This window comes from Lagopus leucura, unplaced genomic scaffold, assembly GCF_019238085.1.
Source record: "Lagopus leucura isolate 7727_CA_CO unplaced genomic scaffold, USGS_WTPT01 Super-Scaffold_100157, whole genome shotgun sequence".
NCBI lineage: Eukaryota > Metazoa > Chordata > Aves > Galliformes > Phasianidae > Lagopus > Lagopus leucura.
Window position 1 is genome coordinate 10,364,887 of NW_024962334.1, and position 55,129 is coordinate 10,420,015.

General features: G+C 41.8%; 2 protein-coding genes across 3 annotated transcripts; one reads left to right on the plus strand and one right to left on the minus strand.

Moving 5' to 3' along the window:
• Positions 1 to 5,518: 5,518 nt before the first annotated feature.
• Positions 5,519 to 25,153, minus strand: METTL6 (methyltransferase 6, methylcytidine). Of its 2 annotated transcripts, none has more exons than XM_042889093.1 (6): positions 23,645 to 25,153; positions 22,873 to 23,004; positions 22,379 to 22,549; positions 20,810 to 20,951; positions 18,095 to 18,232; positions 5,519 to 5,775 (listed from the first exon to the last, which is right to left on the minus strand). In XM_042889093.1, exons 1-6 carry the CDS (start codon positions 23,924 to 23,926, stop codon positions 5,729 to 5,731), a joined length of 912 nt encoding a protein of 303 aa, XP_042745027.1. In that variant the 5' UTR covers positions 23,927 to 25,153; the 3' UTR covers positions 5,519 to 5,728. The 2 variants fall into 2 exon arrangements, with proteins under 2 accessions (XP_042745027.1, XP_042745028.1); XM_042889094.1 differs by lacking the exon at positions 5,519 to 5,775 and adding an exon at positions 13,801 to 14,769 and having other exon boundaries at positions 23,645 to 25,152.
• A 276-nt stretch (positions 25,154 to 25,429) lies between these two features.
• EAF1 (ELL associated factor 1) lies at positions 25,430 to 47,737 on the plus strand. Its single transcript, XM_042889070.1, has 6 exons — positions 25,430 to 25,569; positions 28,830 to 28,924; positions 31,470 to 31,606; positions 34,389 to 34,555; positions 42,465 to 42,695; positions 44,335 to 47,737. The coding sequence occupies exons 1-6, from the start codon at positions 25,470 to 25,472 to the stop codon at positions 44,379 to 44,381; spliced, it is 777 nt and encodes a 258-aa protein (XP_042745004.1). The 5' UTR covers positions 25,430 to 25,469; the 3' UTR covers positions 44,382 to 47,737.
• Positions 47,738 to 55,129: the final 7,392 nt, after the last annotated feature.

A 55,129-nucleotide genomic window follows, 5' to 3' on the forward strand; every position in this document is an offset into this window, starting at 1 on the left:
TTTGAACTCTAGCAGTTGGGGCTGTGCCCTCTCTTCTCTTGTGCAGAACATTTTCCTAACACTCACTAACCCTGCCTTTAAGCAGCTCCACAAGGTTACCACTGTCCCTTGTTCCCACCACCTCAAGTATCACCAAAATGTTTTCCTTTATTTGTCCCTGTCCTTCCATCCTCTTTTCTTCTTCTTCTGACCTCCTCAACTTTATATCTTGGAAACCCCTCTCTTAGAGGCAGAATTTTCTACTCGCTCTTCCCAGTTGTCCTGCCACATCCCCATTTTACCCCATCTCTTGTTCACTTCCTCACACTTTAACCTTCCACCATAACATGATCTCAGCAGTACCCTACAAGCATGGCAACCCAGTCTTGGAACTGACTTTCCTCCATCAGACACAGATCTCTCCACTGCTTCCCAGGAGGTCAGCCTTAAAACAAAGGCTGTTAGATGCCCCACCAGCCACCCACAGGGAAAGGGAGGCAGCAGAGAAAAGACATAGCATAAGCTCTGCCAAAGTGAAAGCAAAACTGCCCACTGCTTTGGGAACTTCTGAGGACTACTGCATCTGCAGCTTGACATTATGTCTGGAAAGCACAGCATGGATACACAGGAGCAATGAGGATTTCAAAGCTTTGTGTCAGAGCATGGGTCAGATCTCTACTAGATGAGGAGCCCTATAATCAGGATAAAAGATTTTTAAAATCATCAGATTACAAATAACTGTACCACATGCTTCTGGTCTTACTATAAGCTGGACTGTTTCAGATTTTCTCCTTCTACCAAGAAAGTGTAGACCAGTTCCAGACCTAGGTTTAAGAATATTTCTTTAATTCTTGCTTAGCCTTTCGTCTAGACTGTCTTTTTTGAAGTGCTTCATCCTGGCTTCATTTCACACCTGCCAAAAAATGCAGGTAAGAAGGAAAGTAATTGAAAGTTTTTGCATTGAACACGTGTGTGAGCATCATCTAGTCCTTGTTTGCAGAAGGATTCACATATCACAAAATATTCTGAGAATATAATTGACATGCAGCTATTCTCACAAGCAACTCAACCAGAAAGATTGATCTCCCTTCCTGGGCACAATCCCAGGAGAGAGTTCAGTGTACTGAGCACCCTTGAGACCCAGTAGGCTTATCTCTGAGATCGCTGAGGCAGAACTGTTGTCAAGAGTGTAAATGCAGTCCTGATGCAAGGGGATGAAAGTTATTCTAATCCAGTCTGGTATCTGTGCTGCTGCCCAGCAAGCAGAATGAAGTGGAGCCCCTATAACAGCAACTGCAGCAGTGCATCAGTGTTCAGTGCAGAGCACTGGAGATCTTCAGTGAGATGCAAGGACAGGAACACCCTCTCCAAACAGCAGGAGATGCAATTGATTATCAGACACAGACATTCTGCAGAGAGCAAAAGGAACAAAGCCAACGTCGGCCATTCTGCAGCACAGCTCTTCCCTCACAAGTGCCCTTTTGGAGCGGTAATTCCTTCAAGAGAGCAGGGGAGAAAAACATACCCAGCAGTGTGCTAATCTTCACATACAGAGCAGTTTTAATGCAGTGTAATCTTACAGAAGGAGGAAACAGCATTTCCCTTGTGCCAAAGGTATCAAAATGGTCAAAGATGGCAAGCTCCACTGACGTTAACTTTATTAAAGGAGGGCAGGCTTGGCAGGAGCCAACCAGAGACAGAGAAGCATCCACTTGTAATGACAGAAAGTGATGGACAGCTGGGACCTCTTGAAAGGATATACAGGCAAACGTACACACAAACTGGAAACTGCAAATCACAGCAACAAATTTACAGTTATCAAACAACAGCACAGCAGCAGCAATGTGTGCAGCTTAATAACTGCCCCGATTCTTCTTGAATTTGGCACCTGTATTATTTTGCAGCAGCTGTATAATTAACCAAAGGGGGAAGTGGTGCCCTGAGGTTATTACAAGAGCACCAAACCTTCTCCAGTCAGTTCCTCAGCAGAGAAACATTTTTCCATGTAAATTGGATTGACAAGTGAAAGAAAAGACTGGCATTCTCTGCAAAATTCTGAGCAAGAGGAACCTACTTTAATTAAACTTTATTTTAAATAACAATAGGATTCATTTCTATTCACAGATTCTCTCTTGCATCTAAATATCAAAAAACAGTCAGTGCATAATGGTGCTGAATGTAAAATCAGTTCCTGAACACTTTAAGTTAACACAGAAAACATTCTCTTGATAACATGTCAGTACATCTCATCCAGCCTTGCCTAAAACACCTTAGAAATAGCAGCTTGCACTATATGGCACTGCTCAGACATTCAGAATCTCCTAGCAGAAATCATCAGAGACCTATGTTGTTTGTTAGGATGAGATACTTTTGTTATGTATATTTGGTTCTACAGAATCTTTGAAGCATTGAAAACAATTGAGAGGCCTTGCCTCCTCCTCCTGCAAAATGGGAAGTGAAAAGTAAATCAAGGATCTGAAACACAAAGCTGTAGTATTGTAGCAGAAGCAGAAAATACCAATGCATTCACCTCCCCTTCCCTGCAAACAGTTCAATTATCATCATGTCCCCAAGCAGATTCCACACAATCACTGTGACATCTGTTATGGAAACGAACATTAATCTATATCTGCAAGGAGCAAACACACTGGCAAGGTTGCAGCAGGGGGAGGGAGATTAGGTGTTACTTAGCACACAAACTAGAAAATGACAGCTTGTCACATCCATGAGTAAATACCAGCAGAAGCAAGACGAGGCAAGATGCTGCTTCACTTTTTTACTCCAGCACAGCATAACAGAGATACAGATTAAGGACAGTACTGCAGCTTCCTATTCCCTGCCTGCAGTAATAGCATCTGGATGCCCATCACCCCCTGGGAGCACTAACAGTAATGGATTATATCCGCCACTCATGCACATCAGTAGAGCTGACTGAGCTGGAGGGGGCTGAGCCCCTTCCCAGCTGGAGCCAGAAGGGCTACAGAGGATGAGTGTGCAGTGACCCTTTCTTTGAGTCACTCTTGGATGGCAAGGAACAGCCCACAGCCTTGTCAGCAGCAGGACAGTGATGTGGTACAGAAGCAAGGGGCTTAGCAAAGACATGCCAATGTGTGAAAAATCATATCACATAGTGCAATCCTCTTTGCTCAGGCACACACACCTTAAAGAAGGGAACAGTGAGCTCAAATTCCTGTGTTTCCTCAAGTACAGGTGTGCACCCATGGACAGCTGCTGTAGAGCCCCCTACACACTGTCTGAGTCCACAGGCATGAGGCTGAAGGCATCTTAGAATCACAGGATCATTGAAGATGGATAAGACCTCTAAGACCATCCAGTCCAACTGCCAACCTACCACCAATATTACCCACTAAACCATGTCCCTAAGTATCACACCTACACATTTCTTGAAAACCTCCAGGAACAGTGATTCCCTGGGCAGCCTGTGCCAGTGCCCAACCACTCTTTTAGAGAAGTTTTTCCAATCTGAGTGTCATATTGGCAAGCCTCCAGTCATCTGGGACCTCTCCCATTGACCAGGACTGCTAATAGATGGTGGAAAGCAGCTTGGCAATTGCATCCACCAAATTCCTGAACACCCTTGGGTGGATCTTCCATCACCTTGCAGTTCAGCATGCAGGACTTCAGTGGCTGCATCATGCAGCTAGGCACGAGACTGCTTCTAGCTGCAAGATGGAGGAAGGGCTGTGGAACAAAGCTACTGATTAAAAAAAAAACACCAAAAAAAACCACCCACCATCAAGCAAGAGTTCCAATAGCTCCAAAAACTATGCCAGGGCCTCTCACCTTTACCTTCAGGCAACACAACAGTGCGTGCTTGAGACATATCACATCTCCGTCTGCAAGAAATACATTGCACTAACAGCTAATGGTATCTCATAGTGGTGTAGTGCCCTTTCATTGATGATGAGTTCTTCTCAGGGGTATATTGCCCACACCCAGAAGCCTGCATTCAAGGCACTGTATATTCTGATTCATATGGTGTGAACACAACTGGAGAAAATATATTATGCCAACTCCCTTCTACCTTTAGACATACAGCTTCCCACCCCCTCTTCATTGTGCTTTTACAGTGAGAGTTTGTTCCTAATTGGTACCCAAGTGCTCATAATCAGATTAACTCCTCCACAGAAAGAGTGCTGCTTTTTATCCTGATGAGAACAGATAACTCAGACTTCACTTACATAATCTGATTTTAAAAATCACCATAATCAGGCTCTGGTGGAACAACTGTTTTAACAGATGTGACAACTTGACTATAGGCAAAGCAAATAGTTGGCTTGAAAATAAGCAAAACTTTAGGATCCTGGACAGTGGAGAAGAATGCCAAAATCAGAGCTCACTGGGACTTTTATTGGCTCATACTCTGCTTCTCCACAATCCTAACCAGAAGCTTTAAATATAAACACACATAGAGAAAACTTCGGCAATTGGACTCCTGACCTGAATTTGTATTCTCATGCATGAGATAAACTTTAAGCTTTCAGGAGTTACTCATCTACAGTCTGATTTCACAACAAAGAACACTGATTCTTCTATTGAGTAGAAAAACAGTAACACTTTCTGTAAGAAAGCTTTATTCAATAGTTAACAGTGAGAAGCTAGTTGAAGAAAAAAAAAGTAGAACAGGAACAGGAAGGGGTCTTAAGCTATCTAAAGGAAGGTTATTCTTGGAACTGTAAGAATACTTTACATCAGAATCATTTAGTAAGCATACTGAAACAGTTCCCTATTAATCACATTTTCAGCTAGGCATTTTAAATTCATATTTTCACAAATTCACATGGTTTGAATAGGGGCTGCTGGCTGCAGCAACCCCAATACCTGTTTCAAAGCAGAGGCGAGATGCCTGTGCTGGTGCTTGCTGCAGCCTGACCCAGAGCCATGCCTCTGCTGCTGCACCCCTGCCTTGAGCACTGAAATGGAAGGTTGCAATGGGAGTGTGCACAGGGATACCACAGAAACACCTGTGAAGGGGAAATATAAGTGCAGAGACAGTAACAAAATCTGAGTTCTAAAACAACTACTTTTTCTTCCAAAAGATGCAGTTAAGAGGTTTCATCACCACTTTACATGCCGTAAAAATAAAAGGGATGTTCAAAAGATTCTGCTTTTATCTGCCACACAGTTTGCTTTCAAGTTTGCAGCACTGTGTGGTTTCTGAGATGAGCAGATATCTCTTCTGGGTATTTCTAACACACCTACTGACTTAGATCTCTATCCTGCAAATGCTTATGCACATGCTCTTGTCTGCAGTATCCAAGATACACTTTATGTGCATTATATCTAGGACAGCTTCAAAACTATGAGTGCTGAAGACAGCCATTCAACATGGCACAGTTTGGCAAAATATCAGTGTTAAAGTTTAAAAAAAAAAAAAAAAAAAAAAAAAAGCCCAGAAGTTTTAAATCAAGAAATCCTAGCCAGCTTTAAGCTAGTTAGGCAAGAGCAAACTGGCTCAGAGCAGCACTGATGCTGTCATATACTGCTGTTACCTTTTGTCTGTATTCATGTTATAATACAAACCCCCACCTGAAGCAACTTTGAAGGTAATAGTTACTCCTACCCACAGTATTCTGTCAGTCATGAGTTTCCACAATTTATGTCTTTTGGAATCAGCAGAGTTCCAAAAGCAGAAGCCCATCAGCTCATGCACTTCTTCTCCGATTTGCAGGAGCCACAGATTCAGACAGGATACTCCTCTGCTCTCCCTGGTGAGAAGGCAGTTCTCTCAGTTCCTTCCTTCAGCTGGGCTGCTCCTCTTTTCACCCATACTTTCTAAAGGGAACATGACCCAAAACTGAGAAATGATCACTCCCCCTGCAGAGAGCTGTGCTTTTCTTTGCACAGATGTCTGCAAGCACCTGTTAGCTGAAAGAAATTAGAACATCAGCATATATTTAACGAGGTTTTTTTCTATTCCTGCACAGCTTTGCAAAGCAGGCCGTGTTACATGCACATTCAGATCAATTAATGCAATTTGTGATCTCTAGTAGCTTGCTGAGGTGGGAACAAACAGCTGAAGGGAAGAGGCTGGATGGCATAGTCTGTATCTCCTCACGTAAAGAGCGATATGAGCCCATATGAACACACTAGTCAGATGAACAAGAAGCCAGAGAAAGATCCTCCCAAAAAGTGCAGTTCATTCCTTTCCCTGCTGTGCATAGCCAGCACTCATCAGCATCCCCACGCCACACGGGTCTGATCACTCAGAGATAAATGTCAGTTATAAACATAAATCCCACAATAGTCTGTAATGGACAGAGACATCCCAAGTAGTTGCCTTGGTGTATAAAGTATAAACCTTTGCTCTCTTAAAGTTTGTTGTCCTTTCTACTTTCCAACGACATTGCTCAAGAGCAAGGAAATCACAAATGATAAATTGATGCTATCAGAACTAGGATATTCTGTAACAGCCACTTGGAAACACCTGTGGGTGTCCTTCTGCCTTCACTCCCTGCCCATGCAGCTACCTTCCTTTCCAAGCAATACTAGGGCTTCAAGAAAATTGTGCATAACAAGCTTACCCCAACATTCAGTCATTTTGGAACCAGCATTGAATCATATAGTAACAAAAAATGTTGGAGTTGGAAGGGACCCTGAAGGCCATCTAGTCCAACTCCCCTGCAATGAACAGGGACACCTACTGAGTTATCAAGTTGCTTAGAGCCAAGTGCAGCCTGATCTTAAATGTCTCCAGGGCACCCACCACCTTTCTGAGCAACATGTTCCAGTGCTTCACTGTCAGGTAGGAGCCCCAGAGCGTACCTACAAGCTGAGACAGCACTGCCACAAGAAAGCAGAAGGATTGGAAACACACATCCACCATCCTGTAAGGTGTGCCTTACAGAACTTTGCTGGGGCAACAAAAGAAATATTTGATGTCTTAAGGTCTTCTAGGGCATAGAAAAATGCTCCCTTTAAAATTCTTGTTAAGTTTCTCTGGGTCCCTACCCAGACTTCAGCCCTAGGCTAAGGAGATCTTTACTGACTCTAAGTTTGTTTTTGTTTTTAATTTTTTGTTTGTTTGTTTGTTTGTTTTTTAAAACAGACTGATCCTACAAAGACATTCTCAACTTCTTTTATCATCATTTTTTGCCCCATCTCTCTAGCAGGCATACCCATTTGAGGAGGTCAACTATTAGGTGAGTCCCAGGCTCACTAGCAATTACTGCCCTCCTCTTTCTCACCCCCTAGAAAACTGTAACAGTGCCAAATCACAGTTTACCTAGATACTCATTTCACATGTCTTACCATTATCACTAGGGCTTTATCTGTTTCTCTTCTGGCTTATGAACACTCTCAGTGTTGATATTCCTGTTTATGATGTTATACTGGTCTGTGGCCCACAGGCTAACTCTCTGTTAACACATCCTATTTCACAGAATCAGAATCGTAGAGGTTGGAAGGGACCTCCAGAGATCATCAAGTCTCTATCCCCCTACCAAAGCAGGTTCCCTACAGCAGGTCACACAAGTAGGTGTCCAGATGGGTTTTGAATATCTCCAGAGAAGACGACTTCACAACCTCCCTGGGCAGCCTGTTCCAGTGTTCCATTTGTTTTAGAGAGGTTAGTCTGCACAGCTTTGGCTGAAGCATTATTTACTACTCCTTCCTTTCTGAAGCTCCCCACTCTGCAGCCCATGCTACATGCACTGTTGGCACTAGCGAATGATACAGCCTACCAGCATACTTATATTCTTTCAAAAGCTGCACTGTCTTGGCTTGCAACATTCACCACATTTTTTTTCATGAGAATCCAGTTTTGAGTTCTGGCACACCTGTCTGCATTAGATCAGCACTTGTAGTTGTAATTTTCTACTGTATTCAGTGCTGGAGATTTGTTCATCCTTCATATTTTGTAATTTGGTCTGGGCACTCCACTCTACCTTGCAAATTACAACTGATATACATAATTGTTTAGTTTTGCATTCTCTCATAATCTCTCAGGTTGATTTGTTTCAGATCCCAATCGATGTATCAGGGACTATACCAGCTACCTCAGTTGGAAAAACTGGTTTCTCTGTTTCTATTTTTATTTTGTGTTCCCATACTACTTCTAGTACTTGAAGGGAGTTTATAAGCAGAAGGGGAACCAACTTTCTACACTATCTGATAGTGATAGAACAAGGGGGAATAGCTTTAAGATCAAAGAGGGGAGACGTAGATTCAGGTTAGAAGTTAGGAAGAAATTATTTACTCAGATGGCGATGAAGCCCTGGCACAGCTGTCCAGAGAAGCTGTGGTGCCCCATCCCAGGAGCACTCAAGGCCAGGCTAGGTGGGGCCCCAGGCAGTCTGAGCTGGTGGCAGCAGCCCTGCCCATGGCAGGAGCTGGGGGGGGCTTTAAGGTCCCTTCCAACCTAAGTCGCTCTATGGTTCCACACCAAAAATACAAAAATCCTTCCCTCTTATCTTTGTTTGGTCCCTACCCTGGAACCAATCTTGGAAAGTGAAGCACGCCTCAGAATTCTGAGACACGTCAAATGATTCTGAACTATTGCCAGAAAAAAATATATATATCTCATGATTGTCTTTGTTTTGGCCAGTACCCACAGCCTGCATAAAAGACCCTGTCAGTTGGCCTCTTCTCTTCCAGAAAATGTCAGCTGCAGTGGCATTTTTAACTGTGCCATTTTTCCCACTCAGAATGTTTTCTTAATCTATCATACTCCAGGTACCATCTGCTGAACAAGTCACACATGGCTAAGAAGCCTGGCCACATCCACCTTTACCAAGTGAATGAGCCCTAATTTCTTAGCCTGGAACCATGTGAGCCACTGCACTGCATCCAGCTCCAACTGCTTTTGCCACAGTTTCTCAAGGGTGCAATACCCCAGCACAGTCTCAGAGGCAGCTGCAACCACTGATTAGTTACAACACAGAACAGTCATGCTTCCGTTCAATTACTGTGAAAAGAGAAGAGAGCAACCACTCTGTAGGCCTCCAGTTACTTGCCTTTTGTTCCCAGTTTCATGCTAGGAACAGGACTGTGATGCTAGGATCTGAGCAAAGCACTATCAGAAAAGGACATCAGGGGTACACACTGTCATCCATTCCACTGCCCTGCCTGGTGCCAGGGAGTACTGAAGGGGCTACATAATGAAGGCTGGGATACCAGCGCTGACCACAACTGTTTTGGATGCAGCCTCAGCGAGTATATGCCAGGATGGTACAACCTGTTAAATAAAGGGCAGAGGACAGCTTTAGTATCACTCTTGCAGGGCTCTATGGCTGTTGGCACTTAGTAGCTAGCATGGTGCAAGCACAGGGGAAAGCAGGTTTCATCCTTCACTCTTGCAGGTTGCCTGCTCCAAGCTGTAGGCAATGACAAGAGCAATCTGCCAACAGGAATGCCGCAGTCCAGATCCAACTCAACATCCCTTCTCTGGTACTGCTTCACAGCCTACCAAAAAGAGATGCCAAGGCTGAACACAAGCCTGATCCAAACAGGGAAGCTCCATAGTGCTACAGCTCTGTGACATTCTAGCAGCCTGAGTTAACCTGAACAGGAATCCCTTAAGACCAGCCCAGCTACACCAGCACCCTCTCAGCTGGCTTTACCTCTTGCTCTGCTGCTCTCCCAGTCTGTACATATACATGAACATGCATAAAATCATAGAATGGCTTGAGTTGGAAGGGAACTCGAAAATTACCTAGTTCCAGCCACTCTGATACGGGCAGGATTGCCAATCACTAGATCAGTCACTGCATCAGGCTGCCCAGGGCCCCATCCAACCCAGCCTTGAGAGCCTTCAGGGATGGGGCCCACAGCTTCTAAGGGCAGTTGTGCCACCACTTCACCACCCTCTCAGTGAAAAAAATCCCCTGACATCTAACCTAAATATTCCCCTTTTTAGTTTAAAACCATTCACCCTTGTCTTATTACTTATTACTGTCTACCCATGAATGTTGCAAGACAGGCACAGAGAAAATCTGCTTCTCTTTTTTTTTTTTTCCTTTTTCAAACCAATTACATTTCTGCAGTGACAGATGATTAGTGTTTACAATAATTCAGATATTAAATATCCAGAAGAATTACTGTTGCTTAAAATGTGGGTTAGGCAGCATTACACATAGCTTATTTGTGCTGCCTAGTAACAATTACACTGAACACAGTGTTCAAAGTGAGATGTAAAGCCAGCAAGAGGTAAAAGGAAGCATGGAATAAAATTTCATTTAAGTGAGGTTTGCTGGAGACAAAATAGGGATTACTACAGTAGCAGAAACTGCAAAATGGCAAGTGACACTACAGCTGAGTGCAGCACAGTAAATAATGAAAGAGACACAACTTCTCTGGCCCCCTGCATCTCACTTAGTTCTGATGGCTGTAGAAAGAAAACAGGAACAATTCATACAGAGATTTGTCTAATATCTTTCAGAAGTTGATAAAATATCTCATTAAGGCACTGCACTTCAAAGCTTTGAAAGCTGTTATCTTAAATCCCTGCAGTTTCTACGGCAACAGTTTAGCAGGAATCAGATTCTACAGGAACAACCTGCATATTGTCAATGCAACAAATCACTGCCTTGTAGGTAGAGGTAATTAGGATCCCAGCTGCTATTATCAGCTGATAGTACTTCACTTTAGCCTCCCTCACATTCTAAGAACAATCTTTCTCAATAACAAGCATTGCTAAAATACTATGTTTTCTTTAAATACCTTTTGCTTTCCTTCCTGAAGATCCAGGAGCTATTTAATTAGAGAAAAAGATGACTTAACCACATAAAAGACTCAGGCTGTCTAGTCCATGTATAACCATTACCAGCTCTTCCTACACTGCACTAAATGCCGGGACAACAGCTGAGCACTAGGGTTAAAAGTAACGTAGCGCGGTGGTTAGTGACTACTGCCATCTTGCGAACAAAATTCCAAATGCCATTCCTTTGCTCAAACTGTATCTGACTGAGCAGAGCAGGGGAAAAAAAAAATTAAATTTGCATATGCCTGCATATTCATCTTACAGTAAGCATATAATATTCATCCAGACAAGAGATGACAAAACGAGACAGGTCCTAATGGATATAATAAAGCATTCCGGACTGCTGAATGCCAGTTGAGCATTTAGATACTGAAACCAGCTGGTCATTGAATCATAGGGCTTGGAAGGGTCCTCTGGGGATCATCCAGTCCATGCCCCTGCTGGAGCAGGTTCCCTGTAGCGGGTCACACAGAAAAGCTTTCACATGGGTCTCAAATACCTCCAGAGAAGGAGACTCCACAACCCCTCCAGGGAGCCTGTTTCGGTGTTCTGTTACCCTCATGTACAGAAGTTCTTCCTCATATTTGCATGGAATTTCCTGTGTTCTAGTTTTAGGCCATCGCTCCTTATCCTATCATTACACATCAACAAGAAGAGCCTGGCTCCATCTACACGACTCCCACATTTTGTGATTCGTAAGAGCTGGTAAGATCCCTCCTCATCTACCCTTCTCCAGGATGAACAGGTTTCAGAATAAATTTTCTGAAGGTAGTTCAGAAAAGGACAGCTGTAAAAGTTTTGTATATTCTTCAAACTATTTTGTTACTAAGTTTGCTGCCCCCCACCCCGTGCCATCATGGGGCTCTGCCCACCAAGCAGCCTGGCCTGGCTCAAGAGCAACCACACAGCAGTGTGTGATCCACACTGCCTGGGCTGGCACTGGGAGGGCACAGGACAGTGCTGACACAAGTTTCACCAAATAATGGCGTGCATTTTGATATGCTGACTGAACACGGTCCTGTGAATAGTGAAAGATACGCAGCTGTGCTGTTTTCAAAAAGGAATTTGAGAATAGGTTTCAAGAATGCTGGAAAAAAAAATCGTCGATTTTTTGCCAGAGTCGTAATCCCTTGCCCAGTTGTCATGAATACATTACTTACTAGTTTTCAAACAGAATGTGTAAAGCTGCAGTCAGACATTCAACTCAACTGTCTGATCATGTCTCTTTACCAGACCTTCATAAGCCTCATTTGACCAAAGGGAATGCACCCCTCGCTTTGCTATCACACCTTATGCATGGCATTGCTTTTTGGCTGTACGTACATTTGTAAATGACTGTTTTCAAGGATGAATCACAGGAAGAGTAAAACGCCATCAAAAAAAACCTCTGATGGACATCTTAGGAGCTGACTGAGAGTTGCAGCCAGAGCCACCAAACCAGACTGATGCATTAAAAAAAAAAAAAAAATGTCAAATAACCCACTGTTTTGTTTTTGTTGCTCTTTATGTTTTAATAAAAAAAATATATTTTAAGTTTTGTTAGTTACATACTTTAACTACATGGTATATTTTATATGCAGCCCATGACAATTCTTCCTCACTCAGAACAGCCTGGACAAACCCAAAGGTTGGATGCTCATGTACTGAGCCACATCAACACATCTATTAAATCCTTCAACAAGCAACAGTTGCACATGGCAGCACCAGCTCCATCTTGGATAAGAATGAGACTTTGCCTGCAGAGCAGTCTTTTTTTTCCAACTTCAGTTTATCAAAAAGGAGTACAAGCTGTGCTAATGGTGCTGGGAGCGGGGAGAAGGGGAGGGCAGCCTCTTGCAGGGCTGACTCTGCCTTTCAGCACCGCCACACACACACACACCCCAGCAAATCCAAACCCACACGTATTGCACATTACATGTGTAGTGCCAGTTGGCAAGTAGCATGGTGATTGCCAATAATATTTCAACCCACCTACACTGTGCATGCCTGTGAAGACAAACGTATTTTGTTACGAAGCAGTTTTTGTATTTAAGTATCAAACTTGGGCTTGTGTTATTTTACAAAGCAATTTAATAAGCCAACACGTTCACTGTGGAAGAAATATCCAGAATTGAGCCCAATGCTCACAAATTTTGTTATTTTCAACATCTTCAAGATGAGAATCATTTGTGCCGTGCTTCAAATCATAGAAGCATTCAAAATGAATCTTAAAATTGTGGCAAGCTCAAGCTACAACAAGTGATTTTATGCATTTTGATACACTAACAGCAGCCATGAAGGTGAGATTGTGAAGTGAAGGAAGTTTCTCTCTGGTCAGAGAAGTATGACTAGAATTTTCTTTGAATCTAATGTCTAACTGCAACTCTGTACAATCCATTTGAAAATTTGCAGATGATATATTTATATTGATTGAAAATTGAGTCCCTATTCTTCAACAGCCCATGAAGCATGCAGCCACAGGGAACCCAGGAATCTTGGAGTTTCCCTCAGGAGCTTCCTCTTCAGGCTACTAGGGATCCCAGAAACCAACCAACACATTATGCTTTTAAGATAATCCATGCTAAATTCATGCACTGCTGTCACATCTACCTCAGTCACCAAGCATAACATGATGGAAAGTACAACAGTGATAGCAGAGCAGCAAGATCCCAGGCCACACTAAGTGAGGATTCATAATAAACAAACAAACAAACAAACAAATGTTGCTTACCTTTAAAAGGCCTCAGATATGCAGAAACCTCTAGATAAGATACTTTTGCCTACACTGCCAACCCTTAAATGAGGTCTGGGGAGGGGTGGATCCTGGCTCCACCTGTTCTGGTCATTCATGTGCATTGCTGGCACCTGAGCTCCTCTGGATTGGCCCTGCCTTCCCACCAGGTGCTCAATCACAGGTCCAAGCCATGCCTTAGCATTTTTGCTACAAGGACCCAAGACAATTCCTCTTCGCCCAGTGTGGCCCAGGCAAGCCAAAGTGTTGGACAATCATGCTCTATTGTATTAGCGTAGGAAACAGCTCTCTTTTCCTTCTGCTCACTTCTCTTTTCTCCTTCCTTTGAATAACATGGTTTTAACATAACAGCATCAGATCTGGTTTATTTAAAAGGCTTTTGTTAGATGACAGAAATTCCGATTAAACACCACCTTTCACATAGAAGCCTGAAGGTAAAGCTAGAAAAAAATTTAAAAAAATTTTAAAAGTAGCAACAAAATCCTTAAGTGTCAGCTGTACAACAATCCCACTGGCACGTAGTGCATCAAATCTACTACAGATAGTTAGAAGTCAAAAGAAGGTGATTGTAGAAAAACACCAAATGGAGCCCAGATAGCAGGTAGGCTTGTCTGCTCTGTGAATTTTCCTTTGAGTACCCTCCATTATTTCAGATGCAAGTCCACTAGGTAGTACAGATGTAAAATTGAGCTGGTGTTGATAGGGCACACTTAGCTTGACAAAGGATAACACAGCACAGAATGGCAGGAACTTTGAAAAAGCACTGAAGTGACTGTGAAGTATTAAGCGCCTTACAAGTCAAATCAGAAAAATAAACCTAGATATATTTTCTCAGTCACACAGCTGCTTTTCTAAATCTTTCAACATATTTGGCTATACCTGTATCTTTGGCAAAGACCTTCAAAATCAAATCAAATTTTCTTAAGAAAAGACTTATGACTTACAGAAGGGTAGATGTTCCTAAACTAGGATCATTTATGTAGAGGCACACAAGATCAAGAGTCTTTTCAAAAAATCACATGCACTTTCCTCATGCCCTTACGTTCCTCGGTTTCACAGCAGTAGCGTTTTCTCCTCAGTGCAAACACAATGAATGGTGGGAAGTAGGAATAGAAAAGAGTTCTCTAATGAATCATCTTACCTGGCTAATAGCTTCTATCTTTGCAACATATCTGTGTGCCTCCCCACAGTAAATGGTCACCATCTGCCTTTGTTCTAATAGATTCTCTTAACATATGTGGTTCTAGTAGAGCACACTGGAGAATCCCACAGAGGAGAGTGATGTTTAGGATTCCATAACTGCAGGAAAATCTTCAACCAGAGTCCACATTATTTACACCTGCCAGATAAAGCAGCTAGCTCAGCTTAAGGGAAATGAAAAGAAGGTTTTCTACAAGCAATTAAATCAGTCTCAGCAGCCCTCACTGACTGAAGACAACTTCAATCACAGAATGATCAATATATTAATTACAGCAATGGCATAGTAGCTTGTTTGTGCAAGCTGAGCACAACTCGGTGCACGTAATTTTTTTTTGTCAAGTCCTTTTGAGACTATTCCAGGTACATCTGTCCTTCTTGACTGTCTCTGGTGAGCTTGCATGGGTTTGAAGGGGTCAGCACTTTTTTCAGCACAACAGCAGACACATGCATCCCCATTAGTTATCACATCTCATGTGATGACTTCTTAAAGCTCCCTCGACTTCCTCAAACTTTACCACAGTTAAAAATGCTTGCAATGATTTGGAGTGCATTGAAGCAGAAGTATAGAGACCAGTCATCTCAAAACCACCTCTGTGTTATGACCACTATGGTTGAAAGCCTTTCTAGCAGGGTAGCATGGTAGAGTAATGAAAGCTATTTCATTTTCAAGGTCTGACTGGAATTGAGACTAAATGAGAACAAAAAAAGACTACTACTACTTTCATTTGAATGTGTCCTATACAAAAAGTGGCAACAGTTCCCTCAGAAGAATTGTACTAAAGTACTGAAGCTACAGCCACTAAATGGTGCACTACTGTTCAGGAAATGCTTAGTTAGTTCATAGTGAAAAAGGAAGTTAATTGCTATCTGCAGCTAAAGTCTGTTGAGTTGACTCAAACTTGAAAACTTCTAATATTTTTTTAAATACTTGCCTATTTTTCAGTTCCTTTTCAGGGATGCTGAAGTAACAAGAAACCATGATAGGGCAATCCTTCTGCCTCATTTATGTGTCATCTCTCTGAAAGGACCAAGCACCAGCCCTGTAGGACACCTGGAGTTGCAGGGTCCAAACTGCTCTAAAGCCAACAGAGCTACATCCAATCATAGCAAAGCTGCTGTAGTAAAGATTAACATTTGCTGAGGGAAGCTACAAAATGATGATTGCTTAGATTATAATAATGCTATCACTGTTATATCCCCTTCTAATGTATTATTCCATTTATTGTAAATGTTACTAGACATTTATTGCTCGTATAGCAGAAAGTGCTAATGGATTGCACAGCAGGGAATCAGTAATACATAAATCCCAGGATGATACTCCCTATAAAATAAGGAGATATCATATAATAACCATCCTCAAAGGGTCGTAAGAATTGTGTTGTTTAATCTCTTTTTCCACTGAGGCCCAAGTTTGATTGTACAATAAATCCAGCTTTGGGGCTTACGGTAGCAGATAACAAAAAAACAAACAAAAAAAAACAACAAAACAAACAGAAGAAAGCTGTAAAGCCCTGAAACAAAGCAATGATCTCCTGAAAATTTATTTACAACCCTCTCAAATTGTATAAGACCTCTGACAGCTCACATTTGTTCAAAAATCTGACTGATTAACTCTGTAACAGTAACAGGCCTCACACTGAAAAAGATATCACTTGTGGGCTCCATGCCCACAGAGTCAGTGTCAGTGTGAAAAAAATTCAGTATCACGCATTGCAGATAGTTGTCAAAGATAAGCAAACACCTTTGATCTGTATCAGATGCATGTGTCATCTAATAACACACGAGTTGAGTGGAGCAACAACCTGAGTAATTTATGCCACAAGAGATCAAATCCCCACTTAGAGCCACTCTCAAGCAGGTTGCTCAAGGCCTTGCCCAGTCAACTTCCGTGTATTTCCAAGTAAGGAGGTTCCACGCCCCTCTGGCCCTGTCCCAACATCTGCCTGCACACATTTTCCCCACTCCTTCCACAAAAAAAAAAAACCACACCCAAAAAGATAGTATTTCTCCGAAATTTCCCTTCTTGCAACTTGTGTGCGTTACATTACCGCTGCTGCCAATTGCACAAGTCACCAGATACTTTCCCTGATGCAGAGCAGCTGGTCAAAATGCAGATTAAAGATGCAGACATGTTTTTCAGATATCATCCAAGAACAAGTGGCTCTGCGTTACAAGGAGCCAGGGCCATCAAAGCAAAAAGAAAAATTCCCTTCAAGCAGTCAGGACTCTGACAGGCTGAGGTGTAACATCAGCATCCCTTTTAGTGACAGAAAGAGCAAAGACCAACACTTTTCTGAGAGTGACAGAGAAGAGTTAAGACCTCTGCTCAGGAAAGGAGAAGCAGAATATACTTAATGTAAAATAAAGTACTTCTAGCTTACAAATTTTCATTCCAAAGGGGAAACTGACTTGAAAAATCTTGACTGCTTTGGCTCAGCAAAGGAAGAACATATGAAATTAATTAGGGATAAAGACAAATTGTTTCTTTAACGATTTCCTTCAAATAAAATTACGAACATATGTTTACATATGTTCATATAAAATATCTAAACGCTCAGCACATTAAAAAGATTAAAATACTGAAGCAACTTAAAAGTATCCCTCACTGAGTCCATTTCATTCCATTTCTTGCACCTGAGAAATCATACTCAGAAGCCCTATAAATGCCGAAAGAAGATCACGGATGGCCTGGGTTGAAAAGGACCATAAAGATCATCTAGTTTCAACTGCCCTGGTGGTCAATCACTAGACCAGGCTGCCCAGAGCCACATCCAGCCTGGCCTTGAATGCCTCTAGGGATGGGGCATCCACAGCCTCCTTGGGCAACCTGTTCCAATGTGTCACCACCCTCTGCGTGAAAAACTTCTTCCTAATATCTAACCTAAACCTCCCATCTCAGTTTAAAACCATTTCCCCTTGTCCTATCACTATCAACCCTTGTAAACAGCCGTTCCCCCCCCGTTTATACTCTCTCTTCAAGTACTGGAAGGCCACAATGAGGTCCCCCCCGAGCCTTCTCTTCTCCAAGCTAAACAATTCCAGTTCCCTCAACCTTTCTTCATAGAAGAAATGGAAAGATGAAATACTGTAACATTAAGATGTCAATCACAAACACAAGTGATAGAAAAAGAATGCTTATTTAAAAATAGTTTTTAATAAAAATGAAAATAGTGATTGTGCCAGTTAATAAGAAAAATTAGAACTTAAACATTTTAAAATCTCTTTCACCTGACAGTGCTGCAGAGGATTTACTTTAAAAACAGGAATACAGGTACTCATCAACTTTCCTGCTTTGCAAAACCATCTTAAAGTTTTAATTAGAATTAACATTCATATTTCATATCTGAGGATGAAAACCAAGAGGATGCAGCCATTTATGGAGTATGAAGCAGACGAACACCCACAAGGAAAAACTAGGTGCTATCATTGATGCTATTGCTAATCAGAAAGAACTTATGTCTTACTGAAAGGCTTTTGAAATTTGCTTTGAAGAAAAACTCTTGGAACACGCAAGTCTTCTTTCCTATTCACAGTTTCTCGGTGCATGTATTCGTTGACCACTTCCTCATATCCCTCTGACCTGAAGAGCTGAGACAAGAACTCTAGAAGTGAAAAAAAAAAAAAAAATTAGACAAAAAATTATGTTTCTGCTATTTTTAAAGCACTAGCCAGTGTTTTTATAAGCTTACATTCTAATGTGTTAGAGTATGAAAAACCACACATGCATTTAGATTTCAAGCTGTTCTGTGCAAGCTGACTGCTGCACTTCTGAATAAAATCAATACAGGACACCTTTGGAAACATCAACTTAAGCAAAACAGCCTGAAAACTGAGACTTAAGCTAGTTACTGTTTAGTTTCCAAAACATGCCACATTTCTTATTTTTATTGAGCTTTCTCATTCTCCCTGTGATTGACACCAATGCATTTTTGAGTTGCACAGCTGGCTTCGTCAGGTGAACACAACACTTATTTCAAATATTTCGGAAGTGATCCAGACTTGAAAATGCATCTCTGCTTAAGAAGAAACCTAAGTTACTTGACCTTCACAAACCACTGCTCAGTAGAAAAAGGAAAAAAACAGTGAAGTGGTTGTAGTGGTACCAAGTCTGCATTAAGTCAAACTGACAACATTTCTCAAACACAAAAGACCACAATTCAAAGCTTATCTCCCTTTGGGATGGCAGAAGTGCCTCACAGACAAGGTCATCTATGCAACAGAGAGGGCTGCCCACACTACTGACCTGTCATATTATCTACAACTCAATATCCTTCTTTTCCCACCCCTTGCTTCATTTACTTCAGGTGTGATTCCTCTGGAAATTTAAGCCATACTAAACTTTTGCTACTTGGTAGAAAACAAAGGCACACACTCTTTTTCAGTAGGTGATGGGCTTGCCAAAAGAACTGATCATGTGGCTTAGGAGCACCAGAACTAGAAGAGGTAGAACAGGTGATACATTGAAAAGGGCAAAAGAGACCACGAATTTCAGCAGGAAGGCAGGCTTATGTCATCATAAGCCCAACAGGAAACCACACGGACTGGCCATAAACAGTATGTGTTCATTTAAAATGGAGAATCCACATTGATGAAATACTAATAAATAGCACTTACTTGTGCATCAACTGAAACTTCATATGAGTAAATTGAACAGAGTCAGAATTAGAAACATTTACTCCTCCCCAAATTTAAGATTATTTCTAAGAGTAGAAGAATGGATTCATTGCCATGGAGCATCAGTGTTGTTATCTGAGGTCAGATACACTACAAACAGGCATTGTTCAAATCATTCTACATAGTAATGACTTGATGTAGCAGAATAGTGCCTCTGCTAAATTAAAAAAATAGGACTGGTTGCCAACTGTACAAGAATGATGGAGTCACATTTCTAGTAACACAGGAATTCTCAAGCATTAACCAATATTTACATGAAAATTAGTAAGATAAATGCGATCAGAATGAATAAGAAGCGGGAGCAGAGGCGATCCGTGAGACAGCCACAGATATTCCCAAGGCACAACAACAGCTCACACAACCAATGTAGACCAGTTCACTTTTTTCCTTCCTTTTTCTTCACTCTCCCTATCCCAATTTTTCCTCCAAAGCACACCTTCACACTAGAACAGAATTTCTCATTCAGAAACAATTCTAACACACAGTAAGAATGGGATTTAAATTCACATAGATAGGCCAGTTTGTTATTTGGTCCCTTTAGCATCCATTCTCTTTTTTAGAGCTAATTTGTTAAAGTGGAACTAAAAATCACTCAGTAAATAATAGCTCTGGAAGTGCTTTAATGAAGCTGTAGAATAGCCTGCATTATCTAGGATTTCATCATAGTCCTGTGAAAAATAGAAAAATCTCAGACACGATTAATGTTCTTTATTTATCAGAAGCAATTAAGCAATACATTAAGTCATAAAATTTGAACTTTTACTTGGCTTCAAATTGGCTTTTTCAGTGGCTATATTTTGCTTCAGACTAGGAAAAAAGAGCCCACAGAAATAAACACAGAGCTTTCATTTCACAATTTGACAATTACATTTGACAGGGAGAAGTAACAGTCCACTAAAGTTTAGTATGAAGAACTGGGAGTTAAGAGATGAGCTATAAACCCATATTGAGTTCATATTGAGAGCCTTCACAAATTCCTTCATGTCTATGTGCTTCCATTTAGCAGCCAATAACCTGCAGTAATTACCATCCTTCATAAAGCATTCAGAGCACTGAATGAAAAGCTGTTAAAATGCTGTATCAAATGGAAACCCTATTTTGCTTCATTTACAAATTGTGCACTTCACTGGCACACTTCATCTTCCACACCAAGAATAACCTCACGAATAACCTCAACAAAACTGTGTCACAAATATTTTTATTGAACTTTTACTGAACTTTGTTCTTTTTCCTTTATACAACAAATCTGATTGAAATCTACAAATTTAGAAACTTCTGCTCCTGTTACACGATAGAAAATACACAAAGCTTGTAAACAAGTAGCAGCTCCATAAAGTCCTGTCGATCCAATAAACAGCCTCCCATAAATAGTAACAAAAAGAGAAGACAAACGAAGTACACGACCGTTTGACAGTCACCTGTGCAAAAACAAAACTCCTGTGGGCATGTTACCAATTCTCTGAATCAAACTTGAGTTGAAGATCACAGAAAAGAAAGCATCTTACCTGTAGTGAAAAAATATGATCTTGTCCCATCTTGCCTAACATAGAAGTTTTCTCCAAGTTTGCTGCCAGATTTAAACCTGAGCATCGCATGATCATACAGTCCATAGTCTCTGAACAAGACACACTTGCCTGGTTTTAATACCTGTCATGTAAAACATACATGCTTTAATAAGGTAGATGGATTTGTGTATACATGCTTATACACACGTTATTAAGACATATCCTAACACATTCCATCCTAACACAAGCTGTATATATTTTGAATTCATTCCTCATGCAACAAAAGCGTTGTATACAAACCGGATTGCTAGCTTTTAAAAGAATTCCTTCCCATGAACACTACAATATGAATTGCCTTCAGATATCTGTTTGGATGCTGAACAATTAAATAAGCTTTCTGCAACACTCTTCAAACACAGTGGAAAGAAAAATGTATACACTGTAACAATAAAAATGAAGTCCTAACGTGGCACTTCGTTTGCTGGCTAGGTACCATCTAGCACACAATTCTGCTAAATAAAATATAGAAATCCACAACGTTTTTAATGCAAGAAGGAAAAAAAGTGCAATATAAGAAAAAGAAAAAAAAAAAAAAAGAACAATTTTAGGAAAATGGGTTGCAGGTTAGGTGTTCATTTTTTTGTTTAAATTGCTCTTTGATAAGAGAATCAAGCAATAGTTTAGAAACGTATATTCACTACCCTTTCTGACTTGTGATATTTGATACATGCAACCTTTGTACCTCAGCAATACCAGCTGTATTTGTTGGAGGAGAAAGTGAATATTTGCAACTTGCAAATTCATACAGAAACCTACAAGTGAGTTCAATGAGCCAGCCAGTTCCACACAGAAAACAGTAATTAGCCTTTCAGGTGCACGAGCTACGAACCAATCTCAACTTTAGAAAATAGCAGGAGGTACATTAAAAAATAAAAATAATTTTAAAAAAAATATCAAACATTCCTTTTTCTAACTGATAACAAAATGAGCAGGATATCTGCTAATATAAGAGCACAAAGGCAGACCTACACTTATATAAAAAAAAAAAGCACATGTTGACTATGAAACTCCAGCCAATGTATGACTTGAGATCACCTTAGGAACATAAAACCATTTGAATTGTGACCTTTTAGAACTGCCCTCTGGATGGGTCTATGTTTACCTATCAGCCAACACAAGCAGCCCAGGGTGCTGAGTTTCTCTACATTAATGTTAATCTCCAAGCTCTCCATTTCTAAATCATCACAGGTCAAGCAGGTTTAGTAATAACAATACATACAATAATAACAACAATAATAACATACAACCATAACATCCTAACTGCAAGTTTTTCCATATTCTGGAAGTCAGCTACAGTTTGCTATAATCTATACCTCATCACCAAACATTTCAGCAACCCATGAACATCATTTGTATCAGACAATGTCAAAGCCAAACTCACAGCTGCAAGACACCATTTTGTTGTGTTCATAACTTACACTAGACCAGGATTCAGAGTAAAATTGTACTTTCAAGCTAAGGAGAATACGAGTGCTTTAAAGACTGTAAAATAAAGTGTTAAAGAATTACCTTGTAAATGTTCTTCAAGACAAGATACATTTTGTCAGGATGAATGGCAGAAAGCACAAATATAAGGGTGACGACATCCACAGAATCTGCTGGTATATTTTCCAGAAGATCATCTTTGGTAAGATCGCACTGGAACACTTTGCATCTTTCAGTACTATACAGGGAATTTTTCTGCGGGAACAAAAAGAGCATGCTTTCACTGAAAATTAGCAGCACTATATCAAAAAAGTAAAAAACAAAAAGCAGGGGAAGCTTCCATCCCTGAGAAATTTTGCTGGTGTCTCATAGCCAGAAACATAATACCGCTCCCAAGAAACAGAGTCTTCAACACATTCATCCATATATATGACCGTAATACTACACGTCAACATGGAAAAATGTAGGTCAAACAATTCTGTTCTACTCTTCATATAGACAGGCAAGGGAAGCCCATCACTTGTAATTGTATAAGTTTCTAAGAATACTCTAAAAGAAGTTCCAAATATCACACCAACCTTCACATATTCAACAGCTCTAGGAGAGAAATCACAGGCATATGCAAAAATATTCAGATCTTCTAAGAGTGGAAATAAGCAGTTTCCAACCCCACAGCCCGCTTCCAAAATGGTCAGTTTCTGGTCTGCAAACTGGGGTGGAAGAAAGCCAAGAAAAAGCACATCATTTTTATTTTCCTGGTGATATCAGCAGAAACATTGTTCAATCAGTATATTAAAAGCAATAATCAAGTTTAATTTACCATTGATTCAGAAATTAAAGTAGCTATCCATTGGATAACTTTGACACTACAGAAGAAGAATCTTTTTTTTTTTTTTTGTCAAAGTACACATCTTTTTAGAATGCATTAATATTTCTTAATTACTTGAGGAGTAGATGTCTAAACAGATTGTTGTACCATTTCTTTCTTGTCTCATTCAGATATAAGGAACAACAGATGCAAATAACTATTCCTCTCATCGATGTTCTGCAATTAGCCTGTAATTCTGGGTGCTTTTCCTTAAAGCTGTGTTTTGAAATGCTCCAACTTTAAACATCATAGTTTATTTAGGACACAGAAAAAATGTTTCTAGATTTCATTCTCAGTATCCAATTTTAAATTGCTCTGATGCACCTGTTTCTGAGGTGGCATCTTTGATACTGAGGGACTGCACAGAGCACTGCACACGTAACATGTTAGAGCTCCCAAATTCATGGTTTAATTAGAAGTACTATTAAATCATTTGAAAACAATCAATCCCATCTGTTACAGAGCAAGTGCATAGAGCTCACCTCCCGACATGCTTTTAATTCTTGAAACTCTCTGGTTGTCCAGTGTCTGTCTTTGAAGAAGTTGGTGCTGTTTCTCTTGTAAAAAAGATCCCAGTTCTTCTGTGCCTCTTTTTCCAATTTCAGCTGTTTGAAGTCAGACACCAAAACTCGATCTTTTGCCAGTCTCTCTGCTTCTTCTGGGCTAAGGAGTCTCATATTATGGCCTTTTGTTTGGAAAGCACCATCTTCAGTAGAAGTTGTTACTGAAGTTAAGCAATCTGCTGATGTGTTTTCATGGAACATCCTAGAATCTTTCACACAGATATGAACACTGAAGACCCGAGAGTGATTTTCTTTTCTTCAATGTACATTTCTTAACTTAGGTAAAATTCCTAGATACCTAAAAGAAACTGGAAAAAAAAAAAAAAAAAAAAAAAGGAAAAGTCACAATACATACTGATTAGGGCTTTATGGTAATCTATCGTACCTGACAAAGTGCAAAGCCATCTGACTTCTCTTAATTTCAGAACTCTTCCATGCAAGCTAACACTGAGTATGAAATCCCACTGATGTAAAAATTAAAGATGATACTTAAAAGAATCTACAGGTCTTCTTTTTGTATTGTAGAAACCCACCTTCCAGGAGAAAGATGGCACAGCTATAAATTTCTTGCACTAAAACTGACTTAAAAGGAAAGCTTTGGTTCTTGTGAACTCCAGTTAGCAACACCTAAGACAAATGTAGTGATAAACAGGTGACAGTCTCACTCAAGAGGTAAAACAATCTGTGCTTGTGTTAGCATTTCTCTTTCCTCTTCTCACCTCAGTGAGAGAAACATCAGCATTTATAGCACCAGGTCACTTGGGCAACAGAGCAAAACCAGTATGGTGATGCCTGCAGCCAGCCTGTGTCAGCACTCCTTCCCTGCTTCTTCCCAAGTAATCATAACCCCTTTAACCATCACAGTTTGTTTTTTGTATTGTTTTGTTTTCCCCCCAGGATTTAAGAAAAATGGAGCAATGAACAGGGCCCTGTGTAGGCTGAGGAGGGATCCAGACCCTACCCCTGATCACAGAATATCCCGAGTTGGAGGGGACTCATAAAGATCACTGAGTCCAACTCCTGGCTCCACACAGCACCACTCAAAAATCCCCAAAAAGTTAAGCTAGTTCTAAGCAAACATCCAGACCCAGGTCGGCACACTGGATTAAATCCAGGGAAGTGCAAGCAACACAAGTGTGTCAGATATGAATGCAAGCAACCCCAGGCAGGAACGAGCATCCATGTTCCAAAATGGAAGTGAGAACAAGCAGCGCTGCCTAACTTAAAGCAAAAAATAGAAAATAAAAAAAAAAAGAACGCTTCATTTAGACATTTTATCATCTGTAATACGAACAGAACCACACAAACACAAGCACGAACTACAAACACTGGCAAAGGAAACAAAGAGCTGTCAGAACCCTGTCCAGCCTCACAGCACTCACACGCCCAGCCTCGCTCCAGCAGCCTCGCGCGCGCTCAGCCCTCACCCTCACAGCGCTGCCCGGCGCGGCCCAGGCTGGCGGCGGCTCCTGAGGCGCGTTACCCCGCGCCCCGCTCTGCCCTGCCCTCCCGAGGGCGGAGAGCGGGGCGGACCCTCCCCCGGCCCCTCTCCCCCCTCTCCCCTTCCCCGGGGCCCGCAGCCCCGCTCGGCCCCGCGCCTCTCGCTCCGCACCCGCCGCCGCCGCCGGCCCCGGAGCGCTTTCCCGGCTGCACTCGGCGCCCGGAAGGGCGCGGGGCGGCAGCGCACACGGCGGGCGGAGGAAAGGAAGGGACCGGCCGGGACGGGACGGGCGGGTGCGGGGCCATGAACGGCTCGGCGAACCCGCTGGACAAGGAGGACCACCCGCTGCAGCTGGGCGAGAGCTTCGAGCGGCGGCCCAAGGCCTTCTTCCACACCATCCGCTGTGAGCACCGCCCTCCTTTCTCCTCCCGCTTAGCCTGGCCGCGTCTTTCCTCCCGCCCCTCCTGCGGACGAGCCCCCTGCCTTCGGCCCCTTCCCGCCGGGCTGTGCTGGGCTGTGGGCAGAGCGATGCCCCGCCGCCCTCCCGGGGTCCCTCCCCCCTGTCGCCCCTCGCTCACTGCGGCTGTGCCTCCCCCGGCCCGTCCTTCTCCCTTCTCTCTGCGCCCGTTTCCCCCGTCAGCGTCCACCCCGTCCCACCCAGGGTCTCGGCAGGCAGTGGGGATGAAGCTGGCGTGGTTGAATGCTGTCTGAAGTTTTCCCTGGATCCACCGTGAGTGGACGGTTTGCTGCTTGTGTTCCTTTATTCTCCTCCCTAATGGCACCGCGGGCCCGGCTCAAGGAGCCACAGTTTGGATTTAAAGTTTGAATGGAGGTGGTTGCTGTCGTGGCACCACGACCCCTCCTCTAGTGATCTAGGTAGTAAATCACTTTCTGGGGAAGCGGGGAGAAGTGACTCAGGCTCACACGGTGTTGCCATATATGTGGTAACTCTGAAGAGTAAGAGAAGTGTTGAGGCATGGTCTCCAGCATTAACAGTTTTAGAATAACAGGAACAATCTGCCTTTAAGTCGACAGAGACCACTCCAACTGTTCTCACGTAACATTGGGAGCGTTTTGTTTCATGTTAAGGAGATGGTTTTGGAGAGGAAAGAGCTCACTGCATTCCTCTGCTGAAATTCTGTTGGCAAAAAATTGCTATTTCATGTCCTAATCATTCCCAGGGAACTGCTACTTCATCCTTGCAACCTACTGTGGGGAACCTGCTTTAGCAAGGGAGTTGGGCTTGGTCATCTCCAGAGCTCCCTTCTGACCCCTAGGATTCTGTGATTCTGTAAACAGGCCCAGGGCTTAAAATGAGTCACCAGCATCAAAAAATCACCAGCAGTATATGAGAATAATGCTGAAGTTGTATTTTGGTCGCTTTGTGATTGGGTGAGGAATTGGTACAATTAATAATAGAGGTTTTTGCTACGTGATGTGTAGTCCTGGGAGTGCAGTCTTGTGGTTGTGATGCGTAATTTGGTGAGGTCTGAGCGAGAACTGAGGGAACAACTTTCTAGGTTGAGCTGTTCCTCAAGAAGATGATCAGCGCTTGAAGCAAAGCCATTTCCCCAAACAAAAGCTTCTGCCTGCTTAAATTTTGTGTGGTTCCTCCCTCTGATCATGCATAATTCCACCATGTTGAAGAATGCTGTACCATACGTTTGGTGTATGTAGCTGTTTACATATAGCACTGAATGCTTCTAGCCAGCTCTGCTGCACCAGCAAATCCCCATTTATAAATCAAAGATTTAAAATAGCCCGACCATCAAAGGAATGAGGATGCCGTCTGATAGTGGGCGAATTAAACCCAAGCTGTATCCAGATAGCAATGCGGTGTATTTCTAGAATGTAAAGTGCTTTCATAATCAAGTTCTCCAGGGGTTGCAGAGCCAAAGCACTTCAGGCTACAACTGAAAGAGTGTGTTTTTTATTTCAGAAGAGCTTTTAATGTGCTGTATTTTTAGTCGATGACATTCAAGTGAGATCTCTTTTGATTTCCTTTTTCCTAATGGTTGATCTTGATGATCTGTCTGGGAACTGAGCATTATATCATCCCTGTAATCCTCTTCATGCAAACTGCAGTAAGAGGATTTTGCAAGCTGGATTTGTCTCTTCCTCCTTAAAACACTTTATTGTTTTCTGTGACATTTATGAAATCCTGTACTGAAAAACTGGGTTTGGAAATGCATCTAAAAATATTTGACTTTTGGAAAAAGGATTGGGTTTTACAGCTGAAAAGGCATACGTGCACTCCATCTACAGCAAAACTAGCCGAGCATGCATGCCTAATGAGCTTTCTGAATGAAAGCAATTTGTTGTGTGTTTGCTTAGAGTAAGCGTATTTTACTTATACCTAAGAAAGGAGCATCATAGTGCTGTGTTTTTTCATTTAGTGACTGTGCCATTGAAACCTTTGATCCCTTTTTGGCAAAGACTGCAGCTCATCTACAGCTGTTTTGTTTTATTTAGCAAGCTTGCACATAAAGTAGGTGGCAAACAATAGCTAGAAATAGATTGCGCAGATGAATATGAAAGATGTGATTTGGTCTGGCAGTTAAGGCATGAGGATTAAGTCAAGTGTGCCTGATTCTGCTTGTTGTGCTGTCAAAGTGAAACTCAATTAGACATTAACGTCCCCTTAATGAGAATTTATTACAAGCTGTTTTCTTTCCCTGGCAAATGTGCTTTTCATAGTGGAATTGAAATTTAGTTTTTCTAAGATATTGATGTCTTAACTAATGCAGTAATTAAAAGTCTTGGTTGCAAATGTAACTGCACCTCTTGTATCCAGAGATGCTAGAATCGTATGGATGCCTGTTTAAAAGAAATACTTAGCTGTCTGATCTTATTTCATTTTGTCTAAATCCTCTGTCACAATGTTACAGGTTTTCATGGCTCGTCAGCATGACAGAATTACAGAGTGGGAAATACTTTGAAGTTAAAATGTTCTTAGTTCAAATAAATATACTAAACACAAACGCATTACTTGGGGGAGAAAGCATTCCATACAATGCGGCAGAAATTATTGAAAGTGGGGCTTTGTTTAGAGCAGCAGCAGTGTCTGACCTCAGTTATGCTCTCCATTCTCCATCTACAGCAGTTTTGGCCCTGTGTGGAGCCTGGTGAAATAACACCAGCACCTTTTTTTTCCCATAGATGGGGGCTAAGGTGTCCTCTCAAGTGGGTGTTGCAAAGGCAAGATGTCTGTTAGTAGTCAAAAATATCAGTGAGGTTAAATGAGCTGGTCTCACTCAATTAGCCTTTGATATAGATGGAGTCCTCAGGTTTGGAGGTGGCAGGAGCCATAGAGTCCTGGGTCTGGGACCTGATACTCCTATGGGATGCTTGATACAGTTTTACACTTGTGTGCAACATCAAACATCAGGAGAAGCCTGCTTTTGGTCTTTCAGACACAGTCTGGTAATTTACTTCCATTTTTAAAGGAGAATTTTACATCTTTTTACCATCAGGTGGCAGGAGCTGGGAATATGAACAAGGTTATACTGGTGTACTGTTCCACCCCTGGTGCAAGCCACTGTGTATTTTAGCATTTCCTGTAGCCACAATGAATGTGTGGTGCCTTTTTGCTGAGGAAAATTCTAAAAGCTCCAAATTCTGAAGATTCCCAAGAGTCATAATCACAATTGTTTTCCTCCCTAGATGATTTTAAGCCGGCATCGATTGATACGTCTTGTGAAGGCGAGATCCAAGTGGGTAAAGGAGATGATGTAACAATCACTTTGCCACATATTCCGGTAAGAATGCTGACTGTGGTATTGAATGTATCCCTGTTATTTGCAATGTAATTCCGTTCTGCCCTGTATGTTATTTTTTACTTCAGACTCTTGTTGGAAGAGGTGGGCTCAGTGTTTGAGCAGCTAGAGTTACAGCACATTATGCGAGGAGAAGACCGTGCAATTGAGTCTGTGTTAAGAGCCTTATTTGTAGGGCTTCAGTTGGTTCTTTTGATTCCTTCCTTCTTACTGTTACTTGTATAAAAGGACAACGACTTCTTTTAGCTGAAGCTCTCTACCTGATTTCCTTCCATTTTTAGTGCTACAATGTAAGGAATAGAAGCGGAGTAACTGTGGGTTTAGTCAGGATGTGCTGTTCAGAAGCTGAAGCTGGGCCTGTAGGCTTGTTTATTTCCTACACGCACAGATAGCACAGATGGTACCCTGCCTCTAGCTTTATCAATGGGACAGGGGAGAGTTTTCTAGTGAGCAACAATGAAGTAGTTTCCCATCCACTTCCTCCTTAAATTATGCCATAAATATCTACTTGATGAGACTGATGGTCAAACAGTAATAAAACAAGTGTTAAAACTGTTTACAGATGTAGCTGTTTTGTCGTTGAAAGCTCTGTGGTTGCCTTACCAAAACAAAGCAAAAAAAAAAAAAAAACAAAAACCAAAAACACTTGCATGCTGGAACTGGATTTGTTTATTAGCTGAAAATAATGCTACGTGTCAAGCTAATAAACAAAATTCAGAGATACAGATAAGTTCGGTGATAGCAGGGCAGCACTTTGGAAGCCACATCTCAGATTCCTGTGGGACTGTTAATTCTAGCAGATTGGTATTTTTAATCAGTAGCTGTTGGTACTGTGGTAATACTCCTGGTGAATAAGGCTTTAGCCTGCTTCCCTGCTCCTGCCTTTTATCTGGCTTTGGTCACGTTTGGAAGTTTGCCTGCTTTTGTTTGTGTATAGAAGTGGTGAGCACAGTAGTGCTGTTTGGGAGCAGGCAACGATGTGATTAATAGCCATGGTATTTACTTTTGATTGTCTGGCAACTGTGCTGTTCATTCAGATTTTGTATTGAACAACATTGCTTGTAATGCCCCTTTCCAAATCTTTCTTCTGATGAGTTTAATTTGATTGTATTCCTATGAGTGGCTTTCAGCTCACAATGTGCTCCAGAGGGACGGGACCTAACTGCAGCCACTGTGTGTCTGTTGTTCCACAGAAGCACTGCTTATGCTCCTTAGACACATGGAATATAATAAGAGGAGTGAAAAATTCTGAGGTCATTTCACTCTTACAAACTTTACAGAATTTCTTGGTTCCTGCTTTGCTTCTGAGACGCGTGCCAGCTGCATGCAGATTCTAGCTTGTTTTTTGAAATTGCCTGATCCCTGAGGATGTCTCTGATGATTTGTTCAGTGGAGTTGGTTTCTTGTCCCTTGACTGCTTGGGTAACTTGAAACACTATTTCTACTTGTGGATTTAGCAGCTTTCATGTTTGATAAACAGTCATGTTTGGAGAAATGAAGAATCGCTGTTCTCAAGCATGAGAGTTTAGCAAACAGCTCTGGTTATTTTATCTGTTTCATCTATCTTCTGTGCTGTAATCAGCAGGATCTGGAAACCCTGTGTTAGGGATTACTTAGATAGGGCTTAAATCTCTGCTCATTTTTCAGTCCAAATCAGAGTCTTTTGTGAGCTTAGAGGTCCCTGGTTCATAGAGTGGTGGCCAACAAACTTTGATCAGCTTTTGTTAAATTTGTTCTTTGTTTCCTGATTTATTTATCAACAGGGAACAGGCTTTGACTTTCAACTTGCTTTTTATTCCCTTAAATGTTATTTTCCTCGCTTAAATGTAGGAGTGATAAAAATGTAAAAGGCCTTTGAAGATGAGACTGTCATGAGACTTTGATGTTTTCTGAATCGTACCTGTACATCTTACAGTATCTTTGTTGGAAATTCTCCTTTTTCGCCCTTAATGTTCAGAAGCCATTTTAGATGGAAGCATATTCTATTTATTAGCAATGTTGGGAACAGGAATTTCATTCTGAATTGATAACATTTGATTGATTTGCTTTGCTACTCGGAATAAAATTTATTCCTGATTTTGTTTGTTTTCCTGCCATTAATGTGCAAAGATGTATACGAATAAACATTTGTAACATTTCTCTTGTATTGAATAGCTAAGTGTGTATTACAGTGAAATCTGAGGACTCGTAGCTGAGAACTTCTTTCAGTATGTCTTGTAATGTCCTGTTGTGATGCACATTAATGGCAGGAAAGCAAACAAATGTAAATAATGGCAACTATGGAGAAGGTGTTTCATCCCTGTTTAGGCACATAGTGTGATGAAAGGCATAATGTTGCTATGAGGAAGCTGGTTCTACTGCATTAACTGTATTTTTCCCTTTTCATGAAAGAGTATTTTCAGTAGGAGCTAACTATTATCTGCTTAGCCCCCTAGTCAGAAGAAACACAATCATTTGCCTTAGTGTTTATAAACTTTTAGATAGGGAAATGTAACCAAACAAAAATGTGCTCTTTCTTTGATACCAGGGTTCAACTCCTCCAATGACTGTTTTTAAAGGAAATAAAAGGCCGTATCAGAAGGACTGTGTGCTTATTATCAATCATGACACTGGGGAGTATGTTCTGGAAAAACTCAGTAGCAACATTCAAGTCAAGAAAACAAGGTAAAGCTGGTGACTGGGCTGAGTTAATAGGATGAATTCTTGCTGAAGTTTCCTGCTCAGATGGTGTCTTTCAAACCTGAACTTGATTATCTTTTATTTTGGAATAATGTTTGCTTACTAAACCTTATCAGCTTTACACAGCCAATTATCTTGCCTAAAAAAACAAAAGTAGCTGTTGGAAGCATAAATCCAAGAGTAAAGAATTCGTAAATTTTCCACCGCTGAAAGGACGTAATTATAGTTTGCAGTGAAGCATCTCTGGCGATTTGAAGTTTTTGAAGCTGGCTGAAAGATGGAATGTGTTTCAGGAATCTCTGGTTAGTTGAAACAGATGATGAAAATAGTAGGCTGTCAAAAGGATTGTTGTGCTTTATGGGCTTGTTCCCTACAGCTTCTGTGGGAGTCATGATACTTTAATAACATACTATTAAGGAGCAAGAAATGCTTATCACTGTATTGGATCAGTGGCACATTGAGTGGAGCAAAGTCCAAAGCTTCAACTTGAAAGGGGGGGGGGGGGGGAAAAAAACTCTCTGACCCAACATTCAGACTTGTGCAAATGCTACAAAGTGAACAGCTGGAACGTTTTTAGTAGTCTTGCTGTTCTGCAAGTGCCTGAAACCTTTGGATTCTGTTCTTTCAAAGCCAATGGAACACAGGATATTAAGATCTAAAAGCAGTTTCCTGAAGAAGCAGATCTTAAACAATTCTACAAGTATGTTATGTTTTTTTAAAGAAAAAAAACACTTCACTGCGCTGTAGAGCTTTTAGCTGCTACAAGTAACAGGAACGTGGGTTGCAGCTTATTAGGAATTGGATGGAAGTTTGCCAAAAACCACCTTGAGTTAAAAGTAAATGGATTGTAATGCTTCTCTGTGTCAGTAATGGTAACTCATCCATGTGTCACTCAAAGGCAAGACGTCTTGTCCACTGGATAGGAGTGCTTACAGATGAGATTTAGATTCCCAGCAATTTAAATTCTGCTGATAATTCCAGATGAAGCTTAAGGCAGAAAGGAGCCAAGGAGTACCAGGAGAGCTTGTGTTCAGTATGCTGTTTAGGATACATTGAGTTTTGACTCTGTTAAGGTTTAAACATTTCAGCTTTTCTTAAGCAGAGGCAGGGGAAAAAAAATTGGGGATCTATGTTTTGAGGAGTGGTGATTATGTTTTTTTTAAGTCCTTCAGTATTCTATCTCAGAAGTGGCTTTTTTTTTTCATGGCTACTTGGATTTTAACAACCTGTGGACAGTGTAGGAGCAGAGTTTTTAGTGTGAACATCGTGATTACATTCCTAGAGGTGAAACTGCATTTTGTCTACATATGGTCTTCTGTAGTTCTAAGAGCATAATTAATACTGGAGATGGTCTTTTGCTTTTACCTTTCACATGAGGTAGTGAGCATGTCCCCAGATCTCCACTTCTACTCTAAATCATAGAACAAATCATGAATCTTAGAATGGTTTGGGTTGGAAGGGACCTTAAAGCCCACCTGCTGTGGGCAGGGCAGCCAGCCATCAGACCAGGCTGCCCAGGGCCCCATCCAACCTGGCCTTGAGCACCTTCAGGGATGGGGCACCACAGCTTCTTGGACAGCTGTGCCTCACTGTCCTCTGAGTAAGAATGTCTCATAAATGTCTATGTAAAGTGTACTGCTGTCATACATAAAGGCTGTATTTCAGTAAGGAGGAGGTGGCTCTGTGCCTAGTTTTTGTGGCTTCATCGGTGATTCACTGTAGCACACACATTCTTTAATTAGTGCTAAATGCAGTGGGTCAGATACCAGAAGATGTTTAGGTGAAGTCCCAGGAAGCTCCATATGGGCTAGTTTAACTTGTTTCTGTGTGGGAAGAGCTTACAGGCACAAAGTGTCACATTTCGGAGCTGGGACCCTCTTGAACCAAAACTGAGCTCTTATTATACACATAAACTGTTTCCATGCTGTGCTACATAGAGACATATTCCCAAAGGCTTTGTTGCTGTGTGATAAATACACTCCATACTTTAACCTCACTGTAGTGTGACACAGAGGGACCTGAGTATGTTTTTTCTTCCAAGGGTATTGACTGTTCTACAGTCCGAATAACGCCATTGATTCAGAAAAGGAAATAACACCTGATTGGGATTGATCAGCTAAGCATGGCATTATCCTGTAGACAATTTCCCACTAAGGAAACATATTAAACTGGTTTTTTTTGTGTGTTTTTTTTTTTGGTGGTTTTTTGTTTTTGTTTTTTCTTTTTTTTTTTTTCTTTTAAGGAATAATAGTAAGTGAATGAAAAATGAGAAATAAATGCTTTCATGCTGTATTTATCAGCAAAACAGATTGCTCCAGTCAGGTTGACCTCTGAGAGAGTTCAGTTTGAGAATGTACAATTGCAAGTGAGAAAAACATTTATTTTGCTGTGGTAATGTTAAGCAGGTTTTTGTTATGAGTGATTTTTTTTCATATGGTTGATTTAAACTAGTGTGGTTGCTAATGCTTTTCTAAAATTACAAATATTGATTGCTAAATGAAAACCTTTATTATTCTTCAGCTTGTGAATTTGGCACCGCTGAGACACACCTGGGTTTGAAAATGCATTTTTTAAGGATGTTGCAGTAGGCATATCTGCTGCCAAAATCATGTGTTACATACAGAAACCTGTCACTCACTGCTCAGCTTAATGAAACAACATAGAGTGCTGTTCAAAGGAAGTCACACATCATGCATTAGCACAAGGATATTGAAAAAGCTGAACACAGATGCACAGTAGTGCTCAATGTCTCTGGTTGTTGTTTCAGAGCAGAGGGCAGCAGTAAGATCCAAGCCCGAATAGAACAACAGTCTGCCCGAGCATCTCAACCTCCTCCACAGTTCAGAGCCCCAACCAAGCCAGCAACTGGACCTAAAACTTCTCCTTTGAAAGATAATCCTTCACCTGAGCCTCAACTGGATGACATTAAGAGAGGTAAAGAAGGGTGTGTGACTTCTGGGTTTGGATTGTTTTTCTTCTTTTTAATAAAAACTATGATTTACAATGTATAAAAATGTGTTAGAATGTTCAGGGATTAGAAGCTGGTTCTTTACAATTGGTTTGTTGTCTTATATCTCATCTTAAGGGTGAATTATCTATTCTCTTCTGCCAGCATATAGCTATTTATACTGCAGTGTTTTCTGGTATGAGAGAGCTTCCTCCTTGTAAATAACTTTCTTTCTTCCAAACTATTTCTCTGATATGGAAAGACAACAAAAGAAGTGTGAATTCAGAAGATAGAAGTTACTGCAGCTGAATGCTAGATGGGCTGAATGGGTGTTTTAAACAACGGCGACAGCTGCTGATCCAAGATGTAGTGAGGCAGTCAAGTAGCTTGGGGTTAACCCTGTGTAAAGCAAGGTCAGAACCATTTAGCAGGAAGGCTCAGTGACTGTGTCCTCATTACAGGAACTGGAGTCTGGGCCATGTTAAGCAGTGCTAGTAGGGGAAGGATGAAGGAGAGAACAAGCCAACTGCTTCCAATACCATGGCTCCTCTGTAGCTTTTATCACACCTGCCATATAGTGCTGTACCTGCTCTTCAAGTGTCTTGAAGCACTTCAAGGGACTGTTGCCTCAACTGTGTCTCCTTCTTAGGCAATGTATTGTCTCAGTGTTCTACTGTGGGCTCACTTTCTTTGCCCAAGTCCTTCCTTTCATGCTGGAGTTACTTTGCTGCAGTTAATACTGTCAGAATGAGGAAGATCTTAAATTGAGATTTTTATTTGGTTCTCTTAGGTTACTTATCTGGCACCAGACACAATTACATTCTTTTTAAGGCTGTTCTTTCTCCTAGTGTTTTCTTTTTGGATCTCTTCCCTTATCCCATATAGCTACTTTTGCCTTTAGACTTAGCCTATGTTAATTTCCCAGTCTGTGTTGATTATTAGTGGGGCTTTTTTTTGTCTTTTCAGCTCTTGATAATCACTGAGTGACACTTTTACAGCTGAGCTGTCTGTGTGTCTGTATAGGTGCTGACTGGTTTCACTCTTTCACAGCAGTAATATTTTCAATACCTGGATGCTGGTCAGCAGACAGAATCGAAGTCTGAGAGTTTGTTAGCTACAGTTCCCTTAGCTGCATTGCCATTTTTATTTCCCGTGTAATAGGTAAGGAGAAAGCTATCAGGTTATATATCAATTTAAAAACTGAATCAGTTGTAAATTTTAAGTGTCTTTATATATAATGTATAATCAGATACTTAAAATAGGGGGGGGTGCTCTTCTGCATATACATGGCAATTGGTAAAGGTCATGTTTTTACAGCAGAACAATTACGTTTGTCTGTTGTGACATCTGTACTGCAAGAACTATTTTCTAGCAGTCTAAAAATATGTCACATCATTCAGAACTGTTATAGCTTTGGAGTTTTTTGCCACATGATTGTCTTCTGTTGGAAAGTACCTCCAAACAAATGATCTACTGAGTTTGGTTTCTAAAATCAAACTAAAGAACACCTGACTTGTACTAAAAGTAGAGTGTTGAATTGGTATTTCATAGAGAGAATCTTTAAAGGCTAAAAAGAAAGAGGGAAAATACCTGGGCAGTTTGCTTTCTGCTTTCACTATGTGCTCTATTTTTCTAAGCATTTCTCAACCTTTCAGCACTTACTGTCACTTCCACCATTGATTATCTAGAGCATGGCTGTCCAACCTTTCAGTTTGCCTGGGCCGCATTGCATGAAGAGGAATTGTCTTGGGCTGCATATAAAATACACATATAACATAGTTAATATCATATAAGTGAAAAACTTTATTTTTATATATTTGTATTAAAACTAAAAAGGGCATCAGAAACATAAAACTAATGGATTTTATAAAACTACCTTTGTGTTGTGAAACTAATGCATCAGTGTCTGGTTTGATGACAGTGGTTGCAATTCTCAGTGAGTTCTCCATGTGTCCATCACAGATTTTTTTTTATCTAATTTTACTCTTCCTGTGCTTCATCCTTGAAAATATTTGTTCACAAATGTACATACAGCCAAAAAGCAATGATGTGAACAAGGTGTGACTGTGAAGCAAGGGGTATTTCTCTCTGATCAGATAGAGCTTATGAAGGTTTAGAAAAGAGACTTGATCAAATTTTGTCTTCAAGTTGAATGTCTGATTGTAATTCTATACATTTCATTTGAAAATTCACCAGTTATATAATTCTGTTGGTTGAAAATGGAGTCACAAATACACACATACACACAAAGGTGTTTGTTTTTTTTTGCAATCTTGAAACCTATTTTCAAACTTTTATCAAAGCAGAAAGCACAGCTGCATATTTTTCAGTGTTCACAGGACTGTACTTAGCCAATATATCAAAATGCATAAAATTATTTGCCATTACTTGAGCTTGCCATAGTTTAAGTCTCATTTGGAATGCTACTGTGGTTTGAAACATAGAACAGATAAGCTGGTTTTCACCTTGAAGACACATGTCTAACTCATTAAAATGAGCGACCAAATCCACACAAAAAAAAACCAAATCACCCAACTGTTTCATACTTCTTGTGAACTTTTTGAAACGTTGAAAATTACAAGACTTGTCAGCACTGCATGAGTATTGCGGGTATTTCTTCCAAAGAGAACATGTTAACTTATTTAATAACTTTACAAAATAACACAAGCCCAACTTCAGTAATGAAATAAGAAAACTTACATGTCTGCTTAATAAAACACGCGTCTTCACAGGCACACACAGGGGTAGGTGGGTTAAAATATTGTTGTGGCCAATGACTGCATTATGCCAAACAGCACGACACATGTCATGTGCAGCACATGCAGGTTTCAGTTCACCTGTGTGTGGTGGTGCAAAAGGCAGTCAGCCCTGCGCTGTGCCCTCTGCACTGTTCCACTATTCCCTGCTCAGTTTGTGTTTGAGCCTTGTGCAGTCGACTCATGAGAAGTATCTCTGAAAGTCAAAGAAAAACATTAAAAGTTTACAATCTTATGGGGGCTCATTACTGGCTGCCCCAGGCTGTGTGCAGCCTGTAGGTTGGACACACCTGATGTAGAGCATCAGCATTACTAAACTATCTACTTACTGAGAAAGTACTTGGCAAAGATAGGGCTAAAGTGGCACCACTGTATAACAAAAACAATTAAGAGAACTTAAATGCAGAAGCTGTAAGATAGTCTCCAGTCCTTTGATGTGTATCTTCATGGTTAAAGACTTTTAAGCTGTGAAAAGATTGTGTTCTTTCCGTTCAAGCAGTGGCTTTTCCTGTGGTTGAATTAACTCTGGTGTATGAAACAGCAAACGTAAAGATGAAATTCTATGCTTCTTCTCTAATGGACATAGCACAGAACTTAAAATCCTCACAGGAGGTCATTGAAAACATTGCTGTGGCACTATGACTCTCCCTGCTCCCAGTATGCCCTATTCAAGGGTGTGGTAAGACACAGCCCTTGTGATGTTTAACAGTAGTTTTAAGCCAAGCCCAGTGTAGGTTTTTGCTTACCTCCACTACCCTCAGCTGTGCGTTCCTTCAACTCCCCATAAGAATGAGCTGACTTCCAGGTGACTTCCAGATGACTTCCAGGTCAGTCAGTCCTTGCATCCATCCTTTTTTGCAGCTGTCCAAATAGCAGTGCTTGAGGACAGAGGCAGAACACATGGGAGGTAAACCAGTCCTTTGTGCAGGCAGAAAGGCCTTTGGGAGGCTGTCTGTAGGGTCCTGCACTAGAAGAGTCTTTTGCTGTGCAAGCTTTTATCTTGCCCTCCTGCATGAAAGGAGGAACAGAGAGGGTAAGAGCTTATTCTTTTGAATACGTGGCTACTTATGATCAAAAATCATTAAGCAGTGAACATTTGCAAAAGTGCAACATGATAGCCATTTGTGTACATGAGATTACTGGCATTCATGAGCCGTATTTGACCACGACAGAGATGTTTTAATTAATATTGACATAATTAAAGCACACATTAACTAAAAGAACCACATAAACGTATATCTGGTTTGGAAACTATAGATTCAATGCTTAAGAATCTGAGCAGGTATTATTTATTTAAAAGGCAGCTGTAGTCTTGTAAGTATTATGCCACAGAACAGTATTTGTCTCTCAAGGACTTCTCCACCAAAATTGTTGCACTTCACTGTGAAGTACTGCCTCTTCTAGCTGCCATCTCTGCATATTCAAAATGCCAAAATCAAGTTGATTTCTCTCCAGCTTGCATACCATTATTAACAGCAAGTATTCTGCTATGAACATACAGCCTTATTCCCCCTAATGCTGAGTGACATTATTTCCAAAAGCCTGTGGTAGTCTTGCAGTCCAAGGTTAGGGCTTTAGTTAAAAATCCTGCGTGGCCTATTTGTTTTGAATGAAGAGGCAAGAACCCTTAGCCACAATTACTGGAAGAGATTAGGGCCTTTGGTATAAAGTACACACACAAAAGAGCCCTGCTGAGAAAGGCTGTTGAATTATTATTTTTTTTACTTTTAAAAACTGCATGGACTGTCAGTATAAAACAGTAACCCATTTTCTTTTCCTGGAAGTAAACCTACAGCTGTAACATTCCAGATGCAAAAGATTCCCCTGGCAATCTCAGCCTTTTCAGATGATGTAGATTCAATTAAGGCAAATGTTCAAAAGTACACTGTGTGAAAAGCTTTCTTAAAGCTAGCTGCTGCACATCCTGACTCTTGTCATCTTTTAAGCCTTAAAGGCTCATCATCATGAGGAGCTTGATCTTGAGGAGCAAAAAGTGGTCTAGGAAAGGTCTGATTTTTTTTCATTGTTCAGCTTAGTGTATAGGTACAGGTATGTACACGCATAGCTATTTTAACTGGAGGCATTGCAAGGAAGCATTTAGCTGAGGCTTCCATACCTGTAACTGCATTAAGCATGACAGGCAAATTGAAAAATGCAGACTCTGACATTTTCAAAGCAGGCCATTTTTTCCTGCAAGATTTTGGAGTCATCGTTGGCTCAGCCACATTAGTGTAAACAATGACTTTTTTTCTCATCTTTCCAGAGAAAAGACATTTAGAATTCTAGACTCAAGGAGCTAAGAGACAAGGCACCTGGAAGGAAGTAGAACAGCCTCTCTGAGGCAAATGTTGAGTAGAAAATGGCGTTGAGCTGAGTTTCCATCCTTGACCACTGTCACTGATAACACACGTACCTTTGCAGTCCTTGCCCTTCATGGTGTTGGTGGTGTTACGATTTATCTGTGTGTGTACTTTACCTTACTGCTTCAGCCAAGATGTTATCCCTTTCCCTCCTTGTATCCAAAGCTCTCATATGGGTTTTTCCAGGTCTCTTCCTTCCCAGCAGAAACCCCCCAGTGCTGCTACTCATCTCTGTGTTAGCTAGGTTAATTTTATTTTCCCAACCACCAGCTTGCATCACTTCCCTCCTTCATTTCTCTCCTCACCTACCATACTGAGTTCAAACTCCTTGCTAAGACTTTTTGTTTTCCTTCTTTAGTCTCTGGAGAGCACTTCCTATTGCATCCTTTCCCTTTCAACACCCATTTCTCTTGGATTGCTTCACCATCCTTTTCTGATTCTTATTTTCCCACTGTTTTGTAAGCTGCTTTCTGGATTGGTATGTTCTTTCCACTTCTACATACCAAGACACTCCTTTTTGACCATAGACTCTACCTCAGTAAGTACTGTAATTCTCACTCATCTTTCTACAGACCTATTTATTGAATCTTCTTGCTTTGTGGACTGCAGTCTGTATGTGGTTGTGCTTGCTACAATCCAGAATATTGTAGCAAAGTGTTAGCAACACTGTAACTTACAGCTAACGATTCTTATCCTTATTAAAAGTATGCGGAAATTTCATATTGTGAAGCTAGGAAAAAAATATTTAAAGGGAAAGTGCTTTTATTGCTGTTTACTTCTCCCCTATGTCTTTCTTAGCCTTGAACACAGAGAACATTTATCATTTGAAATATTAAATAAGGGTAGGTAAGAACACCGACTTAACAGCACTAATTTTTACATGTAGCAGATTCCAGCCATGAAATGGATTTGTAAAGCTTGTAAGACTCTGTTGGGAAGGACTGAGAAAGTCATTACAGTACAAAATAACAGCTTCTGTTGGCCTAATTGCATATTTTTCCCCTCACTTCCAATGGTCTCTCATGCTACGTCTTAATGATGAAAAGGGAAATTTTGCCTGGCATACTAATAAAGCACAAAAACCACAGTTGATCTAGTCGGGGATCTCACTTCAGGAAGTAGATTTGAGGAACAACCCCATTATCACTAAATACCCTGCTGGAGTTAGTAATACAGTTGTTCTCTTTCAATATGCCTTCCTTGTCTCTAATTCAATATAGCTATAGCACTTGAAATTGAGCTCTGAACTTTGAAATTGAAAAGTAGCAGCTTCAGAACAGGCAACGGAAAAGTTAATTTCTGAAAGCAATACCTGCTGAGCTAGGGGAACTCCTGCCAGCAAATTATGTGGAGGCTGAAAACTTAGCTGTTACACTGAAGTGTTAAGCAGCCCAAGGAAAACTGATCTTATTAAAAAACAGAAGAGTTCCAGTTGTTCGCATTTACTTGTGCGTGGTCTGAAGACAGTAAGAATTAAAACTGTGCCATTTTTACATGAAGGAGGGACTCGCTTTGTATGCTCTGGGTATGCCATATCAGGAAGATGTCCCTAGCTCAGGAGCTGTGCTTCATCTCAGTCTGAGTAACTCTCAAGACTGATCTAAGGTAAATTACTCCTAGTGTCAGTTCTCCATTTGTTGGGTAGGCACAGTTATGTTTCTGTTGTCTCTTCTTTCATCCTTTTTTCTTTAGCCCTTAAGTTGTCCAGGACAAGCACTGAGTTCTTACCTTGTGGGTGTAGAACTGCTAGCACAATGAGAGCCTAAATTTTGATGGTTTCTTATACTTTGAATAACACGTGTGAATACTGTTCCTTCCTGGAAACCTTCCTACATGAAGTAAGTAGTTAGATACTCAGCTTTGTGCATAGATACAGGAAAAAAAAATGTTCCTCTAACAGGGTTTGTAATTACAACAAATTTAACAATGTGGAATGGTTTGTGACTTACCTTAAGGTCTGCACAGTAACCAGTTGTTCAGCCAGCACCAACTTTTGCTGATGAGGCTGTCATGCTATTCCACTATTTCTTTATGCTGGTAACCATAAAGTGAAGTGTGACTGACTTGAATAACTTCCCAGTTTCAGAGCAGTCCGTTTTCCATGGCTACTCGTTAGCTCTATGGCACCCCTGTCACTACTCTCCAGTGTGTGAAGGTTCTCATCTGTTCTTGCCTGTCCCACTGCTAAGTTACCTGATGTCATTTATCTGTTTCCTGAGTTTCTTTAAAATGAGCTGTGTGACTTTGTGCTGGAGCAGTTTCATACACTCTTAAGGCAAAGCAGCTTCTGTTGTGGTCATATGCCTATGCTTTCTCTCTCTCTTTGCATTTACCAGAAGCCTAAATGTCACTGACTTCTACCAGAATTTGGAATCCTGCATGTTTAAATGCTTTAAAAGAAAAAAAAAAGAAAAAGGGCTGGCTTTTGGCCTGTAATGCTCATTGAGAAAATGTGTTTAGTTTGTATTTAAAGCATAAAAACTTGTGGGAAAATAATGAAGCAGGAAGTGTTTTCGTAAGTGTAAAGTTTATAAGTAATAATAACAGAAATGAAGGTTTTGTGGCACTAAACTTTGCTGTTCTTCTAATTCAGCTGCAACAACTGGGTTGAAAAAATGTCGGGATGGTTTGTTTCTTCTTTCCTGACTCTCTCTTTTTCATACGAGCTATTTTGATGTTATAAATTGTACTTGACAAAACGATTGCATTTTCGTATTCTTTTCCCAAATTTCATGAGGCTTATTCATGGTTCCAACCAGATCAGTGTCCTTTCATTTCAGAGCTGAGAGCAGAGGTTGAAATTATTGAGCAGATGAGTAGCAGCAGTGGAAGCAGCTCATCGGACTCAGAAAGCTCATCTGGAAGCGAAGATGAAAGCTCCAGCAGTGAGGGGGAAGAGCTAGCACATGTTTCCCCTTCCCAGCCACCTCACCAGCAGTATAACAATAGGAATGCTGTTGCTAACGGCACCAGCAGGCCACAAGGAAGCAATCAGCTCATGAGCACGCTCCGTAAGTAAAGCTTCTGTCTTATTACTCTGGAAAGCTGCTTGAGACACTTATCTAGCATGTTAAGCTAGCTCCATGAACTACAGTTTGCCCAACAGTAATCCCAAAGAGGTGCAATGGCTGAAGTATGTGGACTGGTGTTTTGTTTTTTTTTAAGAGAAGGCTGAGACGTATCTGAAGCTGTGGAGATTGCTTCAGTCTGGTCTGAAACCTGTGGGCATCGGCATGGTGACCCCCTGTTGACCATGCTGAGTCTCGATTCAGGCCTCCAAGTAGAAAGAGTGAACAGCAGAACATTAGTGCAGGTGGACATGGTGCACTGGAGGGTAAGAATTACTGTAATGTGAAAACACGGATTAGGCTTTACGCTGGATCAGGTTCAGTGGACTTAAAATACTACATTTATAAGAAACCATAACTTATTTATCATAATTTATTTTAAATTTCTCCTGAGGCATGTTTGAGTACATCTCTTGCAATCCGCAAAAAGGGAACTGGTAGAGTTCAAATGCAGATAAATGTAGGGTTTCCAGCTTCAGGACAAGTTTAGGTATTATACAGATGATACTGAAAAGGCTTGCTGGTAAACTGGCAAAGGCAGTGTTCCTGACAGTAGTGAATGCCTGAGGTAACACTTGGGTGAAATCCAAAGTTCAGCAAAGTCAGCAGGACTCCTTCCATGTCCCTGTTTCTGTTGGTGAGCTGCCTCTTCCCTGCTTCTTTTGGGCTGCAGTACTGCAGAGGTTATTCCAGAAATCTCTGACCCATGTAGGATTTGGGAGCTGTTGAGGCAGCTCCTCTTTTTTTGTGCAGTGATTTCTGCCCTGATTAATATTGAGTATTCAAGTCACTGGTGACCGTAACTCAAATTTCCCCAAAAGAGGGAAAGAGATGAAGAAATCCAGGGTGTAGCTGTTGCAGGGCTGCTCTGCAGAGGACTTGTGTTTGGGACAGCATCTTGGAAGAGCACCCATAGGGCTGGGTTCAGTAACCAGAACTCCAGCGTGATTATTGCACGCTTTTACCCCATCCACTTCCCCAGGTTACAAGTGCTCTGCAAGACAGGCTCTAAGACTGTCACTTTGATCCACTTCCAGTCCTTCCTGTGTTGGATCTCTGCTCTTTGGAGGGCTGCCCTTGGCCTTCCTTAACCTTCATGTCCTGTATCAGCTGATTTCAGCCAGTAGCTTTGAGTTGCAATGGCTCTAACATTATTTCTGGCTTACTGACATGTGGAGACCTTACATTGGTTACCCAATCTGCCTTAAAACAACAAAGTCTATTTTAATAAGGTCGAGAAAGCCAGTGAGTTCCTCAATGCCTTGTCCCAGAGCTGTATAGAGGAGCTTGGTGGGTGGATGCTGTGGGATGCCTTCTGCAGCTGCTAGCAAAGGGAGTGCTGTCCTCCCACTGGGGAGCAGATTACGTGGCTGTGTCGGACCTGGATCAGGGTGTGTATGAACCCTGTGCAGTTCTTAATGCTCTTGGGCATGGTGAACAACTCCCTTAAACAGAGATGACATTTGCATTCAGTTCTTGTGCTTATTTTTATCTTGTAGTGTACATGTGGCTGTACTTTGGTTTGATTGCAATTAAGTGTGCCTACCCACTTCTTGTGTTTTGTTGTTTTTGTTTCCCATAGGAAATGACTTGCAGTTGAGTGAATCTGGGAGTGACAGTGATGACTAGAAGCTGAGCTTTTCCTGCTTCTCTTACATATACATGAAGAACTAAATTACCTTGAAGTGATCATATTGCTTACAAAGAGGATCTGGCACAGGAATACTTCCACATGTTGAATTTTAATAGAAGGAATGTGTAACTTTGTAAAATATCAGATGTTGAGGGCTGTTTTACTTTGCAAATTGAGTGTATATTTTGTGTATATTCTTATTCTTTAAAAGCTTTACATAGGTGTGTACAGTGGGGAAGCCAGTATATGCCCCTGTGTTCTTATCTGTTCATTATTTGTAAGCTTAACGTGTAACTTCATCATGTCATCAGAAAATTTCTTATTTGTAGGAGATATTCAGTCCATAGTGGAAGATATTCAGCCCATTGTGTCTTTGTTGGGGGGCTTTTGTAATATAGGGTGAGTGCGTGCCAACAATGAGTTTAAAAAAACAACAACAACAACCATGCAGAACCTAGAGTGTGCACTGAAGTGGGACTGTTATAAATTAAGCATCAACACTAAGTTGATTTATTTGATTTGGGACTTTTCTAATGTGTTTTTATTGCTATTTATGATTGATTTAAAGGACATACTTTTCAATAGTTGGAAAGGATAAATCATAAAACCATGTTTGTCACAAACCTTGCTGCACCAGTGCCTTATAAGCAGGTCTTTAAATGGAGCTTCCTGCCACCTCTCACATAGGGAGCAATACTGAAACCTCTTCAGATTGCTTTTACAAAGAAGAGCTATATTTCACATACAGGTCAGCTGTGCTCTGAGGGCAGCTACTCTAGCATGATATAGGATATACGTCAGTCACCTGAGCACATCCAAGTAAGATCCAGATCAGCATTTTCTCATGCAAATAAAGCACCTAATTTAATTCAGACATTTAGTCCTAGAAATACGTAGGAGCATGATTGCCAATGAAATTGCAGTGTCACAAATAGGAGATGATGGACTTGCTGAAATTGTAAGACCCAGAGCCTTGTTTGCAGTTTCCTAAAGGATGCAGAAAGAGGAGATGACGAAGCAACTGTGAAACAGCACGAGCCTTTCTCCCACCACAGCTTCCAGGTAGACTTTAGTCCATACTATTTGTTGGATGTGATCTCTGTGCTTGGCAGAATTACACAGAGCAAGAAATGTTTGCTTACCATGAAATTCACCCCTGTTTAAGGGGGCTTAAAGGGTGCTCGGCTGGATTATCATTAACTTCTTGCTCTGATGGAAATGAGTTCCAGGGCAGCCTCTTAATCTTGAGCACAAGGCTAACTTTTTAAACCCCAAATTCAAGTGATGTAGGCTGAGTGACACTGCAGTTGTGGTGTAATCCAGTTGGAATTAAACTGGATTGGATGCCTCTCCATTCTTTAATGTCTGCTTTGCACTGCTTTTGTCTGATAGTTTGTGTTGTAACTCCTGTTTGTTTACCGAGCTCTTTCCTTTTTTTTTAAGGTATCGAAGAGCAGGGTGTCATTGGAAGGGAGATTTTATTAAATGGTTTATTTTTTTTGCATTCGATACATATTTAGGCATATTTTTGCATTACTGTACATAACGTTTAAAAATAATTGTTTTTTTTAAAGTGTTTTATGATGTGGGTACATATTTTAACATACAATTATGAAATATACTTGATGTAAAGCCACAGCTGATGTGATTTGTTTGGGGTTTTTGTTTTTTTTTTTTTTCTCCTATTCTTCTTCTGTGAGTAAATGTGCTCACAGTATTACTGCTTGTGCTTGAAAGAAAAGCAGCAGTGAGATGTTTTCTTTGCCTCAGTCATTGGCTGCACATACACTCTAAAATCCAGGACATGTCATAGGAAGTTTACTAATTATGTATGAATAAAATACGTGGAACTTAAGAGGATAAGACAACAGCAGGCTGCACTGATTTGAATCACCACTTCAACTGTGGTTTAAATCAGCAAGCAGGAAAGCTTTATTCGCAGTCAGTTTCTGCCTTGCTTTGTGTTTGTACTCAAGGTCATGGTTTATGGTTACCTCCCATTTCCTCCCCTCCAACCACAGCAGCATATTTCCATACAGATGCCGATCGCTGCTACATTTCAGCCACCCTTTGTGTCCCCTGGAGGTGTGTTGTGTCAGGATTGCAGCTTGTGAGCATTTCAGCCGCGTGCCGCGCTCCCAGGCTGCGACAAACGGCTCCCATTGGGCTGGTGAGAAACGTGGCGGCCCACAGCTTGGTCATGGCTGTAGGGCAGTCCCTGCCTGTGTGGGACCGGCCTGTCCCCTCCCTCCCACTATCACAAGTGGCTCCAGGCATCTCCTCCCTGAGAAGCTTTCTAGAATGTACCCTGCCCACAGGTACGTGGTGTGTCTGATGGAGGTCAGCCCTGTGCAAGCATTGGTGGGCAGCTCATAGGGCAGAGAAGCCAGCCGCCCCCTCATTATGTGTCCTTTAATGAACGTCAGTGTTAAAGCTATTGCCAGCCTGATGTTTTGATGGGGCTCCCAAAGTTTGATGTCTTGTATGCTGAGGAGCCCTAAATGTTACTTATCTGTTGTTGGTGATTTGCAGCGAGTTCTATTCGGATGGAAATGGGAATTGAAGTAACTTGCAGAAAAGCGGTTATTTAGAACTCTTTGAGTTAGTTGACTGGGGATATATTTAACAGGCTAGAGAAATAAATGGGCTAAAATACTTTTTGATGAAACCTCTTAATGGAGCAAAGTGTTCCAGATGGTTCTATCTTAGCACTAGCAGGTCTTAGCACCTTAGGCTAATTTTTTACTCGTAAACACTTTTATACGACAATTAGTTTCAATGCGAAAAAACAATGAGTATGGAATGCAATTATCAGAATGAATTGAATCAAAGTAAACACTTCTTCACGTTCATGGGAGAGCTGCCCACTGGCTTTGGTGAGGTCAGCATTAGTCTCTGATGGTTTCTTCCGTTCAGTGTCTTCCACCACTGCAGTGCTTTGACTTGCCTTAAGACTTCACCAGCAAACAGGGCCTGCTCATGACTTTTCCCTTAACTAGAATTGTTTTAGTACTGATAGTCAATAATGATTTAAACTGTAATTTATGACAATCTCCTTGAATCCATACGGTTACTTTTTCATTTCTTTAATGCAAATATAAAAGATTGGCTTGTTGAGAAGAACTAATAGGGGAATCATAGTATTCTTGAGCGTTGCTCAGAATAACTCAGAGGGGTGATGCTCCAATTTTGAGGCATTGTGCCGAGACTGATCTTCACAATTTGCATTTTTACAGACTAGCCATGTGCCTGCTTGTGGTTATGTATAAAATCAGTTTGCTGGGCAAAGCTTTATAGTCTTCTTTCCTCCTTCAAAGTCTATTTACGTGAATAAAAATGAAGTTCAACAATCCATGCATGTATTTCTTTATTTTTTAATTTGCAAACTAAGAGAAATGAAGCCTGGAATTGCATGTAATGGAGAATACTTATTATCAGTAATCGCCTGGTTTTCTCAGGTAACAATGAGTGGTGATGTGTTAAATTCACTTGGTTGTTCAGAGGTTTTTATTACCCTTGTATCCGCAGTCCGTAGATAGGAAAGGAAAATAAAAGTAGTGTCGAAACAAAAGCTGAGATGTTGGGGAATCATTGGGACAAACGAGTAAATCTGAAGTAGTTGAATGTCAGCGTACTTTGTGCACCCAAATCCTGTCCTGAGGAGATAAGCTGACTGAACCCAGCTCTGGCTTCTATGAGAAGGGCAGACATCAGGAGGTAGCTTTCTACAGTGAGGCTGATGGTGCACTAGGTGGACTAGGTGGTCTTTAAGGACCATCCAATACTATTGATTCCATGTGAGGGGAAAGGCCCTTGAGCTCCTACTACTACTGTGAGGGTGTTCTCTCACTGAGCCTTGGCCTGCGCTAGCTGCATGCATTTAGCATCACTATTATAAGTAAAATTCACCACAAGTATTGGAGGCCACTTAAAAACGTCTTGCTAAAGGGATGTGACCAAGAGTTTTGGTGAGACAGTTGATGCTGCTGTTTCATTTAGCGCTGCCAGTGGGTTTTGTGTGCCCACACGTGACATTTTGGCCATTTGTGGGTGGGAGCAGGGGTCAGAACAAGGCTGACTTCTTTTTTTCTGTGTGCTGTTGGATTGCAGTTGGACCATGTGTTTTAAAACCATTGCTGACTAAATAAATCAGACAAATTACGGGATTTCTTGGCAGGAATCCTGTATATTTGGCTTGAAATCTCATCGAATCTGTAAATTCTGGTACATCTTCTGGTGTCATACAGCAAAATGCACCTGATGGACTGTACTTTTTGCACTTCAAGTCTTTGGCCAAAGTACTGCCAAATCAGTGCATTGCTGTACCATAAACACCAAGGGCAATGGCTGAAGCTTCCTTAAACACAGCAAAAAAGATGCGCTCTTCTTCCAGTTTAGTCTGGGGGTTAGAAATGTTCAGATTTTCTTTTGTATAAACAAGGCTGTGATTCCAGCTACTTTAACGCTTGAAACTTTCTAAACAACTGCTGAAAACTGGCTTTCTAAGTCACAGATGTGTCCTATTTTCAAAAGTAACCATGTCTAACTTCCAAGGAGACCGCACTGACAACCTAGAGCAAATGCATTTGCAACTGACTGTTGCAGCCTGCCAGCAGGAGAAGGGTCTTACCGCGTGGTATCAGCTTTGGGATTAGCTCTGAGAAGCCTGGATCTTCTGGCCCCAGGCTCCATTTGTGAGTCCATGGGTGTCATCTGAAGAGAGCGGGTTAGGAAAATGTTGACACTCAGAGAAGCACGGGCTCCTGATTCATTTGGGAACTCTTGGACATCTCTCTCTGTTTCTCTTGAGTAGCATTTCCATTCAGAAGATTAATTTGCATGCATTTTTGAATCCTCATCATTCCCTCTGTGATTTTAATTCTCTTGAACTTTTGTGAAAACAGTTCTATCCATGGGCATCCATGTGCAAACCACCCTATATGAGGCACAGTTTTGCATGGCCTGATCTGTAGGAAAGCTTTCCCTGCATGTTGTAAATAAGAAGCAATTTTTCACTTCCACACAACCACAGCCAACCTCTGAACTCTACCAAGACCCCTTTGTAACTTGGGGGGTTGGCTTTTTCTTCCACAGCTATGACCCCTCCTTAGCATTTTCCTACCGCCACCCTTTATAACCCTTGACAAAAACAACCAGGCTCGTGTTGGCCTTAAGACAAAGGAGATCCCCACATCCCACTGGAGGATACTGATTGAACCTGGCCTCCAGAGCATTTACTTCCAAAAAGAGTCCTATAGTAACCCTGGTTTACTGCACATTGGTTTCTTCAGGTTAATGCAAAAGCATGGCTGTCCAACCTGCTGGCTTGCCTGCACTGCACTGAGTGAGGAGGAATTGTTTTGGGCTGAATATACGTAGGGTTCTCCAAAAGTAATGCCTCCTATTTATTTCTATGGAAATGACGACAGATATAAGAAGTATAATAATTCTACTTGCGTCTTGGTTTCAGTCAGCACAGTGTTAATAGCACACTGCTGTGTAGTTGTTGTTGGGCCGAGCCACTGCCATGATGGCAAGGGGCAGCTGCAGGGTGGGCTGGGCCAGGCTGCCCTTGGGACATGGCTGGGATAAAGTTTAAAGTGCTTTATACACTGAGAACAGCACCCAGTTTCTTTCTGTGCTACTGAGGCTGAAGGCAGCATCATAAAAAGGCAGGTGTCAAGAAAATAAAGTCTTTAATTAGATATTAGCTAGTCAAGAGACTGGGTTTTGCAGTTAATGAATCCAGCCCATCCACTCACTTTCCAAATGCCATCAGGAGGCTCTACGGTGCAGTAAATACACTACAGCTGTGCCTGTGCTGGTGACCAGTACAGCTTGGAAATGGGTCCATAACGCAGGAGGCTGCTGAGTTTGCACTGTTCACACCATGTGCCTTTCATACGAGAGGAATCCACTCTGTGAGCCCTTTTCGTGATGCAAACCAGAGCACAGTGAGTGGAGATGGCTGGGGCATTCACTGTGTAAGTGCTCTCTAACACTGAGCCAGCCCCTCTGTGAAAATAACAGGAGAAGAAGCACATTAAAAAATGCTGCTGGATCCCAGGAGCACAACATTAAACTTTATAGCCATGGTATTAGTAGATGAATCATGCTGAATAATAACACATGATTAAATAGCTGAGAAACTCCTATTTTCACAAATGTTAAAGCATGAACAACATTCCTGTGGAATGCACATGAATCTCCATCTGACTGTTATGTGAGATGTAAAGTGACTGCACCAAATCCAAAGGAAGGATCCAGAGGCAGAGCTACAACCAGGCCGGCCACATATTTTCTCACCCCATCCTGACCTCGCATGTCTGCCGTTAGCCTAGGGCTTGCCATTGCAGGGATTGCAGATAAATGCTGGATGCTTTGTGCTTTCAGCAGCTCTGGCTGCATTACATGGGAACACAGATCCCTTTTCTAAGGGGTGCCTGCCTTAGAACCACGGAATCACAGAATATTCTGAGCTGGAAGGGACCCACAAGAACCATCGAGTCCAATCTTGGCTCCACACAGCACCACCCAAAACCCAAACCCAATGTCTGAGAGCACCGTCCAAATGCTCCCTGAGCTCCAGCACTCAGTGCCGTGCCCACAGCCCTGGGCAGGCTGTTCCATGCCCACCACCCTCTGGCACAGCACCTGTCCCTCACCCCCAGCTGCCCTCCTCTGGCACAGCTCCATTCTCTTGTGTCTGGTCGCTGTCACACAGAGCAGAGCTCAGCGCTGCCCCTCTGCTCCCTGTGAGCAGCTGCAGCCGCCATCAGGCCTCCCTTCATCTCCTCTGCTCTGCGCTGAGCAAACACAGGGAGCTCAGCCACTCCTCACATTGCCCTCTAGACCCTTCTCCATCTCTATAGCCTCCTTTGGATGCTATCCATTAGCTGTATTTGCCCTTTGTGTCTTCACCCATCCAGTGTGACAGCAGTCACTGCTAGCACTCCATCATTTCCTATGACTGTGTCCCAGTGCTGCAGTGACAGAAGCCCACGCTGCCGATGTCGGTGTGGGCCCTACTGCCAGAGCAGCTGTGAGAGGAGCTTGTGCCCAAGCCTGGGTCAGTGTCTGTGCCTGCTATAAGGTCCTCATGGTACAACATAGCAGATACAGCCATAGCCGTGTCAGTTTACACCAGTGCTCGTATTGATGGGTTATTTCCTCTGTAGATAATACAGTCAATTTTCCTTTACTTCTGCCTTTAGAAAGAATGTAAATTACCACAGTTAAAATCACTGGGCCTTGTAAAAACCTGCCTGTGCCCAGAAAACCAAGCGTCGGAGCTTGCCTGGAGCTGAGGAAGAAGTGGCATCTTTTTCAATAAATTTACATCTCTAAATAGATGATAAGTGTTGAATCAATTTCCATATGTTTAAAATAGCAGAGCATTAAGTATTCTGGCACTTCAAGCAATCAGCTAATTTGGGACTATTATGAGAGTATCTTTTACACCAGAGGAGCAATTCATCTGAAAATCAGGAACAGTCTGCATCTCTGTGCCCTTTCAGTACAATGAAGGACAGCAAATTGTCAAGAAATCCTATTTGTTTGCCTGAAGAGTCTATGGTGTGTTATGATATTCAGGTCTTCACAAAATCAAACATTTCACCTCTTAATAAAGCAAGTGATAACACACCCCCATTTGCCAACGCAGGCTGCACAGGTCCATTGATAAGCAATGATGAAAGTGTAGCCAATGATACATGAGAGCAATGCAGGTATGTGCTTCCTGATGAAGGCAGCAGGAGCTGAGCCATGCCAGCCTCTTTGCACAAGGCAGTGTGTGAAGGCAGATGCTGCCTGCTTTCTCCACCCTTACCCCCAGGCTGCCCACATCCAGCTGGTTGGCTCCGAGCGCAGCTCACAGTTCTCCGCTCCTGCTAGCACGTCTATAGCTGAGATGAAAGAAATATTGTTTTCCAAAGGTCACTGAGCATTAAAGGTGTATGCAGCCTGTGCTCCAGAAAGCGAGGAAAGTGAACATCTTTTGGAATCAGCCGGCCTTTTTGACCTGGATGAAGTGGGATGCAGATCTCATGATGGACTTTAAAGCCAGATTAAAGGGGAGATGGATGGAAATATCTTCAGAACTTCCAGTGAAGTGATCCACGGTGTCACCCAGTTTGCTGAGTACCTAAATATTCCCACATTGCATTCCAGCATGCTGCTCACAGATGCAACGTGCCATGCATTCCGTAGATGCACAGCACCATGCAGCCTGGACACACAGCACTGACTTTGCACCACATGGCCTCAGCGTGGTACAACTGCATCGTTGTGTTCCCCCTCGCATTTAGCACGCCATCCTCCAAAATGCAGGGACTTGGATGAGGACAAATTTGGGGTGACTTGATGATTTTGTTTTAAGTTCACATCTTGGAGAAGGCAGCACCACTGGGGAAAGCTGCTCACTAGCGAGTGGATTTTCCATAGCTCAGATTTTCAACGTTCGTTTGGTGACTTCTGACTGCCAAAACAATAAGTTCAGCCAATGACTTCAAAGGAGGATATCAGGATCTGGGGGAGCAGTGGGATCCTTATTTTCTACAGATTTCTCACTCTTTTCTGGTCATTTAGAGCTTTCAACACTACGTATTTCTATCCTTAAAGATGAGAAAAACATCGATTTGAGTCTATGGGAAGCTGAGTGTCCTCAGAAGCAGGGCAGGCAGGTGGAGAATAATCTGTGAGATATCAGCCAGCTGTGAGAACGGTTCAGCGTGGCAGAGCCGCTAAGGGTGCATCTCCAGCAATTCGCTGGAGCTCACCCCGCTGCCCTTTCTGCATTTAGAGCACAGCAGAATGGTGAATAATGAGGGCCACAGGAGGACAAGCGGGTTACTACAGCTGGTCAGGCAAATTAATGCAAATTACTTGGCAGTTCACCAAAAGTAGGCCAAAGAGGGCTCTTCATAAGAAACATAAAGGAAAAGTAATCTTGGAGGTGGCCCAGTCCACAAGCTGAATGTGTTGGATTCCAGACCTGTGGGAGACCTCTGTTTCTTCAGCTTGTACAGCTTTCTATCCATCTCCTGAATCTTTCCCCTGGATCATTTAATGTCTTCAAGTCCTGACAAGTGCAAACCCCTCACCGTGTTTCCTCCCCCACTAAGGGCTGCTGGCTTCCAGCCTTCTGGCCTGTGCCCATCACTGAGGGGAGGGCTGAGGTTCTAGGTACTGAATCCTTTGCAAATCTCCCTTCTTCACCTCCTCCAGTCTGTGTAAACTGCAGAAAATCGGTTTATCCATTCACCATTGCTGCTGACTTGTACCTTTGATCTGATGTTTTGGGAACCATGCTCTATAGTACTGGGATTGATACTCTTTAATATCTTCATATTGTGTCCAGTTTTGGCCACCCCAGTTCAGAAATGAAAGGGATATCCTAGAAGGAGTCCAGCAGAGAGCCACAAAGATGATAAAGGGCCTGGAGTGTCTCCCTTACGAGGAAAGGCTGAGTAACCTGGGTCTGTTCAGCCTAGGGAAGACAGAGAGGGGATGTGATTAATGTTTATAAATATCTAAAGGGAAGTGGGAGACAAATGGATGAGGCCAGGCTCTTCTCAGTGGTGCATAAAAATAGGACAAGGAATAATGGCTTAAAACTTGAACATAGGAAGCTCAGTGATGGAGTACTTGGAACAGGCTGCCCAGAGAGGTTATGGAGTCTCCTTCCATGCAGATACTCAAGACCCTGCCTGTGTTACCTGCTGTAGGTACCTGCTTTAGCAAGGGGTTGGACTCAATAATCGCTTGAGGTTCCCTCCAACTGCTGCTGTTCTGTGACTCTGAGATTCATCAATGACATCAAACTAACAAGGTTCAAAAAAAGCAAAGTATAAGATTTTTTGCTCTGGTCGAGGTAATCCCAGATATGCACAGAAACTGGGAGAAGAACTTGAGAGTAGCCCTGCTGAGAAGGACTTGGGGGGGCCTGGTTGATGAAAGATTTAACATGAGACAAGAGAGCACCCTCGCAGCCCAGAAAGCCAACTGTATCCTGGGCTGCATCAAAAGAAGTGGGGTCAACAGATTGAGAGAGGCGATCCTGCCCCTCTACTCAGTGTTGTTGAGGCCTCGTCTGGAGTACAGTGTCCAAATGGGGAGTCCTCAGTGAAGGAGAGACAAGGACCTGTTGGAGCGTGTCCAGAGAATGGCCACAGAAATGATCCATGGGATGGAGCACCTCTCCTACAAGGACAGGCTGAGAGAGCTGGGGCTGTTCAGCCTGCAGAAGAGAAGGCTGCAGGGAGACTTGCGAGCAGGCTTTCAGTATCTAAAGGGGGGCTGTAAGAAAGGAGACATTTTCATAGCCTGCTGTAAGGGCACTGATGTGAAGGGCAACAGAAACCAGCACAAACACACAAGGAAATAAGCGAGGCCACTGCATATGAGTGTCTACGGGCTGTCAGATACGACAAAGGCTTTGCGGAACATGCTGCATTGAGGCGTTGAACATCTCAGTAAAACCTGCCAGCTTCTCTATCCCGTGGAAGGGAGATAACAAGCACAGTACAAATCAAAGTGGTGTTTTAAGGGATAAAAAGGTGTTCACGTGGGGCTTTGAAGATGCACAGAAGCCGTAGGCACGGGCACTGTGTGGGACACAATCTGTTTGAAATTGCCATTGCAGATGGATGCCAAAACGCTGCATCCTACCTGGATTTGGGAGGGCTGTGTGCACACAAGTCCCAGCCCTACCAGCACCATGCCGCTGTGCTCATACTGGGGTTTT

Excerpts from the sequence above, each read along its gene's own strand:
- METTL6 (XM_042889093.1), bottom strand. The coding sequence starts at position 23,926 with ATGTTCCATGAAAACACATCAGCAGATTGCTTAACTTCAGTAACAACT. Across the intron at positions 23,005-23,644 it reads AATTAAAAGCATGTCGGGAG|TTTGCAGACCAGAAACTGAC; the intron begins GTGAGCTCTATG and ends CTTCCACCCCAG. Across the intron at positions 18,233-20,809 it reads ATCATATTTTTTCACTACAG|AGTTCTTGTCTCAGCTCTTC; the intron begins GTAAGATGCTTT and ends TTTCACTTCTAG.
- EAF1 (XM_042889070.1), top strand. The coding sequence starts at position 25,470 with ATGAACGGCTCGGCGAACCCGCTGGACAAGGAGGACCACCCGCTGCAG. Across the intron at positions 31,607-34,388 it reads ATTCAAGTCAAGAAAACAAG|AGCAGAGGGCAGCAGTAAGA; the intron begins GTAAAGCTGGTG and ends TTGTTGTTTCAG. Across the intron at positions 34,556-42,464 it reads ACTGGATGACATTAAGAGAG|AGCTGAGAGCAGAGGTTGAA; the intron begins GTAAAGAAGGGT and ends CTTTCATTTCAG.